We start from the raw sequence: 72089 nt of genomic DNA, 5'->3' as shown, positions 1-72089 counted from the left end.
ACCATTTATGTTCAAAGCTTGTGTTGAAATTGGTAAACTAGTTTTCTGATTATTGTTGGATCACAGCAGTGGCACATGAAATGCACAGGGTTTCTATCTGTGCAAAAGTTTTTCCTCAAAAGTGAAGCAAAGAGAAATTTTCATTTTTCAAACGAAGATCACCAGATGATTCCACATCTTATCCTCATCATAGGCTTTGGATGGTAATATAAAGAGCAGGGTCTGACTGCTCTTTTGTTTTGAAAAATTTACTCAGCGTGTGAGAGTAGGCTTCTGATAGATGACTATTTGCTTGTAAAAACAATTCTTGAAATAAAAACTATACTCTTTCATATTTGTTTTCTCACGTACACTGCAGCTTTTTGTATTGTTACAGAGTTGGAGTGAACAAAGATCTTAATCATAGGGAGTCTATTTCTAAATATTTGTTATAGACATTGTATCATTGTCTTCTGATGTAGAGGAAATGTCTGTCAGAGGAGCAGCTTTTCCCAGAATGTCAGCAACTGTCTTCTACATCTGCTCTTGAGTTTGGCTTTATATGCTCGTTATATCGTAATATGTAATATCCACTGGACTTGAATCACACTTTTTAGGCTGTTCAGAATAAATGTTCTTTGAGCTTGGTAACAGGCGCACAGCCATGGTTCAAACCGTAAAGAACAATTTGCTGGAGTTGCCTGCAATCATTAAATAAATTATGAATGGATTTAAAATGATGTGCTGGAAACAAACTTTGTGTGTTATTCTCATGCTGCCACCTTAAATTGATGTAGCACCTGTTTTTTTAAATGTTTACAGCAATTATGTAATCGTTCTTAATAAACAAGATGTTTTTTTAAATACGTTTTTTCTTTCTTTAATACAGACTTAACAGTTGACAAAACTCAAAAAAGTAAGGCAACCAGAAGCAAAGCTTCTTCTTTTTTTTTAATAAATCCAACTATGGACTTGTATGTTGCATCAAAGTATGTTCAATCACAGTAAAATCTTCATTATAACAAACTGAAGATTACTATTCAGATCATTTAAGTTGAGACAGCTTATGAAAAAAGGCTACCCCAACTTCTTCAGAGCAGTTTTCAGCTTATGTACATAAGTTATTTTGACTTAAATGGATGAGTCGATCTGAATAGTGATCTCAAGTTTGACAAACTTAAGATTTCACTTGGACTGGCCCTTTTAGGGTGACATGTAGTGATGGCAAAATGAGGCTTTGTGAACCAATGAGGCTTTCCAGCCCAAAGGTTCGCCAAAAGGTTCATTACCCGAAGCCTCATTTAAATGGTCTCTCTAGTGACACCTGCTGTGCAAAATGAATATATGACAGACTAAATTAACCCTGAGTTAGAGCATCCTGCAATATAAAATAAACAATTGTTGTCACTGTGTCTCAATGAAAATAAATGTGTGAAAACTGCATATATGGAAGGGTTTAGGCCCAAAATACATCTGTGATATGTTCAGCGAATATAAACCTAGCAGAGCTCTTAGATCCAAGGACCCAGGTCAGCTAATCCAGTCCAGAGTCCAGACTAAACATGGAGAAGCAGCATTTAGCTGTTATGCTGCAAACAAGTGGAACAAACTTCCAGTGGAGATTAAACTTTCACCAAATGTAGACATTTTTAAATCCAGGTTAAAACATTTCTTTTCTTGTGTGTCTATGCATGCAATCTGCACGCTATCTTTTAATTTATCTAGACTGTTGCTTGTTTTTAATCGTTTTAATTAATTTATTATTTCATTTGTTTCTCTTTATGTTCTATTATGTATTTTTAATGCTTCTTCCACTCCCTGCTACAATGCTTTTATTTTATGTAAAGCACTTTGAATTGTATTGTACATGAAATGTGCTACAAATAAATTTGACTTGACTTGACTACACCATCGGGGGGCAGCAGAAGCCTAGGGGAGGAGTAGAGGAGAGGTTATTTAAACCAGCACAGATTGAACTCAATCAGCAAGGGGATTCTGACAGATGTTCTAATTTCTGCAACGGCATGCCCCTTCTAGAAAATTACAATTATGATTATAATCAGGTTTTAATGTATGTACACTGTTGAATTAAGTTGGTATTATGTCAGACTGGCTCTATGATACTGGGGATTGGATTCAAATTGGATTTTATATTAAGAGTGGATAATTTCTGCAGTTTTTATTCGTAGTGTAAATTGCCTAATAAGTGATTTTATAGATATGGGGTAATGTTAGATTTGTTTTATGGCAGACAATGTATGGACACAAAAATAGCTTTGATGAACATTTTATGATCCACAGAAGAAGACCTATTCTCATTTCTTTCAAGGCACCCATGCTGAATTTTATAAAAGTTCCCAAGCCGATGTTCTGTATATCAAATACATGCTGGAGATAAAATCTATTCTTGTCAAATGACTTAACTTGTCTGCCTCAAACAAGACAATTTGACCAGATGGAGAATTTCATTAATTCATTCATTTTTTACACCTGCATTACACTGCTCAGGGTCACAAGGGAGCTGGAGACTATCCCAGCTGCCTCCACATGAGAAGCAGTGTACAACCAAGACAGGTCAGCTGTCCATCACAAGGACAAACCACATGCATGTCCACACATACTCCTACGATCAGTTTACAAACACAGATTAACCTCATATGTATGTTTTTGGTCACAAACACAGGCCTTGACCTAGATTCAAACCAGGAATCCCCTTGATATACCACTATATAGATAAAGCTTTGATAATTATTCAAACTCATCACATTCAGTCAGAACAAAATTTTTTTGAGTGAAAAACAAGAAAGCATATGGTGTTAATTATATTTTAATATCATTGTATCTTCCCTCACCTCCCTCCTGTGCCCTAAACACAGCATTTTTTTCAAGTATTCTGTTCCAGAAATGAGCCCTTACATTCCTATTTCATCTTCCACTTCATCTTAAACAGTTTCTGAAAGTGGACCATTGCTTCTTAAAGTAACAAAAGGTTTTTGCTCTTTGGCTCCCCCTGCAGTTGTGGGATGTAACACCACTTTCATGAAAAGGAGTCTCAGTGTGAGCCCTGCACATGTGCAGAAATGCACATGAATTTGTTGTCATGTTGAAGAAGCCACATGACACAATCAAAAGTCCACAAAAATATAAAACAAAATGGTGGTGGTGTGGGGCTGGAAACCCAAGTCAGATACTTTCGTATCTCAGCCCCCAGGCACTCTAGGGCAGTTTTAGATCTAGGTACGTGCATAACAATGTTCAGTGTACTTCAATATGAGTCAGAAGCGCATGTTTTTAGGGTCCACAAACTTTTCTAGTGTTGCTTTAAAAATAGCCAAAAAGATCCAAGTTGATCCAGATACAGATGCAGCTCTGTAGAGGAACCTAAGTTCCATCTTTACAGTTCAACTAGTTTCTCTGCTGAATGTTGTCGCCCACATACAGCACACAGGACAGACTGAAATAATCCATTGTGCCTTCTCTAAGTGGTACTAGATTTCTGCAACATGCCAGAGAAAAAGATGGGAGCCACTTGTCAAAACTGGGTTTTTCAGTTCCTAAGTGATGAAGAACAGTTTTGCAGGCTCACTAATGTACAGTAAATGTGATAGGTGGGTTGAGTTGTTGAGTTATGCAAAGCTTTCAGCCCTCTGTAATGCAATACTTGGGAATGTTGTATAACAGATTTATCCTTCCCTTCTCTCTTCTTTTTTAATGCTGTCCCTGGTCCATTTCTATCCATGCTCTTTGACTTTGCGTTTGCAGTATTATCATGATTAATTCACCTCTTCAGTGACTGAAATTTTTATTTTTTATTTTGTGGGTTGGGATGATGAGGAGCGAGGGTGGTTCTCTAAAACAACATTTTTTGAAATGCATATCTTAATTACTGCTGATTGTGACTCCCATTTTAGTAACCCCCTATTACATTTGAAGAAGAAAACACAAATCAAATGATAATAAAAACACTATCAATCAGTTTAAACAAAAAATTAATCTCTGAAATTTAATAATATGTCTTAGGTGGTTCTGTTTCTGTTTTGTTTGCTTGGTGGTGTAGCAGTTAATGGGTCAAACCAAGGTTGACTTGTAGTCATTCAACAGACCACACCACTCCTTGGCCTGTCAACTGGACATGATTGTAAGATAACTTCTCAAAAACAAATAGATAAATAAATAAAATACAGTTTAAGAAGACACTTATTCTCTCACTAATTTGTGAATCTTACGTGTCGTGAAAAGGTTGCTGATATTTTCATATCTATTAGTAAAAGAAAAAGCAAACAAACAAAACAAAACTAATTGAAAAAAACAACTAAAAATGATACTATTTTGAGAGTTAAGTTGAGAATTAATATAATGGGGAAGTTCGTTTTTTTAAACCTGGACTTTATTTCTGGCATAAAATACGTTCATCTACTCACCGATAACAGTTTGGTGAAAGTTGGCGTCCTTCGGACGCTATTTAGATCAATCGGAATCCGGATAACGGGAGTTAACTGGGTAGTCAAAACAGCCTCTAAATAAGGCATCATCTGTCTTTATTTCACTAATACTTTAAGACGAATGAATGTGTACTATAAATTGTTAATTTTTTTGGTGTGGCATTTTTATTACTTTTTTCTTGTAAGTTACCCTCATACTCCTTTACATAAATCTAGTGAATAACTGGAGCACAATCTTTGATCAGATGAGACCAATTATAATATGATAATAATGATTGATAATAATGATAAGAATAACAATTAGCGGCAGAATTGTAATCTGAATACCGTTTATGCAGCTTTATGAATGTAAAGCTCCCCTTGATGCCCAAGAACTGCTTATTTATTTATTTTTGTTACAGTACTTAACATGTAATAGTGCCAAACCTGACCAGGGGACAGGGAAAGAGGAAAAGCAAAGAAAAATAAACAGAACAGAACAGAAATAGAAAGAAGCAATCAGAGAAAACAATGAAAAACCAGACAACCAGCTGCAACACCTGTAAAAACAAAAACAGAAGAAAATCCACGGCCTCTGTGGGGAATCCAGCCTTAGTACCACCAGGAGCACTTGCAGGCAGACAAGCAGAGAAAAAACAAACAAACAAACAATGACCTCAAACCACAACACATCAACTGCTTAGCGAGCATGCTACTGGGCTAATGGAATGTTTGTGTGTGTGTGTGTGCACGAAGATGTGATACACATGGCACAGGTCCTACATGATAACCGTGCTTAGTTATGAGTGTATAAGTGCATAGGGCCACGGTCCACAACCCCTTCCCCCCCAGCAATCAGAAGCAGGCAGAGAGGGCCCCAAGACCGAGGCCACCAGCAGCCCCGACGGAGCACAGAACCCAGGAAGCCCACCGCAGAGAAAACCACGCATCCACTCAGAAGACTGCAGAGGAAGCCGCTGGACAAAGCCCCCACAAGCATAGGACAGAGGCCCCCCAGGATCCAGGGGCGACAGCCCGCCAGGCCCCCGCCACCCAAACATTGGCCATGCGCTGCACCTGGGCCCCATGAGCCCGAGCGCCCCCAAACCCCCCGGCAGAGGCCCTGCCCCATATCCGAGAGGGCCAGGCACCCCAGACAACCAAACATAGTGGGCAAGCGCATGCCCCCGTGCCCCTGGCCAAGTGCCCCGGGAGTCAAGACGTGCCCACAGGTGGATGAAGCCGCGAGCAGCATAGAGAGGCAAAGGGGACCAACTACTGTGCAACCAGAAGGCAACCACCCGCTGCACCCCAGAAGGCCCCTACAAATAAAGAAAAAAAACAAAAAAAAAACAGTCACAACAGTCGCAGCAGCCCGGGCCTGAGACCCACCATCACTGGCAATGATCAACCCAACAAGACCCAACAATGATCAACCTGGCCCCCACGACCCGAGAGACCAGCAGGGGCCCAAAGCCACACAGCCCCCCCAGCACACACCCAACCGCCCAGAGCCAGGACAGCAACCCACCACCCCCACTATGTGATAAAGCTAATCATTAGGGACCAGAGAGAATGAAATTCAGCCAATTGATGTCTTGAGGAGGCAGAGATTGTTTCCATGCTAACTGGTTAATACAGATTGTTCTTCGCTTTCCAGTTGATGAGAATAGTTTTCTTTGCGATTAATAGCACTGTGAGCATGTGTGCTGAGTTCATTTCCATGTTGATGTTGTCTAAGTCAGGGGTTCTTAACCTTTTTAACCTTGAGGCCCAATTTTTATAGTACAAAGTGGCCCGGGGCCCATTAAATATTTACACTGTATAGGTTTAATTGACCTCAGTCACGGTTTGATTTGTATTCAATAATAAACCAAATCTGCTTACAGTTTGACAAGCAAAAACCTTGTCAAATAAAATGACATGATAAAATGGGATCATCACAAAGACTTTTATTAGACATGTGTATGTAAATGAGACATAATCAGATCCAGTCTGGGTGGAATGGGGAAAAGGCTCACTCTCAGAGTAGCCTCCAGCGTTGCTCTGAGTCTGTTTCGGGCTTTGGTCTTGGTTGTGGCCACAATGGAGAATCCTGATTCACACAGGTATGTAGTCGTGAATGGGAGAAGGACTTTCATGGCCCTCAGTGCAAGACATGGATACTCCTTTGAGACAGCAATCCAGAAGGAGCCCAGGTCCAGTTTGACCCACTGCAACTTTAAAGGGCTGTCAGTGGAAACTTCCATAAGCTGGGATTCCAGATGTGAGGGCAAAGCAACATCATTTGCAGTGGGATCCACTGAAAATGGGTCCAAAATCCACATGTTTCCCTCTATGGGATCCTCAGGAAAGTAGTTATCAAACTTATCTGCCAGTTGTGAGAGGTGCTGAGAGACTGAGTCACTGATATTCACCTGAGGGGAGTTTTCCAAAATGTCAGACAAAAGTGGAAACATGTCCATCCTCTTTTCCTGGGCCCTCTTGGTCCACAAAGCAAGTTTCTTCTTGAAAGCTTGAACTTTGTATGCAACAAAAAATATGTTGCTGTTTCTTCCTTGAAGTGAGATGTTCAGTTGGTTCAGCAGTGAAAAAATGTCACAGAGGTAGGTAAGTTTTGCTGTGAACATTGCATTGGCAAAGTACTGTGCAAGATGATAGTTTTTCTCAGTGAGAAAAGAGAAGACCTCATTCCTCAGTTCAAACAAACACTTGAGGACCAGTCCTCTTGAGAGCCATCTCACTTCACTGTGATACAGCAGCTGGATGTGATCTGCTTCTATGTCCTCGCAAAGCTTAGAAAAACATCTGGGGTTTGCAGCATTGTTTTTAATAAAGTTTATTGTTTTCACACTTACATCCATCACCTGGTGGAAATCTGGTGACATCTTTTTTGCTGCAAGGCTTTCACGGTGGAGAAAACAGTGTGTCCATTTAGCTTCTGGTGCACGATCGAGTATCTGTCTGATGCCTGCCAGTCATTGATGCTGCACCGTCACTGCACACCCCGACACAGTTCTACCAGTCCAGGCCATTCTCAGTGAAGTAGTTATGCATGCAGCGGAAACATTCCTGAGCCGTGGTACGTGTTGGTAGCTCTCCACAAAACAATATGTCTTTGTGCAAACTACTGTCCCAGCGATAGCTAACAAAAACCAGCAGCAGCGCAGCATTCGTGACATCCGTGGACTTGTCTAGTTGTAAAGAGAAAAACTTACTACTTTTTATTCTTTCAAGAAGTTGATGCTGTATGTCCGAGGCCATGTCCGCGATAGGGTGGCTCACAGTGTCGTTTGACAGTGGGATGGTCAGCAGCTTCTTTGCAGCGGCCTCTCCGATCATCTCACGGCACATATCAACAGCGGCAGGCAGAACCAACTCCTCCGCTATGGTGAACGCCTTCTTGCTCTGTGCCACACGTCTGGCTACGAGGTAGCTGGCTTTCAGTGCACATTTGGAGCTGCCAGTCAGTGACACGACCGACCTTTTCTGCATTGCAGCCTATTTTCTTTTCTTTTGAAAAATTCCACCTGCTTTCCCACAAGCGTCGGGTGCTTGGTCTGTAGATGCTTTAGTTTTGAGGGCTTTAGTGCCTCATTTGACAGCGATAGCCCACACTCCACACACTGGGCTCTCGGCACTGCCTCGGTACCTCCGTTTATGAAGCCGTATTTTATATAATCGGGATTGTACCGACGCAAAAATTTACTCTTTTGTTCACGATGTTCGTCAAATGCTTTTTCTGCATCGAGAGAGATGATTGTGTTTTCCAAGTTGTTGATGTTAGAATAATCCATCCATCCATCCATTTTCTATACCGCTGAATCCGTCGGTCGGGAGCCTATCCCAGTGGTCAATGGGCGAGAGACAGGGTACACCCTGGACAGGCTGTCAGTCCATCACAGGGCCACACAGAGATAAACAAGACAAACAACCATACACGCTCACACTCACTCCTAAGGACAATTTTAGAGACACCAATTAACTTAAAATGCATGTTTTTGGACAGTGGGAGGAAACCGGAGTACCCAGAGAGAACCCACGCATATACAGGGAGAACATGCAAACTCCACACAGAAAAGGCCCCAGCTGGGAGTTGAACCTGGAACCTTCTTGGTGTGAGGCGACGGTGTTAACCACCACACCACCGTGCATGCCCGTTAGAGTAATCTATGAGATTAATTAGCCTGCGTCTGTTACTGGATGAGTGGCTACCCTTTCTAAAACATGTCTGGTCGGAATGTATTATCCATCCATCCATTATCTATACCGCTGAATCCGTCGATCGGGTCGCGGGTGGGCTGGAGCCTATCCCAGCAGTCAATGGGCGAGAGGCGGGGTACACCCTGGACAGGCCGCCAGTCCATCGCAGGGCCACATAGAGACAAACAACCATGCACGCTCACACTCACTCCTAAGGACAATTTAGAGATGCCAATCAACCTAACATGCATGATTTTTTTTGGACAGTGGGAGGAAACCGGAGTACCCAGAGAGAACCCACGCATATACAGGGAGAACATGCAAACTCCACACAGAAAAGGCCCCAGCTGGGAGTTGAACCTGGAACCTTCTTGGTGTGAGGCGACGGTGTTAACCACCACACCACCGTGCATGCCCGTTAGAGTAATCTATGAGATTAATTAGCCTGCGTCTGTTACTGGATGAGTGGCTACCCTTTCTAAAACATGTCTGGTCGGAATGTATTATAAGAGGAGTTATTTTTTCTATTCTTTTGGCGAGGGCTTTACAAATTATTTTGAGATCTACATTTATTACTGATATTGGACGCTAGCTGGATGGAAGTACAAGACAAGGTCTTTTCCTGGTTTCTGTGTTAGGATAATGTTAGCAGAGTTCATTTTTGGGGATAATCTGTCATTCTCCTTAATTTGTAATTCCATTTTATGAAATGTAGGTGCCAAAACAGTCCAAACTTCTTTGTAGAACTCTGCTGGAAAACCATCTGGTCCTGGGGCTTTATTACTAGGCATATGTTGAAGGGTTTCATGGAGTTTTCCTATCGAGAGAGGTAAATTCCAAGCCATGGCCTGTTCCACTTGTAATTTTGAAAGGTTGATGTTACTAAGAAACTGATCAGTGTTACCCTGTGGTGGATTATTTTGTGATGAATATAAGGTTTTATAGAAGTACCAAAAAGTGTTGTTGATTACGTCATGGTCATTGGTGATATATCCATCTGAGTCCTTAACAGAGGTGATTGTTGTTTTCTCTGTTAATCTTTAATTGATTTGCTAGGAATCTTCCAGATTTATTGCCATGCTCAAAATTCTCAAAGCAAAGTCTTTGTATCAGGAACTGTGTTCGTTTATCAATAATTGAATTTAGTTCAACTTTAGCTTTTCTTAAATCATTCAGTATGTGTTCCTCTTGAGAAGTACCATAGGCAACTTCTAATGATTTAATCGTGAGTTCTAATTTCAATATATTTTTTCTTTTCTTCTTTTTCTTATTTGATGAAAAAGAGATTATTTTGCCTCTCATAACTGATTTTCCTGCTTCCAAGAGAACACAAGCTGACATTCCTGGCAGGTCATTATTTTATAGATATACAGACCATTCCCTTTTGAAATTATTAATAAAATCGGGGTCTTTTAGTAATGATGTATTAAATCTCAAATTTCTAGCTGGTGGTGTAACTCTGTTATTCTTCAGTGTGATAGAGATTGGTGCGTGATCACTGATAGTGATGGGGTGGATTTTGGTGTCTGAAATATCACTCAAAGAGCTGCTAACTAAGAAATAATCTATTCTTAAATATGAGTAGTGTACTGGTGTATTCTCTGAGAGTGGGGTGGTGGGAGCACCAAGCATCACAAAGACCAAAATCATTCATATATTGTTTAACAATATTTGTGGACTGCCAGTTCCACTGACTTCCTGTAGTACTGCGCCTGTCCACTCCTGAGTCAGGTACCATGTTAAAGTCCCCTCCTATGATGAGTGTGTTATCTGAGTAATCAGAGAGTGAAGTGAAAAAGGAGTGAAAAAAAATGTGATGTCATCAATATTTGGACCATATATTAGCTAGGCATAAATTCATATTTTTGATAGATCTGCCTTCTGGCAGATTTATAATTCTGGTTAACGGTGAAATTAATTTTCTGCTTATCAGAATGGCTACACCTCTTTGTCTGGAGTTGTAACAGGCTGAGTACACATTACGAAACTGTGCTGTGGTGAGAACATCAGCTGCAGTCTTTGGTAAATGAATCTCCTGTAATAGCGCAATGTCTGCCTGTAGAACTTTCAATTTATTGGAGATTTTTAGTCTCTTCTCCCTGGACCCAGCTCCATGCACATTCCATGAAATAAACCTTAGCATGGACATGCTCAGACTAATGCAGTGAGTGTAATACATGTGTATAAAAATCTATAATAACAATAAACAAAAACAATATACACAATAACAACGTGCATCACAGTGTGGTATGGTAACTGCACTGCTGCTGACCAAATGGCTCTACAGCAGGGAGTAAGAGTTGCTGTGCGCACCTTTGGTATTCAACTACCTGCTACCACAGACATAAAGCTCTTAATGACCAAGCTCCATCATATCTTAAAGATCTCATTGTAAGATATTTTCCTAACAGAGCACTTCGTTCCCAAACTGCAGGTTTACTTGAGGTTCCCAGAGTTTCTAAAAGTAGAATGGGAGGCAGAGCCTTCAGTTATCAGGCCCCTCTATTGTGGAATAAGCTGCCAGTAAATGTCCGGGAAGCAGACACCCTTTCCACTTTTAAGACCAGGCTTAAAACTTTCCTTTTTAATAAAGCTTATAGTTAGGTCTGTTGAATCTGATAGTGTATCTGCTAGTGTGTCTTGTTCTGCCTCCACCTCTGGCACCCTCTATACTTTCATTACCCCCTACCCGAACCAGGGTTTGAATCCCATTCCCGCTTATCTTACCTCTTTTATTTCTCCCCCTACCCGAACCAGGGTTTGCATCCCCACCCCGCTGTGACTGGTGTGCAGTTGGTGAGAGGCTGAGGTAGCTTGTGGCTGTAAAAAGATGGTTGTTGTGGTGTGAGGAGCAGATCTATATAGGGAGTATAGGGAATTACTCACTGAGTCTGGTCCTTTATTTTATTATTTATTTTTTCGTTAGCACAAGTTTCTTGTGTTTACCTTGAATAGGCATGGCTCAGGTAATCCTGAAACATCCCATAGTTAAGCTGCTATAGGCCTAGACTGCTGGGGGGCCTCATCTGTCACACCTTTCCTCACTTTACTCTCTTTATGTATATGTGATATTATTGTGGTCATTAACTCGTGTTTCCCTGTTCCAACAGATATCCTTTGAATGGTGTTACAGTGCCACCGCCGCTGCGGCCCTCCCCCCCTCCCCCCCTTTCTGTCTTCTCAAACCCCAGCTGGTCGAGGCGGATGGCCACCCTTCCTGAGTCTGGTTCTGCCAGAGGTTTCTTCCTGTTAAAAGGGAGTCGTTTCTCTCCACAGTCGCCTCAGGCACGCTCAGGCCGGGAGATTGGACCGAAAAAACAAAAAGTTTTCAGTCAAATCTGTTGGTTTTCTTAGCTAGGAAATTGTTTTTGAATTGGCTCTATATGAACGAATTGGATTATTTTATGAATTATGATTATTATTGAATTCCAATTGGCTTGAATTGGACTTACTATCTAAGTGCCTTGAGATGACATTTGTTGTATTTGGCGCTATATAAATAAAAATGAATTGAATTGAAAATTGAATTCATCATAAACGCAGCTTTCAGCGTGGGCATAATGTCACCTGTGACTCCATCACTCCTGCTATCTACTGTTCCAGCTCCTACCAAGTAAAAATAAAATACTGTAGTCTCCAGACATGAACTGAACTGAACTACACGCACAAACACACACATGCATATATACATACACACACATATATGTATATATATCTATTACATTTAAAAAAAAATTTTTTATGAATAAATGTGCTTTGTTTCTCTTTAATCATGTTTTCTTATCATCCATTCAGAAGTTTATTTAGCATAGTATTTGTGACTTAGATTGTCTCCAAGCCAAAAAGCCCTTTTGTTTGTTTAGTTATAGTAAAATCAGATGAATATAGCTCCTGTAAACCAGTTCCTCTGCTGTACTGTGTAATTATTGGGTAGGAAAGGGAGAACTTTGTAAACTTAATTATCCAGCTTGCTCTCCTGAAGTACAGTGTAATATAAGAAGGGTGGTGAGATGGTGAGATTTTTATAACTGCATACCTCACTGGAATTGGAGTGAAGTTGAAAGAATAAACATTTTGTAAATGTGAAATTAAGCTATGTTAAACAAAGGTAAAACTTCTTATATATTAAAAAAAATTACAAATATGCTAAAAAAAATTGCCTTTTTTCCCACAGATTTACAGCATAAATTACATCATTAGCTTTTGGATTGGTTTTGGTTTTTGTCACAGATTACCCTACAAGCCCTCCACAGTTCTCATCTTGAGAAAAGTAGGGGTTTCTTTCTACTGCAAACTGACTTTAGGACCTGCCACTGTATGGGTGACAATAGACCCACATACTTGTTGACTTTGTTGTGTAATATTGCCCCTTCCTTCCTCAGGAGCTGCCTATTTTGATATCACTAGAACTTAATGGCCCTTGGGAGCACCATATTATGGTTTGAGAGAGCCTACAGTAGCCTGAAAGAAAAAAAAAGAAGAATTATGAATAATGAAAAAATAGAAAAACACTTGGTAATTTTATTTGGAATTACATACATTTACCTTGTTTGCATTTTGTTCATGTACAGTTGGTAAGCTACCAGTTCCTCTTTTAGGCACACTAACATTACAAGTCATGTGTTGAACTGGCCTAAGTTGTTAGAATACACAACAGAATATAATGGCCACTGGTTGGTTGATAACACCATTGAGAACTCTCATAATTCTCGTCACAGATCTTCTCAATAAACTATTGACTTCTCTGTTTTCTTTGCGTTTTTTTTTTACATTTCAGCATATAACATCATTAATCTTTGTTTGTTTCTGTAGTAGCGTGTTGTACTGATAATGCATTCAATAACTCAGCTCAACTCAACTCAAACTTTATTTATAGAGCACATTTAAAAAACAACCGAGGTTGACCAAAGTGCTGTACAGGATAAAAGCTGCATTAAAGGTAAAAGTGAATAATGCAACCGTTCCAAGCAGTTAAACCAATAGATACTGTAAAGGACCACACTAGTCCTTGTATGTGTTTGTTTGTCTGAGTAAAACTACCAAAATGTGTTTGTTTACATTCCATATTTTTCTATAAATATAACACTTAATCAAAATATTTCTATTTTTGTATGTGCTTTAAAATGACTGGTGTGTGAAGTTATGAGTGAATCTTGAATGGATTTTGGAGATTGAATTTTGTCCTTTGCCTGACACCGTAGCTCCACAAGAGGGAGATCTGTAAAGGTAGCCAAACAGGTGTAGGTAACGAGGGAGCTGCTTTGCTTTGTTTGAGCCTGAGCCGTAGTGATGGCAAAATGAGGCTTTGTGAACCAATGAGGCTTTCCAGCCCAAAGGTTCGCCAAAAGGTTCATTACCCGAAGCCTCATTGAAATGGTCTCTCTAGTGACACCTGCTGTGCAAAATGAATATATGACAGACTAAATTAACCCAGAGTTAGAGCATCCTGCAATATAAAATAAACAATTGTTGTCACTGTGTCTCAATGAAAATAAATGTGTGAAAACTGCATATATGGAAGTATTATTGAGTGCTATGGTGTTGATCACTCAAATGAAATATATCAATGATGTACACTGACTACAGTGCTTATGGAACTGGGAGTATGAAAGTGCTTATGGGACCGGGAGTCAGGAATAAACTGTAACAGAGCAGTATGGGCAACAAGACAAATATAAGTTATTGTTTTTTATTTTAAAAAATGTGTGTCAATAACGTTGCGGTTTAATATGCCCAGAAGAAAAAAGAGCGACAACAACTACCGATAACTATGTTCTTCTCTCGAAAAAACACACTGCACCGCGGGCTTTAGAAGAAAACGCTGAGTCAGGAATGCAGCGGCTCAGTCAGAAGAGCAGTGAAATACACGCGAGTCACTATTTGTCCTACTGTAGCCTACTTTGTATTTTGTTTTCATAATCATTTTTCATTTTCTCCCGTTCTAATCCAATGACTCGGGTCGCGGTGGGGCGGTGCTGATCTCCGCCATTTGAAGCCTTCAGTTCGTATTGATGATTCAAATTATTATGTTACAGTAGGCCTACAGTAGTTATTTGTAAAAAAAAAATAAAGGTTACTACTTCACGGATTTCGCCTATCACGGGTTCTTTTTGGAACGTAACCCCCGCGAAAAACGAGGGTTCATATCCTATATAACTATTCTAACACTATTCTAACCTAATTACGATATATTCTAAATGCAGTATAATAGATGATATTGTTAGACCCGATTCTTTATATTGGAAGCCCAAGAACAAGCTGGAGGAATCTTAAGTTAAACAAAGTATTTATTCGTGGTCACATGTGAAGTTTAGCCGTGCTGAACTCGGAGAGACAGAGCCCTCGCAGGGCCTCCATCAGAGAGAGAGCCCCGATATCCGTACTGGACACATTTCATATTTATGTCCACCTTTATCTCACAGAGGTTGTACCTACATTTGACGACGCATCATTGAATACTTACTCATGCTGTGAGCAGGCCATCCACCGTCTTTGTCATGTTGTTTGGATGTGATAAGCGACGTGTGTGTGTGAGTGTTGTTTCAGGCGTGCATCTACTGCACCAGACCTATCTGTCCTAAGAGCCGCTTTATCTGACCCAGTTATTTTATCCCGCTACGTCATCTTAAAGTGTTGGACATACATTTGCGTTGTATGAGCAGAGTGTACCGTACAAACTAGGAACATAGATTATCTAGAGAACTACAGAATATGAATACATAAAGTCTAAGAATAAAGCCAATTTATAACATTCCCCCTCTTGGCATGATTTCATCATGTCAACCTTAAAATGAGGTCGGAGTGTCATATTCTGTATTGTGTCACCCCTGTTAGCGGCAGCCAACCTAGCAGGGCCCCAAACTGCAAGTCTGCGGCCACTTTAAGGTGCAACACAACCAGAGGAGATTTTTTGTCAACATTATGTGAGCATCAATGTGTAAGCTGTTTCTTCATTGCGTTATCAGCAGCAAGCAAGTCTTCATTGCACAGGCATGTGGAAAACAATAAACAATAATAATAATAAACAATTCTAATGCGTTAGCAAAAACTTTTCTATCAAGAGTATTCCATCATTTTGCTCGGAACCTCTTTCCGAGAGGGTTAAGACCTTCATAACTCACTGATTATAACTCTGCAAATGAGCACATTTCTTAAAAACTATAAGTGTCACGCCTCTACGTGTATGCAAGGATAAATATTTATATTATTCTGTGTGTATGTAGCCCCGAACCCATCTTCTGTGTGGAAAACTATGTGTGGTTTGAGCAGTGAAGGCCCTGCTCACCCATAAGCATCATCATAACACATAATAATAAATAACGAAGCTACAAAAAATTTCTAACATCTTGAAACTCACACCGTGCACAAGGCAATTAACATTACCAGCAGGCTTGTCAACCCTTTGCAGCGAATAGGAGCGAAAACCCGAATGCTGACCCGGGAAAAATTCTCCTATGGCCCCGTTTTCACTTGGCGACCGACCACCTCATTACCGTTCAAAGTCTAAGGTCCCGCTCCAAACAGCCGAGTCACCCCACTGGCAATGGTCATACTAATGATTGGTTGATTTATACCCACAAAATGATTAATCAGCTTAATGATTACATGAAATACAACAGATGAACAAATACAATTTTTTATGATGTCCACGTGACGAGTCGTGTAGTCTCTTCTGGTCCAATCCTGTCACTGCTTGGTGCTCGGTTCTCCTCATGGCTGAACATCAGTTCAGCATTCTGATCCGGACCTAATCTTGGAAGGAGAGGTCACCAGTACGTCACTTCCTGAGGGATCTTCAGCATCCCTTTTCCCTAACCAATCTTGTTTTTAGGACAATTTCAAGAGAGAATTTCCGCTGTGTTCTGTTGACAGTGCTTGAAGATTGTGTTTGTTCAACCATCATCTTGGCATGATGGGCACGGCCTTCCAGAATTTCAGATGGACTCCTTGTCCGTTGCTTGGCTGTGAGTCCTGTAGTGGTTCTGAATCTGTGGATTAATAATTAGTCGGAGAACAAATCATGCAGCACACCAGAGCAATTTTCATTTGCCCTGTATCTTATACTGAGGACATGTCTTTCTTGTCCTCACTAGTGGGCACAGGTTCAGTCCTAGTGCCCAATTCATCATTTTTCTTATGTCCCCCAAACCAAAACAAAAACAACCAAATAAAATAAAATAAAATAAAATAAAATAAAATAAAATAAAATAAAATAAAATAAAATAACCCAAAACAAAACAACTGGCCAGTTGATATAACCCCTGTGTGCTCATATGACTCAATGTTGTGCAGCGTTCCTGCAGAATTCAGTACCATCAATTTCCTTTTGCTATGGAAAAACTTCAAATCATTTAGAGAACACATCACCACAGAGACACAACACTAAACAAAGACAAAAGAAGACAAAAAACACACTCAGAATTTTGTTGGGAAAACTTGAGAAGCAATTAATTGCTGAACATCTCCACTGCAGTTTCTGCTCCTGTGTTGCTCTTTGTCAGTAGGTGAGGTTCCTCAGTCAGTGTTCTTTCGGTGGGATCTGGAGCATGAGTACAGTGAGTCTTGTGGCTCCAGTCACTCAGTCTGTCTCCTATCAACCATACCTTTACACAATCCGTTGTAGCTTCTGCTACCTTGTTTGGTCCCGTCCACAGAGGAGAGGACCAGTCACGTTTGTTGACTTTCTTTAGGACCCAGTTTCCTACTTCAACAGGTGAAGTATGGCGGTCCTGTTCCTTAGTGAGCATTTCTGTAACCTGTTGAGATATACTCATCACCGTGTTATTCAGTTGTTTCACTTATTCACACAAGTTTTCATACTGTCGTAGAACAGGGGGCGAGCCTGTTGGTGCAGTAGTAAATGGACAGAGTCTTTTCTCCCTGTCCAGGCCTCATGTGGGACAACCTGACAACATTCATGGTGGCATCTGGAGTAAATCTCAGGTTAATTAACATCATAGAGAGAGCTTCAGCCCAAGTTAACTTTGTGTCTGCACAGAGTTTGTTGGGCCTTTTTGATGGTTCTTATTTGCTCTTTCCACTCGTCCTTGTGAAGCTGGGTGATAGACTTCACCGAGCTTATGTCCAGTTCCAAACATCTGTTCCACTTCTCTTAGTTCTTCATAAGAGAAGTGAGCACCATTGTCTGATCTTATCACTTCTGGTACCCCACATATTGGAATAATTTCTCTTGTAATCCATTTAATGACTTATTTCTCTTTTTCATTGTCTTGCCTTCCAGTTGGAGCAGCTGCTTCTTGATGTTGATGTAGGTGTTTAACAGGGCGCCGGCTGAGGTCACAAAAATTTTTCTTATAAACGGGTTAATCTTCCTTTTCCAATCAGAGCGGCTCAGATCTCTAATTATTTAAAATGTTCTAAAATTCTCAGTTTGTTACTATGGTTGAGTGGCATCTCTTTAACTGTAAACAGAATTTTATTTCTATTTCACCCATTCTATCCAATGCTATACTGTTTAATTCAATTATCATTTATCTGCAGGGTTAGAAACTGCTAATCGTGTTGATATATTGTTTCTCTTGTATGGCTCTCTGGTCACTGTGGCTGTTTTTGAATGCGTCATAAAAACAAAACTTATCTTGTCTTGTTATGAATCAGTCTCACTGCAGCTGTCTTTAAATGTCTTTCAGAGTTTTCCTCTTTAAGAAAGCTATTGGTGATATCTGACTCCTGTAGCGCCTTTTGTTGTGTTTTTGTTAATATCCTAATAATCTAACCTATTTTAAACCTCTCTATAAAGCACTTTGCTGCTTTGTTAAGAGAGCATTTTAATTGTTTCATAGATCTGCTGCAGTTAAATAGTTAAATGGTATATGGAAATTGATCACTATCAACTCAGAATTGGTGAAGAGAGGCAGAGGAGGCCTATTTATATCAGCTAAATTTTTGGAGTTATGTTAATATGATCTCTAAAACAATAAAGGCTAACCTTTACTGCTTTAAGATGATAACCGGCTGATTGACATCTGACTGTCTGGCCTTGCTGTTAAATCCTGATTGTTCAACCTATGTCACATGGTCTGACTGTCTGATCTCAGTCCTGCTTCAGGTGGAAATCATAAAGTCTCACTTTGTAGAACATTTGTTTTTGTTCCAACAGCTTTTCAATCAAAGGAGGAAATATTCTGAACGCTCTGCTGGTGTAAATCTTATTTCAGCAACAACTTTAATGAATGTCTTGTTTTCCTAGATTTATTTTGGACATTTTATTGCTTCTTATCTCTTCACTGCGATTCTTGCATTGAAAAGCTGTTTTCAGTTTATCTAAGTACTTTGGTATCTCTCCTAATCATATTCATGTTAAAATAACTAGATGTAGTTCTTGTACTCTTAAAGTACCGGCCAGTGATACTCAGAGTCTGTAGATAAACATATTGTTTGGACTGTCCTCGCTCTCAGGCTGAATGAGAGAAGAAGAAGCAGGGTTGAGATGAGACACTCTTAGGGTGATAGTATTTTATGACAAAGAGAACAACTAATAACATTATGGAGCAGCTTGGAGGTTATCAGTTATCTGAAAAAGTGTTTGGAGCTTTTAATCTGTGTGATTCATTATTTAGCCAATCTTTAGTTAGAAACTTTGCTCTCAGGCCAAGTTTCCAACTCTGTTGATCTTTTTTCCTTATAGGTCTCTTATTAGTGCGTTGATGCTGAAAAAAATTATTAACTTCTGTCAATGAACCTTTGGGAAAAAAAAAAAAAAGATGTTACTTTGATGCTAGGTTAATTTGGCTTGTTGCTCTTGTGATTGTTAGTTTGGAGTTAGATTGATATTAGTTCTATTGCTAATGCCATAAATGCTATTTTATTGTTAATTTAGAGCTAGGTTAATGCTCAACCTGTTTTGATGTGACTCAAGCTAAAGGTGTTGCCCCAACTTTTGCCCTAACCAGATGCTTCCAATCGGATCTATTCATAGACAACGATGCACCTCACAGCTCTGTAAATTCTAACCAATGAAGTATTAACACACCTCTAAGCACAAGATTTTATTAAGTCCTGGGACGCCCTATTGTAGTATTCGATGGGAGCCAGAGGCCTGATGCCAAGAATTCTGGTTTGGGTAGGGGTGGGGAGGGGCTTGACGAGGATCCTGTTTTGGAGGAGGGTAAGTATTGTAATCACACTGAGGAATCCCCCGTACTTGGTGTGCGTACTGTTGGGCCCGACCTTGTTTGGCCCCATGGCTGTAGCCCCTGCATTGATAGCATCGATCATTACTTCTTTGGGTGAGTTTGACCCTGTTGTGGTGGTTTCCTCTTCCCCTATTTCTGAATGGAGGTGGGTATGGGTATGGCCCATAAGAAGCAGGTGGATGGTGTGATTGCATAGCAGGAGGAGGGGCCTGCTGAGATATTTGTTTAACATAAGCCTTGTTATGATTTACCTTTTCTCTTATTTCTTTCAATTGTGATTTTGCCACTTGTACCTGCAAGGAAATTAATTCCTTTTTCTCTTGTTCCCGTTCTTCGATTTCATTATCAATGTATTGAGTGACATGGGCAGCCCATAATGCATATGTCAAGTTTGTTAATCCAACCACTTGTTTCAGCGTAGATTGCACAGAGGGAGACAGTGATCCTTCCACAGCTCCTCTAAATAGCATCTCAATAGTTTCACTTACGGCTGGATCTTCACCAGTTCTATCCTGCCATAGCCCTCTTACCCGGAGTAAATAGGCTGCCCCTCTCTCATCTCCATTCGGTGGTAGTCGACACAGTTCAGCTGACCTCATGTGTACAGGGAACTTTTCTCGAATTAGTGGCCATAACAAGTACACAAGCTGATGTAGGGGCGTACTGTCTAGGGCCGTATCAGTTTGGCAGCGTTGCTCAATTTCTTTCAACATGCCCAATGACGTGCACGAGGCAAATACTCGTCTGAAATCACCTAGGGCTGGAACTATTCCAGCACATGCTTCTAGAAATGCCTTAATCCATGGTGTGCCCCCTTTATTTATGTCTGGTAACTGGGATTTAATCATTACAGTGTCCTGCAAGGAAAATGGATTATACGTGGTAGTAGTGCGACCATCACCTGTAGATGCCATTACCAATGGCATCTGATGATGACTGCGGCGGATGTCTGTGCGAGAGTGAACATTACCACTATTTGGTTTCTGAGCAGGGACATGTTCAGTACGATTTGTCCACTCACTCGGTCTGTTTTGCTCAAACACAGAAGTCAGGCTATATACTGAGGGACCACCATTTGCAGCCCCTGATCTATTCATGTAGATAGGTTCAGATGGTGCTTCCCCTGATTGGGTTTCTTTTGACCGTGATTCAAATGTGTCAGTTATGTTGGACGGAGGCATCTTATCTTCTTGTGTAGTAGGATGTGTCTCTGGAGAAGATAACGTCTTGACTGGCATTTGATGTGGTAGTTGTGCAGAGGACTGTCTCTGAATAGAGAATTTAACTTTTGCCAGAAATATTTCTGCTTTTTTCTGCCATCTAGTCAAGGTGTCAAAAAATGCCGATCCCAAAGAGCGGGATTTACATGTTTTCCACTCATTGATCATTTTTTGTGATATATTCCAATGTTTTCAAATGTGTTTATACTTTACATATCAGCATTCAATGTGACCATCAGACAGTAAATTTATACTTTGATTTTTACTGATCAGGGGACATCTTAATTCAGACAACCTAATTTAGCTTGTCCAATGTGCAGAAATTTCACATATATTCATATATAAGAGGTTTTTCTGCTCACCTTTTTTCTCGGGCGCCTCGAATTGTCTGAACAAAGTGACCCCCTCAATCAGCTCCGGCAGTCCTCCCTCGGAGTCAGTCCAATTCACGGGGTCGCGGCACCAGCTGTTAGACCCGATTCTTTATATTGGAAGCCCAAGAACAAGCTGGAGGAATCTTAAGTTAAACAAAGTATTTATTCGTGGTCACATGTGAAGTTTAGCCGTGCTGAACTCGGAGAGACAGAGCCCTCGCAGGGCCTCCATCAGAGAGAGAGCCCCGATATCTGGACACATTTCATATTTATGTCCACCTTTATCTCATAGAGGTTGTACCTACATTTGACGACGCATCATTGAATACTTACTCATGCTGTGAGCAGGCCATCCACCGTCTTTGTCATGTTGTTTGGATGTGATAAGCGACGTGTGTGTGTGAGTGTTGTTTCAGGCGTGCATCTACTGCACCAGACCTATCTGTCCTAAGAGCCGCTTTATCTGACCCAGTTATTTTATCCCGCTACGTCATCTTAAAGTGTTGGACATACATTTGCGTTGTATGAGCAGAGTGTACCGTACAAACTAGGAACATAGATTATCTAGAGAACTACAGAATATGAATACATAAAGTCTAAGAATAAAGCCAATTTATAACAATATAATAACTGAACTTAACCACTAACTCTGATACAACCAACGCACACTGTACCTCTCACCAATACCAAACGCCAACTCAAAACCCTCGAAGTGCCGCAAGGTTCAAACCCTTTTTATGCGATAGTGACGCTCAAAATGAATCAGTGACGTGTACACTGAATCCGAGGCCTCGTTTGTCATCAGTCACGTGATTTTTATGGAAACGATACAAGCCTCGAACCAACGCTTCATCTGGCTCGCCCCTTTTTGCTCGACACATGCTCCGAGGCCTCGCTTCAAACGCCACATCACTACCTGAGCCACAAAGTTTGATCTCCAGGCTCCAGCTTAACTTTCTTCATTTGCACACACAAAAAGGGACTTTTGACGCCTGTTTTAAACAACAGAAGAAAAGATTATTAAGCATCCTTGGTGAGCGCAGTGAGGTATGTTTGTTTGCTCTCATTGAAACATTGTATCTGTATGTAACTTTGTATCGGTGTGTATGTATTTGACTAGGCCTAAATGACTTTTGAGTAAATTAATGCCTTTGATGTTTTTAATATTGATGAACAAAATATGACAATTGTACTGTGAAGACTGTATGGTGATTTGATGTTTTGTTTGTATACCCCAACACACAGTTTTCACGGTGCTAAGGTGAACCTGATGATTCTGCTGCAACAAAAATAAAAGACACCTTGAGCATCTGTCGAGACTCTCTTTTGGAATCCAAGGGTTGCTACAGATACTAAAACACAGTGCAATAAAATAGAATAAAATAAGTTCAAATAAAATACGTTGAAATAAATAAAATACAGATATAAAACAAATCAAGGTTATCAGCCAAGAGTCTACTTAAATACGATTAAAAGCCAGGGAGAAAAAGTGGGTTTTTAAGGAGGATTTAAAAGCCTCAGAAGATCCTACAGATCGAATGTGCCAGGGAAGGTTATTCCAGAGCCGAGGGGCCGCTGCCACAAAGGCTCGGTCACCTTTGGTTTTGAGTTTTGTTTTAGGGGGGACCAGTAGGAGCTGATTCGAGGATCTTAGTGATCTGGCGGGGGAGTGGATATGAAGGAGCTCAGTCAAATATTGAGGGGCTAAGCCATTGAGAGCTTTAAAAACAAACAATAAAATTTTAAAATCTATTCTAAAAGCAACTGGGAGCCAATGCAGCGAAGCTAAGACCGGGGATATGTGGTCACGCTTGCGTTTACCAGTGAGGAGGCGGGCCGCTGCGTTTTGTACGAGCTGCAGACGGCGCAACAGTGACTTGATCGAGGCCAAAGTAGAGAGAGTTACAGTAATCCAATCTGGTATTAATAAAAGCATAGATTACAGTTTCCAAATCTCTATGTGGCAGATATCCTTTTACTTTAGATTAAAACCCTCAAATGATAAAAACTGTTTTTCACAACCAAGCTAACCTGGCGATCAAAATTCAGCTTGTCGTCAAATATTACCCCAAGATTTTTTACAGTAGGCTGAATATTTACTGTTAAGGGGCCCAGAAAGCCAGCAGGAAAGTCTGCTGGACCGCATCGTTTAGACAATCAAGTAGTGTCTGTACAGAGTCAAGGGATCCAGATTTCACAGGCAGGTAGATCTGGACATCATCAGCATAGCAATGAAAAGAAAGATTGTGCTTCTTAAAAATTGACCCTAATGGTAACAAATAAAGTAAAAAGAGAATTGGCCCAGGGATGGAGCCTTGGGGGACCCCAAAAGTGAGAGGGGCCGATAATGAAGTGAATTCCCCTAGCTGCACAGAAAAGTTACGATCAGTCAAGTAAGACTGGAACCATGAGAGAGCAGAGCCTGTAATGCCCACCCACTGCTCCAGTCGAGCTAAAAGGATCCCATGATCCACAGTGTCGAAAGCAGCTGTCATGTCAAGAAGCACTAGCATAGCAGGGTTTCCTGAGTCCATGGTTACCATTAGGTCATTAAAAACTCTCAGCAGTGCTGTCTCAGTGCTGTGTGAAGGTTTGAAGCCAGACTGAAACTTCTCATAAATATCATTGGCTGCTAAGAACGATTGAATCTGAATAAAAACCACTTTCTCTAAAATTTTGGATAAAAATGGCAGTTTAGAGATAGGCCTGAAATTAGACAGCACAGAGGGATCAAGATTTTTCTTTTTGATAAGAGGCTGCACAACAGCATGTTTGAGAGCAGCTGGAACACATCCGGTGCTAAGGGAGGAATTAATAGATGAGAGTATATCAGAGCCCACCGTACCTCTTTAAAAAGACGAGAGGGGATGCTGTCTTTAGAACAGTTTGTAGGTCGTAGATGCTGGACTACATTGGTCAGTGAGGGGAGAGACACAGGCTCAAACTGATCAAATACAGCATGTGAAAGAGGGACGGTGAGATCAGAGCTAGGGCCTGCAGAAGAGAGGGCAGATGGCCTAAGAGCAGAAATTTTTTCAATAAAAAATTTGAGAAAACTCTCACAAAGGGTGAGTGAGGGTACCACTGGAGAGTTATCACCAGGATTTACAAGAGAGTTAAAAATGTTAAAAAGAACTTGGGGCTTGTGACTATTACCAGAGACAAGATTGGAGAAATATTGCATTTTAGCAGCCTTAACAGCACTCTGGTAGACAGACAGGCTTTCACGAAGAGCTTCTTTAGAAACATGGAGCTTATCTTTTTTCCACTTCCTCTCAGCGCGCCCACATGAGCGCCTGAGAGCGCGTGTGGAGTCGTTAAGCCACGGTTCCTTAAGTGCTTTTATGCGCATTGTTCTGGAAGGTACAACAGAATCCAGGATATCTGTGCAAAAGGAATTAAAATTGCTTAAAAGATCCTCAGTTTTGAGAGCGTGATTACCATCCAAAGTCCTGAGTATATCGCCAGAAATGATATAGTCGTTATACATGGCAGAAAACTGTGATGCAGTTTGAGCGTTAATTGTGCGCAGACGACGAGTAGAAGCACAAGTTTTTGCCCTCGAACAAGGAATTAAAACAGTAAAAAGCACAAGCAGATGGTCAGAGATAGCTGCTGATTCACAGATTTCATTTACGCTTACAGATAAATTATATGATAAAACCAAATCTAAAATGTGCCCTTTCTCGTGAGTCGGGTCTTTAACACATTGAACAAGATTAAAGGATTCAATGAGATTTAAGAAATCAGAGACCAGTGGTCTTGATCTACAACAGACATGTATATTAAAATCTCCAGAAATAAGAAAATGATCATATTTCACAGAGGCTCCTGAGAGAAAATCTGCAAAGTCACAGATAAAGTCCTTGTTAAATTTTGGAGGGCGATAAACAACCGCAAACATAGCAGAGATGGAGGAAAGTTGTAGCTCAAAAGTTTGTAGCTCAAAGCTACAAATATTTCAGTCTGATAGATTTCAGTTTGTTCTTGTAAATGAAGAATCTTCCTCACACACCAGAGTAAGTCGTGGAGTTCCTCAGGGTTCTGTGCTTGGACCGATTCTTTTCACTTTATACATGCTTCCATTAGGTAACATTATTAGACAGCATGGCATAAATTTCCATTGCTATGCTGATGATACTCAGCTGTACTTATCTATAAAACCAGATGAACCCAATAGGTTGGTCAGACTACAAGCATGTCTTAAAGACATAAAGACCTGGATGACTCAGAACTGTCTGCTTCTAAATTCAGACAAAACTGAAGTCGTTATCTTTGGACCTGAGCGTTTCAGGGAGAAATTGTCTAGCTATATAGTTACTCTAGATGGTATTTCCTTGGCTTCTAGTTCTACAGTGAGGAACCTTGGAGTTATTTTTGACCAGAACTTATCATTTGACTCGCATATAAAACAGGTTTCTAGGACTGCCTTCTTTCATCTTCGTAATATTGTTAAAATCAGGAACATCTTGTCTCAGAGTGATGCAGAAAAACTAGTCCATGCATTTGTTACTTCAAGATTGGACTACTGTAATTCTTTATTATTGGGCTGTCCCACATATTCTCTGAAAAGCCTCCAGCTGATCCAAAATGCTGCAGCCAGAGTTCTGATGAGAACTAACAGGAGAGATCATATTTCTCCAGTTTTAGCTTCTCTTCATTGGCTCCCTGTTAAATTCAGAATAGAATTTAAGATTCTTCTCCTTACATATAAAGCTCTTAATGACCGAGCTCCATCATATCTTAAAGATCTCATTGTAAGATATTTTCCTAACAGAGCACTTCGTTCCCAAACTGCAGGTTTACTTGAGGTTCCCAGAGTTTCTAAAAGTAGAATGGGAGGCAGAGCCTTCAGTTATCAGGCCCCTCTCTTGTGGAATAAGCTGCCAGTAAATGTCCGGGAAGCAGACACCCTTTCCACTTTTAAGACCAGGCTTAAAACTTTCCTTTTTTATAAAGCTTATAGTTAGGTCTGTTGAATCTGATAGTGTGTCTGCTAGTGTGTCTTGTCCTGCCTCCACCTCTGGCACCCTCTATACTTTCATTACCCCCTACCCGAACCAGGGTTTGAATCCCATTCCCGCCTATCTTACCTCTTTTATTTCTACCCCTACCCGAACCAGGGTTTGCATCCCCACCCCGCTGTGACTGGTGTGCAGTTGGTGAGAGTGAGTTATATGGCTTTGTTTTTGCTGGTATTTTTAGTGATTATAGGACTGTTTAGGTGAGTTTGTCTGCTGAATCTGCTAGTGTGTCTTGTCCTGCCTCCACCTCTGGCACCTTCTATACTTTCATTACCCCCTACCCGAACCAGGGTTTGAATCCCATTCCCGCTTATCTTACCTCTTTTATTTCTCCCCCTACCCGAACCAGGGTTTGCATCCCCACCCCGCTGTGACTGGTGTGCAGTTGGTGAGAGGCTGAGGTAGCTTGTGGCTGTAAAAGATGGTTCTATATATGGATCTATATAGGGAGTATAGGGAATTACTCACTGAGTCTGGTCCTTTATTTATTTATTTATTTTCGTTAGCACAAGTTTCTTGTGTTTACCTTGAATAGGGATGGCTCAGGTGATCCTGAAACATCCCATAGTTAAGCTGCTATAGGCCTAGACTGCTGGGGGGCCTCATCTGTCACACCTTTCCTCACTTTACTCTCTTTATGTATATGTGACATTATTGTGGTCATTAACTCGTGTTTCCCTGTTCCAACAGATATCCTTTGAATGGTGTTACAGTGCTGCCGCCGCCGCCGCCCTCCCCCCCCCTTTCTGTCTTCTCAAACCCCAGCTGGTCGAGGCGGATGGCCACCCTTCCTGAGTCTGGTTCTGCCAGAGGTTTCTTCCTGTTAAAAGGGAGTCGTTTCTCTCCACAGTCGCCTCAGGCACGCCGTGCAGGCCGGGAGATTGGACCGAAAAAACAAAAAGTTTTCAGTGCAATCTGTTGGTTTTCTTAGCTAGGAAATTGTTTTTGAATTGGCTCTATATGAACGAATTGGATTATTTTATGAATTATGATTATTATTAATTAATTGAATTCCAATTGGCTTGAATTGGACTTACTATCTAAGTGCCTTGAGATGACATTTGTTGTATTTGGCGCTATATAAATAAAAATGAATTGAATTGAATTGAATTGAAAGCTGGAGTAGGTGGCAGATGGAATAAGACGGAACTGAAAGCTGGATTTGAAGACCTAGGCCAGACCGCCACCTCTGCCGGTGCTCCGAGGGGAGCTAAGGAATAGACATCCGGGAGGAAGGCGTTCAGACAGCGGTGTACACTCACCATCCCGAAGCCAAGTCTCTGTCAGGTGCATAAAGTCCAAGTTCCGTGAAGTAAAGAAGTCATTCAATAAAATCGTTCTGTTTACCAAGGACCTGGTGTTTAGTAAAGCCACACGAAGTTCAAGCTCCTCGGTAGCCGGCGGCACAGCGCGTTTCAGCGGCCTAAGCAGTTCAGGTGTAACGCCACCTCTGTGGCCCCGGAGTTGACAGCAATGACGTAGAAACTCAAACAGGACCGGGCATTGGTCGGGAAAGGACGGGAAGCTGGCGCTTGGAGTAATCAAAGGCTCAGAGAGTACAGGACGGATCCAACAATCCCTCGTGTGCAGTGCGCGCCACACTGTGGGGAAACAGCGTCTATTGTGGAATGAATGAGCACCGGGCCCTCCAAGAGAAGCTGCTAGGTAGGCCTTGAGTTTCACGATCACACCACCTCGTTTTCCCCGTCTTCTGGAGCGCCTTTTCCGAGGATGTGAGCAGGGGAAATGCAATAGGTGCGCAGGGACTTCAGCAAGCACAGGTGGGAGACTGGTGTGTTGCTTACCTAGTCTGGGCTTTGTTGATGATAGTGACTCACTGAGAGCCCTAATGTTAAGCAGGGCCTGGCGATTGTAAACAATCAGAGCAGATACATCTTGGCAAAGTACACATAGCAGTAGGGTAACTGCAAACAGTAAGCCGAGTAGGCGAGGGAGACGAGGCTGACGGCTTGCCACCACAGGCGCCATCTTCCTTTGAGGCTACAAGTTTAACAAATGGTAAATCCGAATATCTGGCTTCTGACTGGTAAAAAGTTAAGGAACACCAAACAGAAGTCATACTTCCTTGTTGGTGATAAACTTTTAAACAAATTACTGGTGGAGCATTAGCTACCTTCTTCTTTCTTCAGTTAAGTAAACTATATAAATACTGATGAGATTTGATGCTATTAGTAAAGTATAAACAAGAGCACCCTCCGATTCACGAGGTTCAGTAAATATAGCACAAAATGAAGCAAGGCGGTGATAATTAGTAAATGGGCTGGATAATTTTTTAAAGCAATGTAAGTTTCCCCTGCAAATTTGCATGTCTCACTGACACACTCACTGCACTCACTGAACCCCAAAACAAAATGCCAGTTTTTCTTTTTTTAATCCAGTGTTTTTAGTTGGTAGTGTAGTGGTAGACCATCAAATATAGCCCCGTTTCCACTATGCAGTATGGGTCGGTTCAGAACGGTTCGCTTATTTCAATGTTTCCACTACCACGAAAGCGTACCGATCCCATGGTACCCGTTACCATTTTTGTAACCCTTCTGCTTGGGGTACCTAGCACACAGGACCTATTCCAGGCTCTGCTCTCCGTTGTTGGTGAGGAGGCTGTGCAGCGGGAGCTCGATGGAGCTGAGTGAAACGGAAAAAGTTTTCCAGCTGATTGCCGTAAAAATGGCAGAGAGTGGTTTCAACCGGACCGCGAGCCATAGGCTGAAGAAGCTTCGGAGCGATTACCGGCGGATCAAGGACCACAACAGCAGGAGCGGCGTGGACCGAAAACACTGGAGGTGGTTCGAAATTATGGATGCTATTTACGCTTCGGCAGGCACTCCTCCCACCACTGAGGGTCCCCTTTGTACAGTGGGAACGCAAAGCTCACCCCAAAGCGACCCGACCCGTACCGATACGAAGTGACCCAAACCTTACTGACAGTGGAAACAAGTGTGCTTGAGCACAAAAAGGGAATTTTTCATACTAAGAGCCCTTTGAATGATATTTCACGGTATTGTGATGTTGCAAGTTTCCAGAGAAGTCTGCTCATCTCTATACCTATGCGTTAGCTCTTGTTTTCCTTTCAAATTTGTTTGTCTGTGCCGATGTGTGTGTGTGGGTGTTTATTTTGGCTCATTAGCTCTACAAACACTGTACAGACCAACATATGAGGGCCAGAACATGTTTATTTCATGCTTTCTTAATTTATATAAAAACCAATGGAAAGGAATTTGAAAAGATATTCTATTAGAATGGATATTGCAACATTAATTCAAAAGACACATGAACATCTATTGACAAGTATTAGTTTTTGATCTCTCTCTCTGTTTTTTTTTTTTAGTGAAACCAAACAAGATACAAATGGAAATTTAAATCTGTCCCTTGGATTTCAATTTAGAAAGAAAAAATATGTGAAAAACAGAGTAAACAAGACATTACACCATTGTGAAATGATCAGAGATGTACAACACAATGTTCTCATTATTTATTTTAAAAGGAAAAAAAGGGAGAAAATATACATATATATGTATATGTATATAGCTTTTTTTGAGATAACAAGTAACCCTGTTCACAGAATATACAATTTAAGAAACACAGTTCTATTTTTGAGGGGTGCATATGTGTGGGGTCTCTATTATAAACACCTTTTATTTTCATTATTATTATCAGTGTTTGACTATTTCACAGAACATGCTTCTAGCCTCCAGACCCAGCATCTTTATGCTGGTTTTCCAGTCAGTCAGGTTACTGCAAGACAACACAAACAATACAAGAGCAATCTGTGCCCTAATCAAGTATAGTCCAATGAGTTGACAACAGATAGAACACCAATTTCAAGACAGTTTTTTCATCCCTTTAATTTTTTTTTAAATAGTATTTCTTAATTTCAAGTCCACATCTTTATACAGCTGTAATCGCAAAATAGATGAGCAGAGTCTTGGCAAACCCCTTAATATTGGGTACTCCTTACAAGAGGTTTTTATTCATACCTGTGAACTGGGAAAAATCTTTGGTCAGCATTAACAGTATGATAGAAAGTACAAATAGAACAATAAAGAAAGATCGTATGACGCCATACAATAACTTACTGGTCACGTTCACAACACTATATTTTTCAACAAAAATTCTTATTTAAATCCATTGTTCAAATGCACGAAATGGCACATTTCGTGCATTTGAGCTACTTCCCAATTGCATTTGATAAATTCAGTTTACACAGCTTCACTGAAAAGATGTAGACATCTGACAACAAAAACGTTTGAAAACATCCCTTGCATAAGTTTCATGATTCAACTGTCACTTGGAAAAACAATTGAAAAAAATATTCCATATACATGAAACGTTTAAGGACTGAACTGGGATGAATAAAAGAACATCAGTACCATGCATTAACCCAGTTATGCATTGACCCAGTTAATTCATAAATTATTCCACAAACATATTTTTGATTGTAATTAGGATATTAATAACTAAAGACTGACTAATAATTATCAGATGATTTATCCATTCTGGATTGTAGGAAAAGCATTTTTTTTTTTTACAAAAGTAAGATCATTTGACACAAAAATGGCATCCTATCTGTATTTCCTTTACTTTTGCTCTATTTTATTCCAAATGTAGTAATTGAGAGGACTAAGATGTTAATTTAAAAAGTGCTGATCAGTTTGTCATCTCTTTGTGCCCCAAAAAGAAAAGAAAAAAAATTGTTGGCATTTAAGATCAAAGTCTCACTTTTGGTGTACTGTGGCACCTAACTTAGCAGATAGGTTCCTGTGGAGGTTTGGATTCTGGCTGTGTCTGTTTCTGCTTCTTACAGAGGAGAAGGATGTATCACAGCCAGGGACTTTACATTTGTGAAGCAATCGTAGATGAACAGTCTTGTAATGAGCTCTGAATGTCCCCTTGTTGCTGTACACCTTTTGACAGATGTGACATGTTATTGGAGATCCACCCACACCTCCCTGAAGCCCATTTTGTCCTCCACCATAACAGCCCAGGTTCTTCTCTCCCTCAAGTGCCAAATCTTCAATCCCCTGTCTCCCTACACCAATTCCATCACAGCTCTCATCACTGTCCTCCATGGGAGGCAGCTTCCCTTCCTCACTACCAACTCCATCTGAGTCCCAGGAAGACTGAACACTGCTGTTACCACGGGGCTGGGCAGAGGTAGAGGTGCTCAGGTCCAGAACTGCCCCATCATCCCCATTCCCACCACCTTCTCCTTCTTCTTCTAATCCCTCCATGTCTCCTACGGGAGATACCTCAGTACTGTCTGGTGCAGTAGGCATTTTGTTCATAGGAAACACTAACCCCATGCGGTTGTGTCCTTGGATGATGACGGAGGTCTGACTGGTTGGATCTTGGTTAGGTAAATCTCTGTCCCATTGGTCTTGGCAGTAACCCAGGCCAACAGAGTCTCTGTCTCTGCAGTGTGATGAGGGTGAATAGAGGGTGTTGGCTGGGCTTAGTGAGTCTTTGGTCAGCAGCTTGTGGTGCAGAGTCAAATTTGCACTGTGTCTGTAGATCAAAAACATTAAAAATCACACTGTGCATCCATAATACTTTAAAACAACACAAGAAGATGTAGTTAATTATTATTGCTATGCACAATTGGATAAAACCTTGTGCAGTGTATGCAAAACCCTGTCTGTGGGTAGATTACAAAAAAAATCTTCTAGTTACATGAATAAAGAGTATTGTTTAACCTTATGGGCACAAGAGTATGTTGTTTATATTCTAACTAAACTTGTGCATCTGTTTTTCTGATCCTTCCGCTAACAAATCTATATGTTTCAGTGGCATGTGAATGCTAATTAGTGACCTGAGAAGGGATGCCTACTGTAGAACCCTCAGATAATTGCCACCTGAATAACCAAAATCTTAAAGTTTAGTCTCTTCTGAAAGTGTAAATCTTATTCATCTGACAACTTTGATTAGAACATGAAGAAAATCTGGCACCTGTCTCGGCTCCTGCGGGAGGGAAAGGCAGCATTGCAGCCATCCACTGAACACATGTGCATCTCCTTCAAGTGGGCATTTTGGTAGTGCATCTTGACGCTGTAAGGGTTTTTAAAGGTCTTACTGCATGTGTCACAGTGGTATGACAGGTCAACATTGGTGTCAAGGTGAAACAGCTCTGAGCCAAAGTCATTGACACAACCATCAAGTCCCCCCCTATCTGTGAGCTGGAGACCAGCTGCATGATTTAGCCCGTGGTCACCCCCGTCCCTTATGATATTTGAAATCATATCAGGTGTAGACAGTGAGTTTATATTTTCTCTGTTTTCCCTGTCATCACAACCATTGGATTCCTGACAAAGTAAATCGTCACAGTAGTTCTTTATTGGCCTGTTTTCAAGTGGGGATGATGAGTAGGTGATGACCGCTGTTTCAGTTTGCCTTGAATTATAATCTTTGTTTTCCTTCTTAATCATGTCTTTAGCGAAAGTTTGGTCCATCAAATGTTTGGTAACGTTCCATTCATTGTCTTCGCTAGTGTAAGCTTCTCTTGCCTTCATCGGTTCCCCAGACTGTTTTGTACACATAAGCTCCTCCGCTTGGCAACCAGTACACTTGTCTTTATCCCTGCCCTGTAAAGAAACCTCATCCTCAGAGCTGATCTCCTCATCCATCTGCTCATCTTGTACTACCATCTCCTTCTCTATCTTTATTGGCATACTTGACTTACGAGACTTTTTCTTTGGTATGGGGTCCATTATACAAGGTTCAGGTCTCGTGGTGGGTTTGACAGGTACAGAAGATGACAAAAGAGGAAGTGAAGGCAGTGTTCCTGGGGTGTTGGCAAGTTCTTCTGGGGATACCATGCTTCTGTAGAAAGGCAAGACCGGCTGTACAGTTTTTAAGTTTGAGAAGAGTATACCACTCTGGCTAGTGGTGGGGAATGAGTTATTGTGGAGTTTAGGGCCAGCCTCTACATGACTTACCATGTAACTCGTCACTGACTTATGGCTTTCTGGAGAGCAGTTGGAAATGGGATTGCTATATTCAGGCCTCTTCTCTCCTTCAGAGCTCTCATCAGCAGACAAGCCACCGCGTAGATCTTTGTCTCGGTTGTTTCTGTTCATGGGCATGTGTAGCCGAGGGTTTGGGTTAGCGCTATGGCGATTGCGACTGCGCAATGAGCTGAAGACCATGTTGCAGCCCTCAATGGTACACTTGTGCTTAATCTTCAGGTGCACTGCATTATAGTGGATTTTCAGTGTGCCTTTGTCATAAAATGTCTTCTCACAAGCATTGCAAAATACACGACCCTTCTTCAGTGAGCTTCCACTTCCTGAGACCCCTCCACTGCCATTCCCCAGAGAACGCACCTTTGTCTCAGGTGACATTTGTGTGACATCGGAGCTCATGGATGGTGTACATGGTGTGGAAGGTCCATCAGAATAGTTGTCACTAGGTGAGAAGTCCTCAGTCTCAATCTTTGTACTGGTCATAAGGCTGTCCAATTGCTTTTCTCCTCTGTGGTCTAAATCAGCAGTGAATGTGATGGACCTACAACCCAGAAGGTTACTCTTTAAAGGATTTGCAAGAGGAAGAGGATTTTCCCTTCTTAGAATGTCTCTCCCTAGATCATCTTGTTTCGGACTCTGGTGCTCCACTGAAGCACCACATGGCTGCTTTTGGTGTTGCTGGTGCTTCCGTTGCAATGCCCCTGTTGATGATCCCAGAAATGGTGTCTGCACAGTGCCTAACAGCTGGAATGGAAGCATGAAAGCCATGCTATTGACAAAGTTCTCAAAGTGGTGCATGCTATTGGTGCTTATCTTATCAACTTTTGATGTAGAGAAGTTGGCAGCAGTGCATGGAGTGTTGCGCTCAATGAATGTGCGGATATCTGAGCTGGTGCGGGTGCTAGGAACCAACACTGCCTGTCCCTCTTTGTCCTGTAAAGTCATGAGCTCCACTATGGATTTAGTTTCACCAAAACGCAAGAACTGCTGCAGTGTGGCAATCTCCTCTTCGAATGTCATGATGGCCCACCGATCCAGCACCTTCCCTGCTACATCCTATAGACAGTGCAAAAGGAAAATGAATGGCAAGAAGAGAGGAAAGTTTATGAAGTACATAAAAAAAAATTAAGGAATGTGAAAAGGAAAAAAGGAGACAGCAATTTCATCATCAGTATTAAATGTGCAAGTTGGATTTCTCATACATATTCACTGAATAGGTTATATGACACACCTTACAAAGCAGATTGGCAGGGCGGCTAAATAAAGTAATCTAAAGAAGTGTTAATACAAGTGGGTAGTGCAAAAGCCCAACAACCCTCATTATACAGACAAACTTTAATCTCACAGGTCATTTTTATTCATTTCCTGGTTTAGAAGTCACACACATGCGCACACGCACGCACACATGTTTGTGTTCACATTGTCAGACACATACATTCATATACACACTTCTTAATGTCTGCTAAAATAAAGCTGTGCATAGCATACTACATGTGCATGTAGTAAATCAGGGATGATCAGAAAGCACATCACATTGATCAAGTGGGTTGTCTCCCTAAGCCCAGCAGTAATCACATGTGAGTTTGCAGGTCTTTGAAAGTGAGAAGCAGCGATGTGCCATAACTGTGATTAATATTTGATCACAAAGCATTCGTTGGATATCTGTCGAAGATATCCACCCTTCACCCTTGGATGAGTTAACATGAATTAAACGTAGCCCAACTTGAATACTTGATTATGTGGTAATTGAAGGGAGATCTTGCGCTGACAAAGTGCCTGCAGCCTACGCTTCAGCTGGCTTGGCAATGGCTTGAGTCAAAATCTGGAGCAAAAGACATAATATTTACAAATCTACCCTGTGCAGTTTGGAGACTTCCCTGAGCAGATGCTACCACAGTAACAAGGTGGTCTGGTTCTTCAGGGTTTCAAAAGTAACTTATTAGCCTTCATGGCTACATCTCATTCCTATATACTAACTGCACAATGCTCAAAAAAAATAAAGGCAACACTAAAATAACACTTCCAAGATCTCAATGAATGAAATATTCATTACTCGTCGTTATTCATTACATTAAGGAATGCATTGAGAACAAAATAACATAAAAATGATCAATGTAAATCAAAAATTATTATCCCATGGAGGTCTGGATTTGGAATAATACTTAAAATAAAAGTGGAAAATCACATTACAGACTGATTCAACTTCAGTGGAAATTCCTCAAGACAAGTCAAAATGAGGCTCAGCAGTGTGTGTGGCCTCCACGTGCCTGTATGACCTCCCTACAATGCCTGGGCATGCTCCTGATGAAGCTGCGGATGTTCTCCTGAGGAATCGCCTCCCAGACCTGGACTAAAGCATCAGTCAACTCCTGGACAGTCTGTGATGCAACGTGGTCTTGGTGGATGGAATGAGACATGATGTCCCAGATGTGCTCGATTGGATTCAGGTCTGGGGAAACAGGCAGGCCGGTCCATAGCATCAATGTCTTCATCATGCAGGAACTGCTGACACACTTCAGCTACATGAGGCCTAGCAGTGTCGTGCATCAGAAGGAACCCAGGGCCCACTGCACCAGCATATGGTCTCACAATGGGTCTGACAGTCAGGGTACCTCTGGTTAGCACATGGAGGCCTGTGCGGCCCTCCAAAGAAATGCCTCCCAACACCATTACTGACCCACCGCAAAACCGGTCATGCTGGAGGATGTTGCAGGCTTTAGAACGTTCTCCACGGCATCTCCAGACTCTGTCACATCTTTCACATGTGCTCAGTATGAACCTGCTCTCATCCATGAACACAGGGCGCCAATGGTGAATCTGCCAATCTTGGTGTTCTCTGGCAAATGCCAATCGCCCTGCACAGTGTTGGGCTGTAAGCACAAGCCCCACCAGTGGAATATGGGCCCTATTACCACCCTCATGGAGTCTGTTTCTGACAGTTTGCAGAAACATGCATATTAGTGGCCTGCTGGATGTCATTTTGCAGGGCTCTGGCAGTGCTCCTCCTGTTCCTCCTTGCCCAAAGGACGAGGTAGCGGCCCTGCTGCTGGGTTGTTGCCCTCCTACGGCTCCCTCCACGTCTCCTGGTGTACTGGCCGGTCTCCTGGTATCTCCTCCATGCTCTGGACACTGTGCTGAGAGACAGCAAACCTTCTTGCCATTGCCGCAGCTCGCATTGATGTGCCATCCTGGATGTACTGCTCTACCTGAGCAATTTTTGTGGGTTGTAGATACTGCCTCATGCTACCTCTAGGGGTGAGAGCACTGACAAAATGCAAAAGTGACCAAAACATCAGCCAGAAAGGATGAGAATGGAGAAATGGTCTGTGGTCACCACCTGCAGAACCACTCCTTTGTAGGGGTTGTCTTGTTAATTGCCTCTCATTTCCACCTGTTGTCTGTTCCATTTGCACAACAGCATGTGAAATTGATTTACAATCAGTGTTGCTTCCTAACTGGTTGATTTCACAGAAGTGTGATTGACTTGGAGTTACATTGTGCTGTTTAGGTGTTCCCTTTATTTTTTTGAGCAGTGTATTTAGCCATGGTTTCCTGACTCCTGTTCTGCCTCCTCCTCATCCCTCATCTTCCTCAGAAATGATTTTCTTCTCACCTGCTCTCAGGCTGCATAATCGTATTTTCAGGTGTTTTCAGGTGACAATCCCATGTTTGATAAAGCAGAAATGCTCCTACTTTAATTTCTCTATCTCTCAGTAGGTGGATGCCTTGTACCCACACTATTCATTCATATAAATATTATACAGTTCCAAGTCAATTTCCCTAAATTCTACACGCTTAACTGCAGTCATTTGGTCATGGGCTCAAGAGTGTTTCCAAAACATAGATGACCTTCATGTCAATACTATACATAAACTAATTGTGTAAAGACACTGTCAATGGATATTTGAAGTACTGCTCACATTCAAACATGTTTAAGGGTCCTATATTACCATCTTTAATATCTGGGGAGGCTTTATAACCTTGAAAAGAGTTAAACAAAATACCTTCTGGATTTGTGTGAATAATCAGTAATTCAATAATCAAAGACAACGCTAAAGATTATGGCAGATTTCACTCTGATATTCAGAGGAGACGATTGATTCCATTTTATGTTAGAAACAGAGCATGATTCAGGATGTTTTAAGCACAACTTTTCATTACAAGCTGTCTACATTAGAACTTTAAATTGTCATTTGAACACAAGCAGTTTCGTGGACTCAGAACTTCTTTATAGGATCTCAAGCTGTACAAAAAGATTACTACCAGCAAGCACAGATGTTTATTATGGATTTTATACTATTACAATGTTATGGTTAAGTGACAAAACAACCCTACTGTGCTGCAAACAATTACTGAATCCAGGTCATTTTTGCAAAGAAATGTCTTCAGTATAATACTTTATCCAAAGGTCTTTGTGTTTCCCTCTTGGCAGCAAATAACAGTATTTTACAAAAGAGCTGACATCTCTCTATATATGTAGTAGGCTTCATACTGAAGGAGGACTTTTAAACAATACTTTACAGTATTTTACACAAATTTATCTTAATAAAGTATGTAATAACTGGTTTGGTTTACAAATTGATATAGCTAAGAAAGTAAGAGGAAAAGTTGAAAATATCCTCAAATATTTCTTGCAATAAATATATCATATTACTATAACGCTGAGGTTTTGTCATGAAGAAATGAGGTTTTAGAGCTGCTGCGGGTCAGCTTGAACATAAGCAATCTTTTATTTTGCGCAGTGCATTATGGTATATATTTTCTAGATAATTGAACATTGATCTGTACTACTTTTCATAGTGCATTGTGGGGTACTTTGAGTCCACTCAACATACTACAAAATTGCAAAATCACAATGTAGTCCACTATATAATGAGAAGTTAGAGATTTTGGATACAGCCTTTCTTTAAATATTAAACTTTTCGGTATCAGTGTTCAGAAAGACTCTCTGGATGAGGTGTAAAAATATAATACAATGTGGTTCTAAAGAATACATTAGTACATGGAAGTGTCTTTTTTCCCCAAGGCTCACCTGGAGCACATATCCCCGTATGTAGTCTTGCAGTGTCCAGTCAAGTGCATTAAGGATTTGGATGACTTCCTCCTGCTTGAGGACAGAGAAAAGGCGGTCCAGGAGAATCTTGAGGCGGATTGGTATGGCTTGCGTGCCATACAGCATCAAGCTGCCGATATCGAACACCACGTTGGAGTGCACAATCTCCACCTGGCTGCTTTGGTACATATGATGCACCTTCAGTTTGCTCAGTGCTAGAATAAATGAGTCAGATTTTAAAACACAATATAAACTTTAAAGCTTTTGTGTTGTAAGAGTAAACTTTAAATTGAGATCCTACCATGTGCTACCCATCCATGCTTGCAGTTTTCACACTGCCTCCTCTTCAGCTTCCCAGGCTTGAAGTTGTCACAGTTACAGTTCACTGAAGTGCAGCAGATAGCCTGTAAATGATAGTAATGACCATAATTCGTGAAAAGAAAAGAGGAAAAACACAAGTTTTATTCTTATGTAACATGAAGATGAAATATAAAATAAATGATAATAAAACATGAATCATTTATTTCTTGTGCCTGCAGATAATGTCTATAAAATCTAATATTATACACACGTGTGTGTGTGCGCGCGTGTATACATAGAACAGAAGTTTATTGGTTTATTGGTTAGACCCAGTCAGGGCATGCCTCCATATAACCAATGCCAAAGACATTGCCCAGATTAACAAGGTACTGGGGGACCAGGACATACTGATGACATTGAATCTCACATTGTTGGAAAATTATTACAACAATCCCAGTGAGAGTGGATATTTGCAGATAATGAGGGACCAATGTATACTTAAACCCAACATTTAATCTGACAAAGAACTAGTTTATAACCCAGTGTTCTAATGCTTGCAAACAAAATCCTCTATCACAGCTAGAGCTTAATGATGTACAACAGAGATGCTACAGCAAGTGGGAGCCAGGACAAAAGTTCAGGGCGGATATATCATCAGTCTCACCATCCAACAATTTTTACCAAGACCCATAACAAAACCCTGATGACCACACCTTTTTCCTTTATTTAATTTAACCTTTATTTAAACAGGAAAAGCCTCATTGAGATTAAAAATCTCAAATAAAATTTTCTAGAGTGTCCTGGCCAAGACAGCAGCACAGAGATAAAAAATTACAGACGTACATATCAACACACATACAAACTGACTGATGTATAAAATTCAAATCCGAAAATCAGGCAGAACATCTACAAACAGATGTATCGGCCTCCAAATCATCCAGCATTTTTTTTAAAAGCCTCCAATGGGACCATGTCATGACAGTTACCTGAGGACCGGAGAAGGAAGATAATGGATAACCTGGATACTTGAAGCATACTTGGCCCTTTGCCAAGGCCCAGAGATGAAGTACTTTCTGAAATTCTGCCCACAGATGTGAATAAAATGTGAATGCAGAACTGTATTCTATACCTACTGGTATCACAGAGGCCAATAAGTTAATGTACACCATAACTGAAATGATTTTATAGATGCTAGGCTACAAGATGAGCAACACAAGGAACACTATATGTGACAGTATTCCCCATGGAGAAGAAGGTTGGAGGATATGTTCAGGGCAACATGGAGGGGGGTTAGACAGCAATAAGTCTCGGAAAGGTGCAATTAAAAAAAAAACCTCCCAAGACTCACCGCCCTGCCTAACCACCTCAGATTGTATACAAGAGAAGCTGAAGCCACGTGAATAAATAGAATGTTATCCACTAAACCATCCAAAGTATATTCTTGGTGGCAGTGTAATAAGGTGAGAATAGACCCTCCCAGGGCTGAGACTGAACAATACTAGAAGAGTAAATGTGAGAAAGAGGCACTTCCATCATCAAGTGCTTTGAGAGGCTGGTCCTGGCTCACCTCAAATCCTGTTGGCTACCCACACTGGACTCCCTTCAATTCGCCTACCGCCAGAATAGAAGTACAGAGGATACCATCTCCACGGCACTACACTCCTCCCTTTCTCACCTGGACAATAACAACACTTATGTGAAAATGCTGTTCATAGACTTCAGTTCAGCATTCAACACCATCATCCCCTCCAAACTGATCACCAAACTCAGTGATCTGGGCATCAACACCTCCCTCAGTAACTGGATACTGGACTTCCTAACCAACAGACCCCATCTGTTCGGTTAGAGAACCACACCTCCTCAACCCTCATATTTGAACACCTGTGTTCCACAGGGCTGTGTGCTGAGCCCTCTCCTCTACTCCCTCTTCACCTAAGACTGCACACCTGTACATGGCTCTAACACCATTGTCAAGTTTGCAGACAACATAATGGTGATTGGCCTCATCAGCAACAACGATGAGTCAGCAAAGAGATTCAGCACCCAGCTGAGTGGTGGGCCAACAACAACCTGGCCCTCAACACTAAGAAGACCAAGGAGCTAATTGTGGACACACCCCATCCGTATCAATGGGTTGGAGGTTGAGCATGTCGACAGCTTTAAATTCCTGGGTGTCCACACCTCAACCCTGACCAAGAAGGCTCATCAGTGCGTTTTCTTCCTGAGGAGACTGAAGAAGGCCCATCTGTCCCCTCAGATTCTGGTAAACTTCTATTGCTGCACCATCGTGTGTGAGCATCCTCACCAACTGCATCTCGGTGTAGTATGGCAGTTGCTCCGTCACTGACCGTAAATCACTCCAGAGGGTGGTGAAAACTGCACAACGCATCACCGGTTCCTCACTCCCCACCATTGAGGCAATCAAGCACAAAATATATCTGCGGAGGGTGCGCAGTATCGTCAAGGACAGCTCTCACCCGAGGCACAGACTGTTTGCCCTCCTCCCCTCTGGAAGGCGCTACAGGGCCCTCCGTTCCCAGACCAGTAGGTTCAGAAACAGCTTCTTCCCTGGGGCTGTCACCCTGCTGAACTTTGCACCACCATTATAGCCCCTCTGACCCCCCACACACCTACCTCCAGTGACTGTACTTCCCCCTCCACCCTGGCCTTGACGGCCACGCACCTTCCACCAGCCACTGAACATTTGCACTAAACTCTTTACTGCTGTACTTTCATCTATACTTTAATAATTTTTACTTATTACATCATGCCTCTTACTTCATTTTGCAAGTTTTACTGTAGATATGTATATATATACATACTGTATATATTCATACTTATGTTTATAGTTAGTCACAGTTTATTACCATTCTGCTCTTACTGCACATGTACATACTCAACACTTTCTGCTTCTTTGCACTTCTGGTTAGATGCTAAACTGTGTTTTGGTATCTCAGTACATGTACTCTGTGCAATGACAATAAAGTTGTATCTAATCTAATTACGTAATACAAATGCTCAATGGTTAGTGGATCTGAGAGCTGACCACAGCAGTCTCCCAGAACAAGAACTAATAATCATTATAGTGGCAGAAATCCAAGGAAGAGTCCTAAGTATGTGTATACATGACTGACATTGAACACACCTACTGTTTAAAAAGACTAACTGCACTCCATTAACACTTAGCAGCACAAATGAACAAGCTGTTAATAGATGGGACCAGCCAAGTCTGGTTAACCCAAGGTCGGACAGTCCTGATCATGAAAGAACAGAAGGGGGCAGTTCTATTCAACTTTTAGTAAATAATTTGCCTCCATACAAAGGAAGCTCCAGGCATCATAGCTGATAAGATGAGCAAGCACACGACTCAATACTCAGAGGGGAATTAGAAGCAACATCAGAGGAGATAAACACCAACTATTTATTGACAGAACTGTTACTCAAGATTGTAAGATTAGACCTACAAATCTGTGCATTACGTGAATTGACTACAAGAAAGCCTACAACTCAATGTGAAATACATGCATACTGGAATGCTTGGAACTCTTCAACATCAACAGGACACTAAGAGCCTTTATCAGGAACTCAATGGGATTGTGGAAGACAACCCTGGAGGCCAACTCAACACCAATTGCTCAAGTTACCTTCAGGTGCCCTATCTACCAAGGAGATACTCTGTCACCGCTGCTGTTCTGCATAGGTCCAAACGCCCTCAGCCACATCATCACAAAGAGTGGCTATAGATATCCATTCCAAGTGGGGCAACCATCAACCAAGGAAGGAGTTGAGGAGGAGGAAGAACTATCATGGAATGATAGGCCTCTGTGTGGCGTGTGCTACCGACAGATTCAAGAAGTGGCTGACATTGAGAAGTCCTATCACTGGCTGGAAAAGACTGTTCTGAAAGACAGTACAGAGGCACAAATCATGGCTAAAGAACAGGCCATAGAGGCCACCAGACAGGACCCCAGATGCAGGCTGTGCAAAGACGCCTAGACAGTATAGCACATATTAGCAGGGTGTAAGATGAAGGCAGGTATGTCACACATGGGATTCCATAACCAACTGGTAGTAATAGGGTACAGAAACATATGTGACAAGTCTGGGTTGGAAGTCCCAAAGATAAAGTGGATGATCCCTCAAAAAGTGGCGGAAAATGACAGACCTAAGATCCTATAGGAATTCAACATCCAGACTGATAAGGACATCATTGGTGGTTGACAAACAACAAAATAATGCACCAGTGATAGATGTGGTAATTACAAGTAACAGCAACATCAAGAAGAAGGAAGAAGCTTATAAAATACCAAGGCAGAAGGAGGCATTTTAAAGGATGTGGGAAGTGAAGGCAACATTGGTACCAGTGGTAATCGGACCACTTGGGGCTGTTACCACCAAACTGGGAGAGTGGCTCCAACAGATCACTGGAAAAATATTGTGGATCTCTGTCCAGAAAAGCACTGCTCTAGCAACAGCTGAGATACTGTATAGAAGCCTCAAGCTCCCAGGCCTCTGGTCAAGGACCCAAGCTTGAAAAGGAGTGATGTTCTAAATAATAATCATTAGTGGCAGCAAGTTGCAGTTGCACCAGTCATATTATGTGTATTTTGTATTTTTGAAAAAATTGAAATAAAAAAATTGACTTTAAAGATGTTTCTGCACTGCTTTGGAAGCTGCCTGAGAGGATTCTTCTTATATTTAAACACTTTTCAATATCTGATGTGATGAGTTACCATGCCAATGCAAGAATTGTTTAAAAATGGGACAGTTGATTAAGCTTTCCAAATACTAACTAAAGCACAAAAAAGACTTCAGTCACTATTTGATAAGGAAATTCCATGGATGGAGATGGAGGAACAAGTGGGGGAATTTCAAGAGTGAATTTCCCTATCGGTAGACCAAATTTGTCTCAATAAATCACATACATACTGATTCATTCTATAAACTTATCAGCTTGTGAATTTTCTATCTTTTTGAAGACATATCAGGATGACGTTGGAAAGATGAGTTATAGGACAAAAACACAAAGACTCAAAATGAGGAGTCAATGGCTATAGTAAGCATAGTTCAATGACTTGCTGCTGATTCAGCAGGGAGAAAATAGGGAGAAAATTCCAGCACACTGATACACTAAAAATGACTCCACTTCTTATTATCTCTGACTTGGAAAAAAATATCATTTATGCACCAGGAACAGGGGGAAAAGCATCATCTGCTTTGTGATCAAAGACACTGTTGTTAGTGGTACATGCTGAAAACCTTTGGGTGGCTATGATATGGTACTTTCTCCCTCTGCATCTATAATGCATGATCAGTTGAGTTTTAGTATACATGAGCTGCATGCTTGGCTCCTTGTTGGAATTCACTCCCTCACCACAGGCAGAGAAAGGAGGAAAGTGTGGGTGGATGGGTAGGGAGCCTCCTCCTCCTTATTTAGTCAGTCATTGCCTCAGAGCTTGAGGCTGAGCTTGTCCTTGTAATCTGGAATCCTATTATTTCACCTTATAATAACCTCTCGTTGTTTGGGCAAATAAACTGACCAGTGATGAAGTTGGCAGCAGCTACCTTGCCTTGAAACAGCTTAGTAACCTTTATTTTTGTTACCCATTTGCTCTGATTTTCTCTTTATTGTTTTCTCTGTAATACTTTATCTCTGGGCTGGAAAACCCCTTTGCTCTTCTCTCAGATACATAATCCCAACTATACAGAGCACCAAGACCCAACATGGTCTAATTAATCTAATGTCTAAGATATACTCTGCTGCCACCACACACACACGCACACACATTTAGTTTTATATTTGTTAATTCATTTACTTGTTACATTTCTTAGAGCATCTCACAGTTTTCTTCAGCAGTTGGAGCCTAGGTGCCATCACATAACCCAAACACACTTCCTAATTATTAAGAATTTACATGCTCATCATTTGAGCATTTTGTTTTTTTTCTGTTTATTTTCTCTTTGTCGCTGTTTCTTTTACACAATTGCTACAATCACAAATGACGGCATGAATACACCATCTGTCGGTTTTCAAACAGGCTCCACTTTCAAAATGCTATATAGAGTAATGTGCTTGAGGGACATGGAGTGTGATGTTTGAGATATGTGCCTACATTGTTATGCATCAGTGATACTAAGGAAGCAACATTAATTGCTTAGCTTTTACTTCAGAAACACTGATACAAAGAGTTTACAAAGTTTACAAAGAGTTTCACCTAATTTTGAGCAGTTAATCTTCTTGTTATCATCTTAATTTATACATGTTGTGACAACGGCAAAGAGAAAAAGATTGGGTTGGGGCTTGTGATGCCATATAGCTGTCTACTCTTCTTTTTCCTCTTTTTTCTTTTTTGGAAAAAACCCTAACCCTATCACGTCATTAAATAATATGTGTCTATGGGTGTGTGCATGTGTGCGTGTGTGTGTGTGTGTGTGTGTGTGTGTGGTACAAAACAACATAATATAAAATGATGTGAATTCAAGCATGTTAAAACATATCTGCAAGTGTTATGGGATAAAAAAAAATTTTCAGGTAACTGTTCTGCACCTGATACTAAGGTATAGGTCTTTTTCTATATACAGTAGTCTCTCAATTTACAGTCATTTTTTTGTAGGGCATTGACAATACTACTTTTGCAAATCCTCAGCATTTTTTTTATTTAATCTGAAAACTTAGAAAAACATCAGTCTTGATGTTTATGTTTTTATTCTGGCTACCTATTTGTTGCACTTCAACACATCTTGTTCAAGACACTGCATACAGATCAGGTTGTGTAGGATGGATGATTGGAGACCATGAAGCGAGATTAAAAAGAAAGAACGCGAGGTCAATAAAAGATAAAAGTCTGAGATCAAGAAAATGCAGTGTGAAAGCCTACAATCTCAGGCACCTGAAATACCTTTGTACATAACTTTAAAAATCAACAGAGGTGAACAGCTGCTTGGACAGAGACAGTAAGGGGATGCAAAGGAACTTGTCCTCATTAGGCTTGAAACCTAACCACTTAGCAGTAATCTTACATTGTATTATACTCAGTATGGAAACAAATGGTGCTGGTGTCAAAGAGTGAATTATAATGGGAATACTACTAGCTCTGAGATTGCTGAATGAGAGAAGGTCAGATTTTATTACAATCATTATTTTATCATGAATCAGTTGACAAGGTAATCGAACAGAGGAACTAAATGAAGATTTCTGAAAGAAAAAAATTAAAATCCATAACACAGATATTGTTCAATCAATTTTTGATTTTTATACAGGTTATCATTTAGCTGAAAACTTCAGAGAACTTCAAACACGCACATAATTTCTGGTAGATATAACTTTTACACCTCATGAGGAAAATACCCAATGAGTGTAAAATAGTGGTTATTATCATATTTAAATTTATAGGGTTTGTAAGTTATTACCATCACAAGCTCATCTAAAAAAATTAAAACTGCTTAGAAATGGCCCTTTTGGACAAGATTAGTGGTTAATTATTATCATTAATTATTGATATCATTAATTTCCAACTTGAACACCATTTACAAATGTAAATTGATTGTGTCTACTGTGATGGATTTATTAGTAATCAAAAGATGACCCTATAAATTAGTTTTATAGGAGATTACAACCTCACAACTTGGTAGTTAAAGTAAATATGATTCATGGCTTATAGATATTTGGGAAAATATTTTCAATTATCAAGTCTTCTAGTACACCTCTTATTAGAATCAACTACTGACTTTTTTAAATACAATTTAACTTAGTTGAATTTTTGATCATATACACACACAAAAAAAGGAAAATAAATCAGTAAGTAGCCTCAGGTTGGATCATGTGCTGGATAATTTCCTTGTTTAAGTACTTTTAACTGGAAAGATTTTATTTGATTAACTGAGACATAATCAGCAGATTAAGAAATATTCAAAATAATAATTCTATAAAAGGTAACTGTAATTACATTTGCAGGACATCTGTTTATGTTGATGTATTAAATTGTATTAACAGATAGCATTTAGCTTCCATTAATGTAAAAAAAAAGAAAAGACATTGCTTATGATAACAGTTTATTATATGAAAACTAAGAACTAACTCACATTAATTTTTGGATTTTTCAAATTTAGCATAACTAGTACAGACAGATGAATAAATAGATTTTAGCTCACAATCCATCCTTTCGATTTTTAAAATCAGCTAACATTAAAAGAAAAAAATATATATATATGTGTGTGTTTTTGACATCACATTGGTCCTCAACAGGAGAAGACAAAACCAGTAAAAGCCTGGGTGAGTGCAGGTGGCGACAGGTTGCATTTGAGTACATTAAGAGTTCAAAGACAGCTTGAAAACATCATTATTTCAAACTCATCCAGCGGTCAATCATAAACAGGCACTTTAGAATAGTTCCTCTACATGTTAAAACACTGAATTAGACAAAAAACAACACATATTTATCTGTACATCCATGAGGAAAAATATTGTGTATATATATATACAAAAACATTACAATGCAATACAATTAGTCACGAAAAGACAAAGAAATGAGCGTGTGTTGGGGACAGGAAAAGGTCAGTGAAAGTTTTGCTGGCTTTCTGGTGTATGTTGCTTCCTGTTAAGAACTCAAAGATTCCCTTTTTGGCTAACACAGGGACTAAATGAGGGGAACATGTTAGTACACTGAGTATGAGAGTTTGGCTTCCAGCTATGCTCTGATTAATATCAAATCTTCCTCTCTTCTCGCCTGTCTCTTGACAATCTTGTCACATCTGGCAGACAAATCCTTACAAGCCTTTTGGTGGCAACGCAGAACAGATTTAAAGGGTGGCTGCTGTGTGTGTGGGGGAGATTGGGGGTTTTAAGGGGGTAGGCTGGGGCCAGGAGGGGTTGATCACAGCTCAAGGAGACGCTCAAGGGGGTGAAAGGCTGGAGCAGATACACACTCAAACATATCCTTCACCTCTCATCCTCTCACAGACAGACCATCATGAACTTAATAAGGCTGAGGAAGTATACAGGCTCCTGACACCACCAAAAATCACTAGCATGAAGAAACGCATACACAAAAGGAACGCGCAATGTGCATATCCACATAGATGAGCCGGGACACTAATTCTAAATTATTTTATTTTTCTACTACTATGTATGTGTGCCTGTGTGTAATTCCCATGGACCACTGTACTAAATTAGAACAGAGACGTTGACTGAAAAATAATTAGGACAAATAGGACAGAAAGAGCAAGATAGGAATATCAGAATTGACAAGAATATGTAAGAGAAAAGGGCCATTGTGCTCACATCTCTGACTCTTTTTTTTTTACACACACTTGTATAAATAAAGGCCTCTCACTCATCAGAAATTGGCAAAGAAAACATGGTAGAGGAAAATGAAATATATCAGGCAGGAAAAAATATATAATTCCTTTAATCAATCAAAATTATTCTATTTGTCTTACAAATGTCTTGGTACTTTAAAATGGAAATATAATTCCATCTATTTTCACTGCTGTGGAATATGATAGATTACAGATATTCATCTGATAAAAGATTATATTATTTTTCATTGCCTAAAATATTAAATTTCATAATGTGTATCAATATATATATATATATATATATATATATATATAAATGCTTTTTGAATATGTGGTGAAACAATGTAGTATGAAATAATCAGCAAAACTATTTAAAAGGCTTGTTTTTACTCCTTTCATCAATCAGATGGAAGTTGTGCCTCATGCACGGTCTTATTAATGAAATCAAATTTTGCCACATGTTGCAATAGTTAAGGTTCAGCATGTTTGTATGTTTTTTTTTTCACATCTTGACTTGTAATTTCATACAACAGGCAATGACACACTATTGTGCCCCCCCATGTGTTTTGTTGCTATCGACAAAGTCACTACAATGACAGGCCAGGTAATTGTTACATTATGACTGCAATAATACATTTCAACCCATTTCAATGGGTTGTGGCCAGTGGCCTGGAGGCTATCAGTGTAGGCTTTTCTGCATCCCTAACTACAGACAGACCGATTGACAGTCAAGTGGATGAAGAACAGGCCCAGGAGTGGAGTGGAGAGTGGCTTGCACCTCTTTGTTGATTTGTTGCCCTTTGTCCAAAATTATTGAATCAATATGTACTCATTCATTATGTAATAAAAATATTGAACAAATTTGAATTAATCTTGACAACTGAAATGAAAAATACAGAACAGTACAGAAATAGAGAGTTAGAAGATCAAGTAGAGCAGAGGAAAAAAAGAGATAGAAAAGAGGTAACTTTTGTGTTCTGTTACTGTTTAGAACTCATAAGCTGTCTCTGGTTTCGTCAGTTAATAGCTAATTAAAAAAAACTTCTGGTGAACTTTGAAACATTTGCTATTGTTTTAGAAGGACAGTTTCTAATTTGAATTCTAATTCATTCAGTTTTAGACTAATTTAGATAAAATTCTTGTAGAGATGCTTGTCTGTGGGGGACATTTCAAGTTTGAAAACTTCTCACAAGAAATAAATGTTTTGGACAAAAAATATTTTTTTTCTCAAAGTAAGGTTATCAAAACAGTGGTCCCTTTTGTGATGTCCTAGAACTAAATTTGAACATTTGAATCACAAAATCTCCAGTGATACCCTGTCCAACAGATCATTCACAGATAAATGCCGATCAAGTGGTAAAATGTCAAAATCTCTCCTAAATCGGCATAGAGACAAAATGTATGTCTGCACTTCCTCAACCTACCACTCTAAGATACAAAAACTCCAATTTGTCTTCGTTTAACACATCATGATCCTGTACATTGGCAGTGAGAGAGAGAAGATTTTAAGCAGACTGAAAATAGAAGTGAAAAGCCTTTATCTTACCTCAGCCATTGCCATTTAGTTGGATGTTTCCAAGGATACCATGGAGTTTGCCATTCTCTGCGCGTCCCACAAAACAACTGCCTCCAACTCTCCTGTCCGCACAAGTGCTAAGGCAAAAGAGCCATCACTCCCGGCAGCGTCTTCTTCAACAACGGACACACAATTTTTTTCTCTCTCCTCTCTATTTCTCTCTCACACATGCACACACACTCACTCAAAAAAAAAAAAAAAGAAAGCAAGTCACTTTTATTCTTCCTGCACAGATGCACATACACATATGCCTTCTCTACTTTCTCTCCTCTAATGTTGCAATGGACTTGCTCTAAACTGCTCAAGATGTTCAGTATGTGTGTGTCTGAGTGTGTGTGTTAAAACTGGGCACAGGGGACTGGAATGAGATCCTCCCACTCGGCATTCTCACCTCAGGAGCTGCCTGCTCCCTCCCTAGCCTGCTAACAGAACACACACGCAAACGTGCACTCAGAGAAGTGTGCGTGCCCTTTCACGCACACTGACACACACATGTATACAAACTCAGAGTCACAGGGCAGTCCCCTCACAGCTGGCTGGAAGAGGGCATGACACTCATCTCTCACAGAGATTTGATCAAAAGGAATCACAAAGGCTGGAGGCTCTCCTAATGCCGTCAGGGGAGACTCTCCTTCTTTTCCCTCTCCCCTTCTATGTCTGAGTAATACCCTAAATCAACGCTGCCCCTCTCGGTGCACACAGCTCAGTGTGTGTGTGTGTGGGTGGGTGTGTGTCTGGATTTACCTTTACACAGCTCTGTGAACAGCCTCCATAACAAGTTATGCCTTGTGCCGTCAGGAATGTGTAAGTGTTTGTGCTGAATATTTCTCAGGAAGAGGACTTCACACATGACAAAACATATATCTGAGTTATCTTTAAGAATATGTGCACTGAACTTTGGGGTGGGTGTCAAAGCTGGTTATATGTATTTTTGGAAAAGACCAAGAATCATCTAGAGTATAGGGTATTGAAAACTTAACTGCCAAATATTCAAAATTGAACGTCGTCATTTGGTGTCACAAAGAAAAACATTATGACGTCGGAGTAAAAATGAAAATGAGAAAAATGTGAAAAAAAACTATTGGTAAAATTTGTCTTAATACTTGTGAAATGAGAAATTATGTGTCTGCAGCAACTTACGAGGAATGGTTTTGGTTTGCAGAAAGAGCTTCATGTAAGACTGCAGTATATATATAAGGAAAATACAAAGAGAATATCGGTTGATTATGACATCTTGCTAAGACATATGATAAGACATATATGTGATCCAAAATTAATATGAAAAATAAATACTTATACTTACTTTAATAAGTATAAATACTTACCTATTAAATTTACTGAAAACAAACCAATGTGAACAAACACTGGAGTCAAAACTATCAGCAAAGTGAGTAGTTAATTGAACTTTGTTTGTTGTTTGTTAAATGATACTTAGTTTGTTGTACTGCCTACAGCCATAACTTTACATTTTTTTATAATGAGTTATGATTGATAAATGTTGTTGATTTTTTTTTTTTTTTTGCTGTGAAAGTAATTTCCCACTTTTGGATTAATTAAGTATTATTAAAATCAGTTTAACATACTGATCAAGGACAAAATTGAAAAAAAAAAACTTATCTAATATTATATAGGTCCCTCTCATGCCATATAAGCAGCTATGACCAATGGAGACATGGACATTTATGCCCTTGTGGCTAATCACTGCAACTGCTGATTTTATAGAGGTATAAAAACAAACGAGAGAGAGAAAGAGAGTCACACATATGCTAGCTTTTGAAGCCTCAAAAACCGAAGTGCAGTGGATGCTGAGCTTCCAGTGTCAGCCAATTACTCTGCAAGTCATGGGATAATGAATAGCTATGGAAGATGTTCACATTATGTAACAATTGTAGATTGCGCATGATTGTGGATATGGTAACGTGACAGTTAATGTCACGTCTATGGGGTTTTCCCCATGTTTTAGTTTATGTCATGTCTTAGTTTTTAAGTTCATGTTTTGTTAAGTTTTGCCATTGTTTTCCCCACGGTTTCTGTTTCCTCAGTCCCCATGTTCAGGTTATTAGTTCATTCACTTCACCTGTCGATTCTCTCTGCTGCATCCAGTCACTCATCAGTTCCCACAGTATTTAGACTCTCTGATTTCTCAGTCTTTGTGAAATCCTTACACCTTTCACCGTCTTCACCCTCCACGCCACGTCTAACTAAGTTAAGTGCTTTCCTGTCATGTCAAGTCTTTTGTTTTTTGTCATACTCATGTTTTGTTTCCACAGTCTAGTTTTGCCATCCGGCTCAGCCGCGCCTTGTTTTTACTTGTTTTTTGAATTAATAAACCAAGTTTGCTTCTACTTTTGAAAGTCCGCATCCGTGTCCTTCCACGCATCGCACTCCACCCACCAACCCTGACAATTAAAAGCACTTCACTGACACTTTGGTATACTATTTAGGACAATTTATCTCGAACATTATGCTTTTGGCTGACATGAGGCTCTCATGTCATTTATTATCTAAGTGCCTTGAGATGACATTTGTTGTATTTGGCGCTATATAAATAAAAATGAATTGAATTGAATGTGACTCATACATACTCACATATTGGATCTTTCAGAAAATTAATTTGGTCAGCATCAATCATTCATTAAATCTATGTATTTATTGATAGTTTGGTCAAATCCTTCTTAAAAATCGATGGTAACATTTCAAATTTTTCTGGCAAAAAGTCCTAAGTTAGGTCAAAGAGGAGCACCAAACTAAAATCTGGAACATGAGACTGTAACATGATTACATGAAAAAAACATTTTAAAAGTTTGATAAGAGTCGATTTTCCATTCTTTAAACTCTAAATCTAGCTCTGCCAAAATAAATGCCAATTGAATGGTAATATGGATGCGCTTCAAAAGTAGCTGTGAATGATAAATGATTATATATATTAACAATACATAAAATTCTGAAATAACTGAAAGTGCGGATTAAACAGTACATTGAGGGTACCTCTAAAGGAATACTACAAACAATTCTTGTCCATGAGATGTTGGTAAGTTGTTCTCTTATAAAGTCATAATTCCCTAGTAAATATGGTATCTCATCTGCAGTTACTCTAATGAAACTCCAAAAACCAATGTCAGATAACTCTCGCTTGGATGGCCTTATACTTCTTGAATTTTAACAAGAACAAAACTGAAATAATGATTTTTGGATCCACTGGTGTGTGTAGTGCTTCTAATTTGGATTTGGGAAGCCTTAAACATTATGTGAAAGAATTTGTAAAAAAAAACAAAAAAACGTTGGGGTATTATTTGACACTGATTTTAAATTTGAGAAACAGATCAACTCAGTGATCAAGAATAATTTCTTTAAACTGAGGATGTTATCAAAATTCAAACATTTTCATTATTTAGTATTTTGAAAGGCTTTATTCATGGTTTTATCACATCCCGGCTGGACTATTGTAATGCTCTGAATATTGATGACCAGACCTCCCGTTCAAGGCTGCAGTTGGTCTAGAATGCTGCAGTTCATCTGTTAACAAATGCATGTAAGTGTGAGCACATCTCCCAAATGCTTGGTTCCTTTCACTGGCTCACTGTACGTTTTAGAATTGAATTTAAGGTTTTATTGTTGACTTATAAGGCACTTCATGGGCAAGCACCTTTTCATCTCCTTTTTAGTCTGACCTATTCTGACAACCACATGTGCCTTCTAAATCACTCAGAGATCAATTGCTTTTAGTTGTCCCGAGATCAAGATTAGAGCACAAAGGAGACCAGTCCTTTGCTGTTACCCCCAAAATTATGGAACCAACTCCCCCTGCATGTTCGACAGGCTTTAACACTAGGTTTTTATGTCTCGTCTTAAAACACACTTTTATTACTTGATTTTAAAGCCTTTTAAGAGTTAAATTCTTTATTTTTCTTAATTTATTCATTTGAATTCTTTTTAAAGTTTTTGTCCTTTAGATAAAATTTTGTGATGCCTTAATTACTTTTTAATGTTTTGGTCACAGGGAGTTGTGTAAATAAATGTGATATAATTACTTGGCAAAGCCCTTTCCACTATTTCCTTATTTTCTAAGCTTTGGTGATTTTAGCCATTAGAAGCATCTGCTAATCCACATATTACATAGCAAGTTTGAACAGGTAAATCTGGTCTGCTCTACCAGTGGCGGCTTGAAGAAAGAAGGGAGGGCGAGAGTCAGGGAATTCCGCCGTGTGAAGACACAGTTAAAAAAGAAAGTTAAAAACAAACTCTTTTTTTCTTTTATTTAAAGATTATTTTAAGTAGAAGATACCAACAAAACACCATTCCCAGTAAGTCACTGTACCACATTTACATTGCAATGACATTACAATGTTTTCCTTGAATAATCTTTTTTTTCTTTTCTTTTGCCCACTGAAGCAGTCGGGTGCTTATTGCCTTGCTCAAAGGTAGTTCAACTGAAATGCTTTAGAGATGCAAGAGTTACTTATCCACTTTCTCCACCCACATTCTTTCAGTGAGGAACTGAACCTGCCAACTCTCCAATCATAAACCTGCTTTTTAAACCTCAAGGCCAGCAACACCCCTTGACTTGACATTCAGAAATTTGCCATGCTGCCTCACTAACAGATAAAAATGCAGCAAAAGGCCCTTAAAGTCATACATTAAAACTGCATTACTTTCCACATGAGATCAAAGCTGTTATAACTTGTGAAAAGCCCAAAATGCTGTGAGGTTACATATACAGATAAGAGATATCCCATCAAGGCATGTATGGTAAGGTTGGAAAGCCTTCCCTGCGGTTGTTCAAGCAAGCAGAGCTGCTTACTAGCCTTGTATTTATTCCATACCAAGGGGATGCATACCAAACACAGCCCCAGATCTAGCCTGGATTAGGTCGGCACTGCTTGTCAGATTACTGCTTCCTAGGTTGGAGTACTAGAGGCACAATCGTACCCTGGGGGCTGAGGGTGGAAGCTACAGCTAAAACCATGACAAATAAACTCCATGTGCAGCACAACAGGTCACACTGCCTACTTAAATGTCTGTCATTAGCCTCCCTGCAGGGAAGCATAAGGGCCCTGAGTACTTGAGCAGATGATTAGCTTTGGGAAAGAATTACACATTCCTTTACACTTTCTTAATGTGATGGTGCCAAGTAAAATATATCCAATGTGCATAGTTGCACTCATCTGTTTCGTGATACATTTGGCTGACTGAGCCTTTATTTAACATGAGATGTGAATGATGGGAGATGGGAGTCATTTTTTGTTTGACTGTATTACCTTCCAATGTAGCTGAAAATGCTGCCACAACCATAATATACATAAAATCACAAGTTTATTACATTTTAATACTCATTACTCTGTTAACTATTTTCTTTGTCAAATGACAAAACCTCTCCAAGTGAAGGGACGACCATTATTTTGTTGCCTGGTAGTCTAAAGCTACAATGATATATGACAAAAGACAAGCAGCAAATATGTCACTGCTGAAACTAGTGTCTTAAACAGTTTAGAGAAGGAAACAAGAGAAAATTAATAATTGGTTAATATTATTTGAAGTATCAATAGAGAATTTAACAATCACGGTCACCATGCAGTTGTGGGATGTAAAGCCACTGCTGTAAAAACAAAGAGCTATACATATGAATTTGTTGTCATCCTTTAGAGGCTGACAAAAAAACACCTCCATAAGCAATCAAATATGTGAAGAGACAATGTAGGGTACTGTTACAGGACCTAACAAGAATAATGTCACGCCCAGAGACTCATGTTTTTAGTTTTCATGTTTAGGTTATGTTTTTGTGTTCAGTTCATGTCCAGGTTTTGAGTTTTAGGTTTTGCCATTAGTTCATTCCCCTCACCTGTTCATTCCCCACCAGCTGCACCCACTCACTTAATCACTCACTCCCTATTTAGTTTCCTGCCTCCCCTTTCAGTTTTGCCGGATCTTTGTTCCTGTTACTGTTAGATGTGATGCCACGTTTCCACGCCACATATTCGTCAAAGCTAAGTATTTATTCCATGCCATGTCCTTGTTCTTTTGTTTTTGTTTATAGCTCAGTTTTTCTCCGGCTCTGCCGCGTTTTATGTTGTACTTTGTTTTTTGTTAATAAATCACCCTTTTCTTTATAAGTCCGCATCCGTGTCCTCCCCTTCTACACCACACCTGACAGAAAGATCCGGCCAGAAATGGACGCGGCGGACTACACTGCCTTCTGGGAGCTGGCTGGGGACTTCTGGTGCCTAGCGGGATCGAGCTGCACCTCCTGGGAGAAACTGAACTCTTCCAATGAGCTCATTGACTTTTTTTTACAGAAGCAGGTCCTCCTGCACATGTCAGGAGTGACGCACATCTGGGAAGAGGTGAGGTGTGTACAGCGCGCTGCCATGCTGGATATCTTTGGCATGGAGCCACAGAAGGTAGCCGCGCTGTACACACCCTCCCTCACCACTCCAGCATCCCAGTCCCCGGCCCCAGCGGTTCCAGAGCTGGCCCCGGCCCCAGCGGTTCCAGAGCTGGCCCCGGCCCCAGCCGTTCCAGAGCTGGCCCCGGCCCCAGCCGTTCCAGAGCTGGCCCCGGCCCCAGCCGTTCCAGAGCTGGCCCCGGCCCCAGCCGTTCCAGAGCTGGCCCCGGCCCCAGCCGTTCCAGAGCTGGCCCCGGCCCCAGCCGTTCCAGAGGCTTTAGAGCCTGACCACGACCAAGAGGCCACAGGGCCTGACCACGAGGCTTTAGAGCCTGACCAAGAGGCCGCAGGGCCTGACCACGAGGCTTTAGAGCCTGACCACGAGGCTTTAGAGCCTGACCACGAGGCTTTAGAGCCTGACCACGAGGCTTTAGAGCCTGACCACGACCAAGAGGCCACAGGGCCTGACCACGAGGCTTTAGAGCCTGACCACGAGGCTTTAGAGCCTGACCACGACCAAGAGGCCACAGGGCCTGACCACGAGGCTTTAGAGCCTGACCACGAGGCTTTAGAGCCTGACCACGAGGCTTTAGAGCCTGACCACGACCAAGAGGCCACAGGGCCTGACCACGAGGCTTTAGAGCCTGACCACGAGGCTTTAGAGCCTGACCACGAGGCTTTAGAGCCTGACCAAGACCACGAGGCCACAGGGCCTGACCACGAGGCCACAGGGCCTGACCACGAGGCCACAGGGCCTGACCACGAAGCTTTAGAGCCTGACCACGAGGCCGCAGGGCCTGACCACGAGGCCGCAGGGCCTGACCACGAGGCCGCAGGGCCTGACCACGACCAAGAGACCTCCGGGCCTGACCATAAGGCGGCAGAGCCCGACATGGACTCACTAGTTCGAGCCCCTCCCTCCCACCCCCAGACTTTGGGGATGTCTGGGATCCATCCCTTAAAGGGGGGGCTCCCCCCCCGTCGGAGGTCCGTCCGACCGTGGGACGGTCCCCACCCCCTGCTGCCACGCCACGGGATGTCTGGCCGCCCGCCAGACCACCGCCTCCTGCTGCCACGCCACGGGATGTCTGGCCGCCCGCCAGACCACCGCCTCCTGCTGCCACGCCACGGGATGTCTGGCCGCCCGCCAGACCACCGCTTCCTGCTGCCACGCCACGGGATGTCTGGCCGCCCGCCAGACCACCGCTTCCTGCTGCCACGTCATCGGGGGTCCGGGCGTCCGCCGGATCACCGCCTGCTGCCACGCCGACGGAAGTCTGGGCGTCCGCCAGACCACCGCCGTCTCCTGCCGCCACGCCGACGGAAGTCTGGGCGTCCGCCAGACCACCGCCGTCTCCTGCCGCCACGCCGACGGAAGTCTGGGCGTCCGCCAGACCACCGCCGTCTCCTGCCGCCACGCCGACGGAGGTCTGGGCGTCCGCCAGACCACCGCCGTCTCCTGCCGCCACGCCGACGGAGGTCTGGGCGTCCGCCAGACCACCGCCTGTTCCGGCTACGCCGTCTGCGGTCTGGGCGTCCGCCAGACCACCGCCTGTTCCGGCTACGCCGTCTGCGGTCTGGGCGTCCGCCAGACCACCGCCTGTTCCGGCTACGCCGTCTGCGGTCTGGGCGTCCGCCAGACCACCGCCTGTTCCGGCTACGCCGTCTGCGGTCTGGGCGTCTGCCAGACCACTGCCTCCTGCTGCCCGAAGCCGGTACCACGCCCGTTTCTGGTTCCCCGACCGGCTTCGAGCCCCTCCCTCCCACCCTTGGACTTTTGTGGGATGTCTGGGATCCACCCCTTGAGGGGGGGGCTCTGTCACGCCCAGAGACTCATGTTTTTAGTTTTCATGTTTAGGTTATGTTTTTGTGTTCAGTTCATGTCCAGGTTTTGAGTTTTAGGTTTTGCCATTAGTTCATTCCCCTCACCTGTTCATTCCCCACCAGCTGCACCCACTCACTTAATCACTCACTCCCTATTTAGTTTCCTGCCTCCCCTTTCAGTTTTGCCGGATCTTTGTTCCTGTTACTGTTAGATGTGATGCCACATATTCGTCAAAGCTAAGTATTTATTCCATGCCATGTCCTTGTTCTTTTGTTTTTGTTTATAGCTCAGTTTTTCTCCGGCTCTGCCGCGTTTTATGTTGTACTTTGTTTTTTGTTAATAAATCACCCTTTTCTTTATAAGTCCGCATCCGTGTCCTCCCCTTCTACACCACACCTGACAAATAAGACAGCATATTTTTATATACTATGGTATATGTGATTGTGATGAACAAACATACATAAAAAAAAGTGAAACAAAAAGAAAATGCTCTAGTGTATCTGTAATTCAGTTCACTTTTTTTGATTGACAATTTTGAAGGATTTGAAAGGGATGTATGTGTGAAAGCTATACATGTGCAATGTTATTGCATTGTTTATATTACAGTGCCATGTATTGCAATATAGTAGGTAACATTATGAAAGGCTCCAAGATTTTGGTATGAAATTTGTTACAAGTGACCAAATATGTTTTTCTGTCATGTCCTGCATTTTATGTTCTGTGCTTCTGTTTAGTCTTTAGTTTTCCATTTTCCTGATCCTGTTCCAGAGGGGGCCCAAGAGGGCTCGCCTCCTCTTCGACGTACATCTGGCCATCTGCCAGACGGTCGCCGTTTCCAGCTTCCTCGTCGCTGGACATCTGGCCGTCCGTCAGACCATCTCCAGCTCCCACGTCGCTGGACGTCTAGCCGCCCTCCAGTGAAGGGAGTGGTCATTAGTTCCACTCCCTTCACCTGTGCCCACTTTTCCTCAGCTGAAATATGTAACTAATCACTCTCCCCAGACTATTTAATTTCCCGGTTGTTCATAGCAATTTGTCAGATCCTCACCATCACCTATGTTTCCAAGTCAGGTTTTTCATTGTTCAAGTCAAGTTGTTATTCATGTCAGTCAGGTTGTTTGTTCCTCAGGGGCCCGTTGCACAAAAGTAGGATAAGGGATTAAGCCGGGATATGTTGGCTATCCTGGATCAACTTATCCGTGATCCAGTTGCACAAAAGTGGGATAGAGGGAAGTGGGATATGTTCAGACGTAAGTTACCATGGAGATTTATTCTGTGAAGCTAGCCTGCTCCAGACCAGGCTAAATTCCAGGATATATTTAATCTCATTCCTTATCTCAGTCAGCGGTCGCCACAAATGGAAACCAATATTTATTCCACTGCCTAGAACATATTGTTAAAACATTTAACTATACCCACTATCATTATTGAAACATTTGTGATCATTAATTACAATCATTTTAGATAACTGATGATTTTAGATGAACCACTAGATAATTTAGTTTCCCACAGACTACACATTAAGTACATCACCATATAAATATAAATACACATTAGAGTGTACCATGATGTTCCTTTATTGAACAAGGATGAATCAAAGCAAGTAAACCATCAGCTCCTTTCAAAACTGAAGTCACACAGTGCTCTACAAGACAAAAAGCACAGAATCAAAGCATGCAGTTTGAGACAAACTGTTTGTAAAAATGGCCTATACAAATAAAATTGCCTTGCCTATACAGCACAAAAACCTAACAAAAATTCCTCTGCCATTGCAGGCCCAACTTAAATGAACATGCAATATTAATTAAAATTATTTAACACATATTGGTCTCCGACCAGCCGACCACAGTCGTCATCCGGGAAGATGGCAGGATTGTCCCAGTCTATGAGAGCTGGCACTCTGGGGGCCCTCTCCTTTCTCAGGCAGGCCACATTGTGGAGGACAGCACAGGCCACAATGATATCACATGCCCTGTCTGGGCTGACTCTCAGGTGGTTCAGACACTGAAAACGTGCCTTCAGTAGGCCAAATGTCATTTCGATCCGGGCCCTTGTTCAGGCATGGGCATGGTTGTATGCCAGTTGTGCCTCCAGAGGGTCTGCAAATGGAGTGAGCAGAAAAGGCTGGCAGGCATACCCTCTGTCACCCAGCAATACACCCAGGAATTCACCTGTGAATACAAAATGTTACCATCACAACCTCATAAGTAGTGACATTCTTAACACAGCCATTATGTTAAAAGTGGTTGTCAATAGAGGTTCTCTGGCTCACCTTGTGATAGGCGCCGATAGATCTCCGAGTTCCGAAACACTCGGGAGTCGTGGACCGAGCCGGGCCACTTTGCCACAACATTACTGAACAAATAGTTAGCATTGCAGACCATCTGAAATGATAAGATGTTAAACCAATTAATGCACAGTACAGGCAATGTGTGGGCAGGCACATTCTTAATAAAAAGTACACTTGTTAAGTATTTGTCAGGGGACTTATCATTCTGCAGGATGTTCTTATATTTTACTTTGACTTCCTGCCATGTCCGTTTTGGCCCAGTCATGTTAAATCTACACACAAAAACACATGCACACACACAATGAAACAGTGGAGGAGCATGGAGTTACATTTAGATAGTTTCACTCACATGCAGTCAATTTCAACTTATTCATAATCAAAGTAGGCTACAAATATCTTTTCAAATATCGTTACCTTCCTAAAATAATCGCATAAGTCATTTTTTCAGGTTTTTCAGGAAACACAAAAAACTCCCCCCAAAAGTTAAATTATAGCATAAAATAATAATTTCAGTCAGTAAGTATGTATCAAAGGATGCTTGACATAAGAACATTTATTGTTTTTCATAAATACTAAGATTAAATAAATGACTTAGGCATTTTTTGGACCACACCTTTGATGCCAAAAAATGACTTGGGCGATTATTTTAGGAAGGTGACGATATGTTAATTAACATTTTATTTGGATTGTAGCCTAATTGTGATAGTTTCAGTGGAGTGGTGAGTGTGTATTTGTGCACTACTTACGCCAGTGTTTCCCAACCTTTTTCGCCCTGAGTACCCCCTGAGCCTTCTTGTCACACCACGAGTACCCCCTCACACATACAACGCGTGTGATGATTCTCCAAAAGTAGAGCAACACAGTGGTTATTACATGAAAATCATTTTATTTAATATCCTTAACTTGAACATAAAATTCTCAGGCTTTTTGTCTCTTTTTTTAACCTCAGTTGAATTCAACATAAGAATAAAAAACATTTTCATGAAATATAAATAATTAACCAAAATAGTATAAATACTAAATCAAAATAATCTTCCTTTGTTATCTAACTTAAACAAGTAACATTTCTCTTTTTTTAAGAATACATGAACATAACTCATTTCTCTCTCTTTTTAAGAATATATTAACAGGCCTAACTCATGTAGTCCTCCATAAAAGTGTGACGCCTTAATAAATAAATAAAAAACTCCCCGTTCGCCACGTACCCCCTGCAGTACCTCTGTGTACCACTAGGGGTACGCGTACCCCCGGTTGGGAAACACTGACTTACGCATTCAGGCGGTCAGCAATGGTTTGCCACGCTTGCTCCCTTTGTTTTTTGACTGTGGAAGTATTTCCTTTTCGTTTTATTTTCTCCTTCACCTCTTCATAGGTTTCCATTAATAATTCTTGCTCCGCTGGGGAGAAATACGCCGCCCTTGTTGCCATGGTGAATCAGTGAATCTATGATCGATCGTGGGGTCTATTTAAGCAAGCCGTGTGCAGCACTTATCTGGGATCGGTTTCACCTGGCTTAATGAATCCGTGTCTGCTCATCCTGGCTTGGCCTTTGTGCAACCAACTAAGCCTGGGCGCCCATGTTTTGGATTCCTTGAACCCAGTGTTGGGTAAGTTACTTTAAAAATGTAATCCGTTACAGTTACAAGTTACCTTGTTTAAAATGTAATTGTAGTGTAACTTTTTGGATTACTTAAAAAAGTAATGTAACTAATTACTTTTGGATTACTTTTACCTATTTATGGTAGCCTATTATCTGTATGATTCCATCTGTATTTATCACATTTATTTATACCATGCTATTTTTCTTTTCATTGTACTGCCATAAATACATTATACATTCTCTGCACATACATGCATTTCCCTAGGTAATTGATCTATTCTGCACATATCCATTAACCATCTTTCCTTACACTAGCTGTAAATAACTGCATTTTATCTCTAAATACTGCAGGCTATACAATCTGCACGCGTTACACTTGATAAGATGCCAAACTGCATTTCATTAATACATGTGCAATGACAATGAAGTGCTCTACTTTAGTAATAAATAAGCAAAGTAAGACTTTTACATCACATTTTATTTTTCTTTGCACACCCTTGCTTGTGTGTGTGCGCCAGTACTTCCGGTGAAAACTTCCAGGTGATTTGACAACTAGCGCGTCACTGAATGTAACTGTAATCTGAGTACATCGTTTTTGCTTGTACTGTAACGGATTACAGTTACTTTTATTTTGTATCCTTTTACCGTAACGCCGTTACATGTAATCCGTTACTCCCCAACCCTGCTTGAACCTGGCTAAGTAATTCATCCTGGATGTCTAAATCCTACTTTTGAGCAACGGGCCCCTGGTTTTGTTTGCTCTGTTTTGCAGTTTGGAATTCCGACCTTTTGTTAAAATTTTTGAAAAAAATCAAGTTTTCATTTAATATCTGAATTCAGTCCTCTCAGCTCCACGTCTACACCGCATTTCTGTGACATTCATCTGTGGGTCAGAGATGAGAACGATAAGGTTATTATTTCAGATAAAAAATTTTCATAAATAACATAACACAGATGAACACGCTGCTGTAATGTTGTATTTTTCCTGTACTTTCCAAAGTAATGTTTGCCGTATATAAACCTGGGATCAACCAGAGCTTTAATTTACAACCTACAGAGAGTAGAGTGACCAATTATGGTGATCATATTCTTTTCATGAATTTAAATCAGCAACTTTACTGGAGCAAGGTGAACACTGAAAACTACACAGCTAATCAGTTATTACTTACTCATAACAACAGTTAACAAAAGTTAACCCTGCATCTGTCTGTCATCCTGTTTTATCTCTGAGCTCTCTCCAGAAGTAAAATCCAATCTGATGTTTTTTTTTCATCCCATGTCTTGCTCGTACACTTAATCTTTTCCTCCTCAATTCCCCTCATTGCGTTGTCTAGGGTCAACTTGCTCTATCTGTGAAGGGTTTTTAAAAAAATAAATCTATTTTTTTTAGATCTTTTTTTCCCTCCAAAATTATTTGTAATGGCCACAGTATAATTTTTTTCTTTTTGTATACTTAATTTTTAATGCCGAAAGTGTGTTTTTATCTAGCTGATGCTGTGTGACAAGGTACCATAAAGCAAGTGTTGTGCCAGAAAAACCAAAGTTCTGAAGTGCAGTATGTCAGCCACCAGGTGCTTCAGGACAGTTTTAGTCCTGGGGCTGTGCATAACAAAGGTTGGTGTACCTTAAAATGAGTCAAAAGCACTTAAGGTAAGTCTTGAGGTTAAAAAAAGTCTTTAGTATTGCTTTAAATTTCTAAAAGTCAGATACTTTGATAAATGACAATGACAAAAACAAAACAAAAGAAAAAGCAACCTCTCACCTGGGACTGACAAGAATATCAACCGTGTGGGAATAAAAAAAGGTCAAAAAGGTCTGCTTCAACAGGAAACCAAGGTCACGTCTTACAGTATGAGACTAATTTGCTGCAGGGCCGGTTCTAGGAAGGCATATATGAGGGGGCAGTCAGAAATGTGAAGAGGGCATCATGCGTAAACATCAGGCTCCAGCACTGAAAAATAAAAATTGAAAGTAAAATAAAATATCCTTCATCCAGATTTTAACATTCAACAACATAACCTTTATCTTAACTGGATGGCCAAATTCTCAAATAAATTTGAACCTAGAATAAGACTTCACACACTATAGTCAGTATTTATAAAACTGAAGGGTAGTCTTATAAATAAATTTAAAAAATCCCCTCTAAAACTAATTCATAAAACACAACAGATATAGAGAACATTTTATATTTATTTTCTTTCTTTTTTTCGGCTTGTTTTTTAGCTACCCAGTATTGGCTGAGATGGTGCATTGCCATTGAAGTCACTGGTTAGCTGAGCAGGCTGCTTTGGGACAATACTTGTTGGGGGAGGTACAGAAGCAGTGCTTGCTGATGGTAAAGGCGTAGTTAAGCTAGCTGCTGTCTCTGATGTACTAGCTGCAGCATCATTGCTACTCCTATTAGTGCAGGAGCAGCACAACACTTCTTAAAAACGGATGCATCACACAGCATTAACTTCCTTTTTGTGAGCTGCTGGAAACTGGAGTGGAAAATAAGTAAGCTGGCTTTGTTCATACGTCAGGGTGCGTCTGCAAAAAACGAGTTGCCAGTGGAAGCAGCCCAGGAACAGCGGCAGCAGCGTACGTATTCAACCCACTGACTGAACACCGGCCCAAAAATAAAAAAAGAGAATTGTCCCGGTCCTCCCGATTAGCCACTTTGGGTCTGGGTGTGTGTGTGCTGCGCAGCCTGTGATGATACACAGCGGATGGACAGAGATATGAGAAGGAGCTGCATCTTGTCCCTTTTTCGGCTGATTTTTCTGCTACCGCAATTACTTTTATAATATAATATTATAATATATTAATTTTGTGATTATATTAAAATGTGCTTTCTCAAATTCCAAACATTTTTATTTGAGGGGGCAATGCCCCCTCTTGCCCTGCGTAGAGCCGGCCTCAATTTGCTGGTTAATAAGAGTAGGAACTGGTGCAAAACTGCAAAAGTTTATGCAGGTTTTCTTAGTACATTCAAATAAACCATCCATCGATTTTCCATTCTTCCATTCATCCATCAATTTTCCATACCCGCTTAAGTCTATACAGGGTCACGGGGTTCTGGAGCTTGTCCCAACTACCATTGGGCAAGGTCCACCCTGGAAAGTCTATTGCAGGGCCAGCACAGAGACTAATAATACTAACAACCATGCCAGCCTTTATTCATTCCGTAAGTCAATTTAGAACCAGTAATTCACCTAACATGCATGTTTTAGGACAATGGGAGAAAGCTTAAGAGAAACCACGCATGCATGGGGAGAACATGTCAATTTTCACATAGCAAGGCCCTAGCCAAGATTCAAATTGGAACTGTATTACTGTGAGGCAGTAGTGCTAACCAATACGCTATAGTGAAGCCAACTCATTAAACCAAGCCAATTAAATTCTTGCCCATTGCCAGTAGTAATGAATATATCCTCAGTGCCCTGGGGGCTACAACTTACCTGCCCATCATACAAATACCTCCCAGGAAGCAAACATAACTCTGACGATATGAAGGTATTACACTGTCCCTTCTAGGGTGTGTTGGACCAGAGATTTTTAATAACAGGACTCTCTGAGGCAATTAGGCTAGTTTTTTAACTTTACTGGGACTGAAGATATAGCCTGACAAAGTGGAACAGAAATTGAGCTATCAGCTGTCTTGTAGACAGGTAAAATCAATCTTTTTATCTCAGAGTTCTTGCTGTCAGAGCCATCATCTGAGACAATATAGTTGGTAAACATGTATTTCTGTAAGCCAGAAAAAATTGAGATGCGCCTAATCTTGTTGTCCAAACTGCAGAATTCTCACTGAAATTGAATGTGTACTTCCAAGTGTTGTGTTGCCATCACTGCTGTGCCCACCCATAGTTGATAAATATTCACGATTACTGCACAGCCATTTGACTGGGGACTGAATGCAGATTAAATACTTTCACATTACAATCAAAGGCCAGGTGTCAACAAGATTTATAGGTTTTTGAATTATGTAAAAAGAGCTTCCAAACATTGAAATAATACATCAGCCATTGCTCCCTGAAATGAAAAATGCAAAATTTTTAGTCTGACCTGTAATCCTGAAAGGTAGGGATTTAAAACAGATTTGTATAAATAAGACATTTTTTACTGTACCATTACTTATTACATTATAAATAAATTCATATGCAAACATTTGTTTTTCAGACTTGGTCAGGACTGTTTTAAGTTCAGCAGGCTGTTATCTTTTCTTTCTGTGTTGTGACAAGTTCTGCATGATACTACCATGTCATGCAGAACCTGCCACAATATACTCACTCAAAAAGGGATACAGTCTTATGCGTGTGAAAGGGTGTTAATATATTTGTGTGTGTGTACATGTCACGTGTATCATCTAAGTGTAGGCCTACCTTTCCTCACTGCGTAGTTAACAGTAAAAAAAAAAAAAGGGGTGGGGGGGGGCAAACTGGGAGCTATTACGCCACGGTTCACTGTAAACTGTCTGTACCAGGCACAGACCACCATAACAAATTGCCTGAAACTCACCTGTTATTACTACCATGCTATTATTTAATACATTTGATCTCATTTTGTCACTACAAATGAGACAAAGAGCTGAAACTCTCAGATCAACTCGAAGAATTATGGAGAAATGGATATAAGCTCATGGAAGATACTGGAAATGTCATGATTGTAAGAACTTTACAAGACTTATCTGTTCATTCATGAAAATGTTGATGCGCAGTATGCAATGTTGCCATGCAACAATGTGTATGTGATTACATGAGAAGAAGATGGAAAGTATTGAAATAAGAATAAAGTACTATCAAAATGCCGAAGTGGAATTGGGGGGGTAACAGGGCTTTCATAGAGATTTGTTTTTATATAAAACAACACTGGTGAACGCAGTGTGGGCCATTGAGTGCACTTCACATGTTAACAGAGGACCATTGGAAATCGGCACTTACTATTAATATATTATTCTTTCTTCAGTTGATAACTCAAGTTGATAACTCAGATTATAAACAGATGTGATACTGATGGTACCAACCTCGGAGTCAGCGCACATATGGCAAATGCTATATGAATCTCTGTATGTCACTAATTCTTAGTGTCTTCTAAAACACTCTCTTCAAGTGTCACATTTCAAAATAAAATCCATCCACACTATTCATCTCTCTACTGCTGTTTTTATACTGAAGTACACATCCCTATTTGAGCTTGCTGATGAAAACTACTGCAATCTTGAACTAAAGGGAAAGGGTATTTCTTTAAGTTATGACAAATTGAATAACAGTACAGCTTTTTTTTATTGTTATGGATACACAGGGATTGAACCACATGGCATTCTGATGAAGCATCATACTCAAGATGCTTGCCTTTGGTAGAATAAAGTTTTATGCATAAACATTATTTAACATTTCTTTTAGCAACATCTCTAGCTAAACCCAATATTATAAAATGTATACATAGTTTAGTCATTTAGAAACATGTTTAGTACTTAAGAAACATGTCAAAAGTATCAGTATTTGATGTAACTGTACATCAAGTACAGTCTGTACACTGGTTAAACAAAAACAAGTACAACACTCCATCTATAGAAAAAGAAGAGCTGTATGAATGTGTGGTGAATGGGTTCACATTATAAAACACTTTGTAAAACCTAGTCTAAGTAAAGTATGTAAGTGCCATTTTCCATTTGGTGGGCCCTTGCAGCCCACATAAAAGAGCCTAACAAACACAACTTAAATTAAACAATATTCAAACGGTTGATTGAGTCAAGATAAGCTATAAATGTATTAAATGTAAATATACATTTACAAATCCCTAAGAGATATTAAATACTGAATAAGATAGCATGATACTTGGAGATTAATGGTAGTCATTCTAGCGATTCTAGGCTGCATGGTGGTGTGGTGGTTAGCACCATCCTCTCACAGCAAGCAGGTTCCTGGTTCAAATCCCAATTTCTGTATGAAGTTTGCAAATCTTCTCACGTATGTGTGTGTGTTCTCTGGGACCTCTGGCTTCCTCTCACGTTCAAAAACATGTTTGTGAGTCAGTTATTCTAAATTGACCCTTGGAGTGGGTGTGTTAGCCCCCCACCCCCGAAACCCTGAGGATGGATGGATTCCATTGACGGGTCCTTTATGAGATGAATCAGATCATTTTAGCTTTTAATTGCTAAATAATATTTCCATTGCACTCTCAGTCCTCACGATTGCTCTACATTGTGGTATCTTAATTGATTTTACTTGATATTTGATCATGTGATGATGATTCTTTGAATAGATCCTTTTCTTTGCTTTTGGTAGGATTTTGGATGTAAGCTGTTACATAACTAAAATGCACATCAAGTGCCTGTGAAATATATCCTCCTAACCTCTCTTCATGGTTTGTACCATCTCTCCACCAATCACTGCCATCCCGTGGTGTGGCAACAGTGCTAAACTCATAAGTAGAGCTGCTCCCTTTCCTTTCATCCTTTATCCACCCATCCCTCCATCCCCTCCCAGGAGTCTGGTATTGATCAGACATGTCCACATTAGAGGAAGGGGAGATGCTTTTATGATAATCCACCCATCCTACCCGCCACCCATAATGGCTGCATTAGACACTCATCCCCTACGCACCCGACACCTGGCCTTCGGTCTCTTCAGCCTTATTGTTTGCATTACAACATACTGTTTAATGGGCTTTTTAGGTGGGGTTGTGGGGGCTGAGTGCCAGGGAGGGCAGGCAACTTTCCAAGAATTTCCAGTAGATGCCAACCCAGCAAGGAGACACTGGGAAGGTCCAGTGTGACGGTGATAGATGGCACCCTGTAGAAGTGGAGGGCGGAGAGAGCTGGATGTGGGGTCCATTACATATTACTGAATGATCTCTCTGTCTAGCCACACAACTCAGCTGGCTCTCTGATGGCTAACAAACTCTGGGAAGTGGAGTTCTGGATATGAGTGTTCTGATCAAACTCAGACCCAAAGCCAATCAATAGCTCTTTCTCTCTCACTGCATTCTGAACAAAACAATACACATACATTCTCACACAAAAAATGTGAATTTACAAATTAATTAGATTAAAACTTTGGAGATCAAAGTATTGTTTGTATATTCTGGTTTCCAATGGGAAGGTAAGCACTGCCTATCAGAATCGGAAAAACTTTATTGATCCCAGAGGAAATCACTCAAATTATTGTTCCAAACACCATGATGTTGGTTCTCTACAATATTGATCAGACTGGTCAGTTGCGACAGAAAGGGGTTGGCCTCTCAAAATGCCTGACTCATGGGAAAAAGAAAAAAAGACAGAAAAGTAAGAAGGAAAGGAAAAGAGCCACCTGGACACCATCAGTCTCTGCAAAGGTAAACATCTCCGACATTCCTCCGGGCGTACTAGCCTTAAGGGGTCGAAGGTCATAATGACAAACGAGTGACCCAGAAACCCTAAGAGGCCAAGAAAGTAAACTCTGGAATCTTTCAGCAGGACAGAGACATTCACCAGCCCAGAAACAATGGACAAAGGGATAGTGGACTACAAGGTCTCAAAGCCACTATACTTAATCAAACATATGGCTCTTCAAGGTAAAAATATGTCATGATAGCATTAATAGATAAAACTTGCAAGAAAAGGGTGCCAATCTGATTACCAATTTCCATCAGTCCCATCAAATGACAATTTGAAATAAACACAAAGCTTTCATATTAATTAGATATCTCTATTAATCAAATCCAACTGTGGCTCATCACACATATAGGGAAGTCCTGAGAAACCCAGACCCAAGTCTAATCAAAATTATTATTGTGAAAAATGTATTTTCTATGTTCCATAAATGTTCTTTCCTATCTTAGAAAAAGATAATCAAGATAAAAGATGATTTTTGAGACTTTTCATTCTGAAAACATAACTAAAAAATATAGCTACAAGCTGCGATGTGTGGGGGGGGTGGGGGTAGCCTATGGCTGCTCAGGAAGGCATCATGAGTCCATACACCAAGTTTTGAATCGATTCATCATTTCATCGCAGAGATATGGCCTCACTAGATGACCTCGACTTGATCCAGGGATTCCAACGGTACCTCTTTTGTGAAATTTGGACCAACGGGTCCAAAGATAAGAGCAAAAACGCATTTTTTGCTACATTTAGCGCCCCCTAAAGGTCAAAGGTCACCAACATTCTTGGGCCTCTCAAAGACATGGTATTGAGTCTGTGTTAGAAGTTAGAAGTCAAAACTTTAAACGGTTGCTTAGAGATGGGCTGTGTTCGAAACCGCCTACTTTTCCTACTATTCCTACTAGTCATACTTTTTTAAGTTCCAGGATGTACACTAGATGCATACTAGATTCGCCGAAATGTTGAGTATTCATCATGAGGTTACTTGTCACACTCAAACTACCCAAGATGCAACGTAACGTGACGTCGCCCATCGCCATTTGAACGGTCAAATTCCGTTAACGGGACGAGAGCAGTCAAAACTGCATAACCGGAAGTGCGTTGCTCACTGCGGCTAGCTTTAGCGCTGAATTCGTGGGAACAAAATTGTAAATAGCCGGTATTTTGTCAGATTTTCAACACTTTGGGGGTCTAAATGACTACTTTCTCGCCTGAAAATGTTTCAAATGTTGCTAAAGTTATATATTTACAGAGTTTATAGCTTAAGCGAAATCAGCTTTTCAGGCCGGCTGATTTCGGCTCGGGCAGGAGTGAAGTGCACTGTGTGTAAACGCTCTGCATACTGTCTGATCGACGAGTATGCCGTTTTCAAGTATGTAGTAGGCGGTTTTGAACACAGCCATGGTCTCCTGTTTGGGTTCGTCGCCACAGAGTTTGATTGGCTGGTACGGGCAAACAAAAGCGAAATTAAAAAATCCAAACGATAACTTTTGCGCGGCTTGGTCTGAACATTCTATGTATAAAGTCCCATGGAAAACGGAAAATCTGCGTGACCTGAAATGCTTTTTGAAGGTTTTTTGATGAAATTCAAAATTTAATTTGGTGGAAATTGACGTTTGCCTTGTTAGACTCGTCCTTGATCAAAAGAATCCAGTGCTACCTCATTTGGGAAATTTGGACCAACGACTCCAAAGTTATACAGCTGCACTTCAAACTTTGACATGTTGGTGGCGCTAGAGAGTTCACTGTTCGGGCATGAAAATTCTTGACGTTGACCATGGCAGTACAGGAGAGTGGATTGTCATCGTCAGGTAGCCAGTTTTGACCAGGAAATACGTTCTTTGTATGAGATTGTTACATATATCTGTACACACTGGTGACACCCTTGTAATCTTGATGAAAACTAAATAGGCAGGCATACACTTAGACATTGTAGCAGCTAGCTGATATAACAGTGTACCTTACAAAGTAACAAATCAATCAGTGAACAGCACCTTTCATAAGCTTTTTCATGGTGTAATTAGAGAAGTAGTTAAAAATTGAATCACTTGCACACAAAAGTTAGGCCTTTGATGGCTGAGATGGTTGGGGCAGAGGGATTATTGTTTAGTATTGCTGACATCCAATATATTGCTGTTTATTTTTATATAGATATGTAGTGATCTACCCATGCATTACCAACCTCTTATTCTGTGTACAATGAAGTGGAGGGGCTGAGAGCCTACTTTTGCTAAACATTGGAAACTTCATGGCCATACAATATCATCTTAATCAATTTTCCGGTTTTAAGATTGCAATGTGTTCAGACAAAACAGGGATATAAATTTAGATTGTACAATTTCAATCATACCAGCACAGGGTGTTGCTGTGAGGCCATGAGAGAATATGTTGCTGGTTTGTAAGGAAGCAATATTGATAGATTATAGACATTATCCAATTTATGCCATGAATTCTGTAGTTAGAAAGCAGATGGGTGTATATTATTTTTGTTTCAACCAAACAGTCCAGTTATGCGTCACTTTCAAGAGCTCTCCTTCTCCTGTGTGAGCAGAAGGAACCTCAATCAGCCTTAGGTACTCCCATACAGAAAACGCAAATCACACTGTTTCTATAACAGAGGTAGAGAACACCTACTGGACCACAGATGGGATTCTTTTGATGCAAATCAGCCTAGTGAAACAGTAAACCATATCTGTGACCGTTTCAGGCATAATAATGTAGCCCTGGTTAAAAACCATGCATTTAAGGTCCTTTAATATTTACAAAATATTTACAAGGTTGGTTTTATGTACACAGAAAATACAAGTGAGAAAATTGTATTATTGTTTTTGTAAGTTTTATCCGAGTGATAATATATACATGCGGAGAGTGGTTACTGTTGTAATGTGAGAAATGGAAATATGGACAAAGCAGAAAGCCGAAGCTTTTCTGGAAGGGACTTGTGTATTTGCATAAGTTTATTCTTGTTTGACCAATTATCTCATTATTTTAAAGACTGTATTGAATTTCCTATCTATGAAAGTAGTTTAGGTTAACGAGGGACAAGTGAACTCAACAGAAAAAGAAA

General features: G+C 40.7%; 1 protein-coding gene across 1 annotated transcript; it reads right to left on the bottom strand.

Annotated features, from left to right (window-relative positions):
• Positions 1-29561: 29561 nt before the first annotated feature.
• bnc1 (basonuclin zinc finger protein 1) lies at positions 29562-49913 on the bottom strand. The gene is made up of 5 exons (XM_075467646.1): positions 49551-49913; positions 38709-38811; positions 38387-38622; positions 32342-34410; positions 29562-31900 (listed from the first exon to the last, which is right to left on the bottom strand). The coding sequence occupies exons 1-5, from the start codon at positions 49563-49565 to the stop codon at positions 31111-31113; spliced, it is 3213 nt and encodes a 1070-aa protein (XP_075323761.1). The 5' UTR covers positions 49566-49913; the 3' UTR covers positions 29562-31110.
• Between the last annotated feature and the right edge of the window lie 22176 nt (positions 49914-72089).

This window comes from Odontesthes bonariensis, chromosome 1, assembly GCF_027942865.1.
Source record: "Odontesthes bonariensis isolate fOdoBon6 chromosome 1, fOdoBon6.hap1, whole genome shotgun sequence".
NCBI lineage: Eukaryota > Metazoa > Chordata > Actinopteri > Atheriniformes > Atherinopsidae > Odontesthes > Odontesthes bonariensis.
This window is presented reverse-complemented; position numbering and strand designations above follow the sequence as displayed.

What these genes read in the sequence shown, in the direction of transcription:
- bnc1 (XM_075467646.1), bottom strand. An exon ending in GCATGGATGGGTAGCACATG is followed by an intron (nt 38,623 to 38,708) that starts GTAGGATCTCAA and finishes CATTTATTCTAG; the next exon opens with CACTGAGCAAACTGAAGGTG. An exon ending in TCCCGCAGGAGCCGAGACAG is followed by an intron (nt 31,901 to 32,341) that starts GTGCCAGATTTT and finishes TTTGATCTACAG; the next exon opens with ACACAGTGCAAATTTGACTC.